General features: G+C 42.3%; 4 protein-coding genes across 11 annotated transcripts; all 4 read right to left on the bottom strand.

The window, feature by feature from the left end:
• Positions 1-6,357: 6,357 nt before the first annotated feature.
• Positions 6,358-10,822, bottom strand: LOC148107776 (uncharacterized). Of its 2 annotated transcripts, none has more exons than XM_087855639.1 (3): positions 10,732-10,822; positions 6,951-7,572; positions 6,358-6,459 (listed from the first exon to the last, which is right to left on the bottom strand). In XM_087855639.1, exons 2-3 carry the CDS (start codon positions 7,513-7,515, stop codon positions 6,374-6,376), a joined length of 651 nt encoding a protein of 216 aa, XP_087711765.1. In that variant the 5' UTR covers positions 7,516-7,572; positions 10,732-10,822; the 3' UTR covers positions 6,358-6,373. The 2 variants fall into 2 exon arrangements, with proteins under 2 accessions (XP_087711765.1, XP_087711766.1); XM_087855640.1 differs by having other exon boundaries at positions 6,951-7,575; positions 10,732-10,821.
• Positions 10,823-25,304: 14,482 nt separating this feature from the next.
• LOC148107775 (uncharacterized) lies at positions 25,305-30,372 on the bottom strand. 4 transcript variants are annotated; one of them, XM_087855636.1, is made up of 5 exons: positions 30,275-30,345; positions 30,080-30,159; positions 29,737-29,864; positions 25,898-26,573; positions 25,305-25,406 (listed from the first exon to the last, which is right to left on the bottom strand). In XM_087855636.1, the coding sequence occupies exons 4-5, from the start codon at positions 26,514-26,516 to the stop codon at positions 25,321-25,323; spliced, it is 705 nt and encodes a 234-aa protein (XP_087711762.1). In that variant the 5' UTR covers positions 26,517-26,573; positions 29,737-29,864; positions 30,080-30,159; positions 30,275-30,345; the 3' UTR covers positions 25,305-25,320. The 4 variants fall into 4 exon arrangements, with proteins under 4 accessions (XP_087711762.1, XP_087711761.1, XP_087711763.1 ...); XM_087855635.1 differs by lacking the exon at positions 30,080-30,159 and having other exon boundaries at positions 30,275-30,372; XM_087855637.1 differs by lacking the exon at positions 30,080-30,159 and having other exon boundaries at positions 30,226-30,338.
• Positions 30,373-44,275: 13,903 nt separating this feature from the next.
• Positions 44,276-49,271, bottom strand: LOC123778268 (uncharacterized). Of its 4 annotated transcripts, none has more exons than XM_045775457.2 (4): positions 49,014-49,271; positions 48,671-48,798; positions 44,869-45,511; positions 44,276-44,377 (listed from the first exon to the last, which is right to left on the bottom strand). In XM_045775457.2, the coding sequence occupies exons 3-4, from the start codon at positions 45,449-45,451 to the stop codon at positions 44,292-44,294; spliced, it is 669 nt and encodes a 222-aa protein (XP_045631413.2). In that variant the 5' UTR covers positions 45,452-45,511; positions 48,671-48,798; positions 49,014-49,271; the 3' UTR covers positions 44,276-44,291. The 4 variants fall into 4 exon arrangements, with proteins under 4 accessions (XP_045631413.2, XP_045631410.2, XP_045631414.2 ...); XM_045775454.2 differs by having other exon boundaries at positions 44,869-45,508; XM_045775458.2 differs by having other exon boundaries at positions 44,869-45,508; positions 49,151-49,271.
• A 13,678-nt stretch (positions 49,272-62,949) lies between these two features.
• On the bottom strand, positions 62,950-68,843 carry LOC123781772 (uncharacterized). The gene is given in 5 exon segments (XM_087855634.1): positions 62,950-63,041; positions 63,642-64,866; positions 64,868-65,088; positions 68,241-68,368; positions 68,722-68,843. Coding segments are annotated over 4 exon segments (1,611 nt in total). The 5' UTR covers positions 68,320-68,368; positions 68,722-68,843; the 3' UTR covers positions 62,950-62,955.
• Positions 68,844-70,779: the final 1,936 nt, after the last annotated feature.

Genomic DNA, 70,779 nt, shown 5'->3' with positions numbered 1-70,779 from the left:
GACAGTCTGTTCAGTAAATGGTGCTGGGAAAATTGAACAGCTGTATGCAAAAGAATGAAACTTGACCACTCTCTCACACCATACACAAAGATAAACTCCAAATGGATGAAAGAACTCGATGTGAGACGGGAATCCATCAAAATCCTAGAGGAGAACATAGGTAGCAACCTCTTTGACATCAGCCACAGCAACTTTTTTCATGACACATCTCCAAAGGCAAGAGAAAAAAAAGATAAAATGAACTTGTGGGACGTCATCAAGATAAAAAGCTTCTGTGCAGCCAAGGAAACAGTCAAAAAAACTAAGAGGCAGCCCACGGAATGGGAGAATATATTTGCAAATAACACTACAGATAAAAGAGTGGTATCCAAGATCTACAAAGAACTTCTCAAACTCAATACACGAGAAACAAACAAATCATAAAATGGGCAGAAGATATGAACAGACATTTTTCCAATGAAGACATACAAATGGCTAACAGACACATGAAAAAATGTTCAAAATCATTAGCCATCAAGGAAATTCAAATCAAAACCACACTGAGATACAACCTTACGCCAGTTAGAATGGCAAAATAGAAAAGGCAAGAAACAACAATTGTTGGAGAGGATGTGGAGAAAGGGGATCCCTCCTACCTTGTTGGTGGGAATGCAAGTTGGTACAGCCACTCTGGAAAACAGTGTGGAGGTCCCTTAAAAAGTTAAAAATTGAGCTACCCTATGACCCAGCCATTGCACTACTGGGTGTTTACCCCAAAGATAGAGACGTAGTGAAGAGAAGGGCCATATGCACCCCAATGTTCATAGCAGCATTGTCCACAATAGCCAAAGCGTGGAAGGAACCGAAATGCCCTTCAACAGATGACTGGATTAAGAAGTTGTGGTCCATATATACAATGGAATATTACTCAGCTATCAAAAAGAACGAGTTCTCAACATTTGCTGCAACATGATGGCACTGGAGGAGATAATGCTAAGTGAAATAAGTCAAGCAGAGAAAGACAACTATCATATGATTTCTCTCATCTATGGAACATAAGAACTAGGATGATGGGTAGGGGAAGAAAGGGATAAAGAAAGGGGGGTAATCAGAAGGGGGAATGAAGCATGAGAGACTATGGACTATGAGAAAAAAACTGAGGGCCTCAGAGGGGAGGGAGGTGGGGGAATGGGGTAGACCGGTGATGGGTAGTAAGGAGGGCACGTATTGCATGGTGCACTGGGTGTTATACGCAACTAATGAGTCATCGAACTTTATATCGGAAACCGGGGATGTACTGTATGGTGACTAACATAATATAATAAAAAATCATTAAAAAAAAAAGAAACTATTGTAATAGAAAAACGCTATTGCTTCTCAAGCTCTCAAATTTTAGTCACGTCGATTCATTGACGGAAGAGGAAGCTGGGTCCCTTTGAAGAGCGACCTTGCTAACTTCTCATGGTACATGTTTTCCCAAATTCAGGCCTCCCCCAAGTAATTGCACTCAACTGACAGAGTAACGGTGAACTGGAGAAAGAGATAATTAGATACTTTGAGAGTTTGTCAGGGGCAGATATGACTGAACGGTAACAGCAAAGCAACAATAATGTCACCATGATCTTCCAGGGACAGTGGATGTTGAGGTGTGACAAATCCTTCAGTTAATCCAGAGGGCCCAAACACCCACCCTGTGGTTACCTACCTCCTTCTATGTATAAAATTGGGATAGATGTGCTTAGCATCTGTCAGAATGCAGTACTGACATTTTTAAAGTTTTGGTTAACTAGAAAGTGTCATCTACTGGATATCAACCAGCTTTGACTTCCTTAATACCGTATTTATCTGTCTGCACTCTGTGAAATTCTGAGCCAACCACATTCCTCAGGCTGCCGGGATAAGTATAGGAAAAGGAATATACAGGGCAGAGGAGACCTGGAAGAAAGACCCATGGGAGGTAGAGACAGCTCCTTTCCACGACACAGAGGAAGAGAGAAGCCACCAGAGACAAGGCAAAGGAGCCCCTTGGCCTCTGAAAGCATAAAGTCCAGAAAGGTGTAAGAGAGAACCTTTGCTTCAGAGACAGGTTCCTGGCATAGCCAGTGATGAGGCTCCCAAACACAGCCCCAAGCATAGCCCGAGAGCCAGATGCCCCCACTGTGGCACTGATGTAGGCCCACGGAACTTGGATGCTCTGTCAGTGTCCCTTGAAATGGCCATGGTTCAGCAGCTAGGATTGGGACTCAGTGAGGTCAGGGGACATGGGGCTGCCAAGCTGCTGAGGCTCTCATCTCTCAGTGTCTCTGGTGCATTTAGCACCGTTGCAGAAGCGATCGCCCCAAGAGCTGAGAGGTGCTCCTGACCAAGAAGGGTGTACAGACCAACTTTGCACAGGCCAACACATCCAGGGAAAGCAGGGTAGGAGAGCAGCTCTGAGTGCAGAGAAGACAGAGCTCCAAGCTTCTGTCTTAAGCCACTCAAAGACAGGTACTAACTGGGTGCCAAAGAGGTCGAAATACACATAGGTTTGGGTTCTGCTAAAAGCAGTTCTTGCCTAGTGAGGTGTACATGGTCAAGTTTGGGATCAGTCTTCTTCTTGGCTCCCTGGGAAGACACTTGTGAACACCATAGTCGCCCTGCCTACCTTGGAACCAATGATCTAAGTTCATTTCAGGAGACAAAATATGGACAGATAACACATCGTGAGTCTCATTCAGGCCCATCATCATTGCATGTGAGGAAAATTCTTCCCCAACTCGAATCAGGATTTCTAAATTTCTAAGTATCTAGGAAAGAATAAGATAATTTGGTATTTAACTTTTGTATGGTAAAATTTGAAACACGTGATAAAAAGTTGCATGCAAATACCGACTTCTATCTTTCAAATCTGCCTGGGTAGTAAGAATCCTCTCTGTGACTTGCATTGAAGAGGTACTGGATAAAAAGGCTCTTCCCAATCTGCTAGAAATGTGTTGCTTGGTATGGCAGAAGAAATTCATCCTTAGGGACCATTTCTCTGCTCTGGTAGAATTATATAATTAAGCCCCAAAATCAAAAGCATGCAAAACAACAACTTTGGCATTGTCTTCTCCATTGTCCTTAAATAGCACTATTGTTCACACTGAGGACATGGAGGTACATGAAACATTGTTCCTGTCCTTAAGGCATGTAAGATCTAATGGAAGATTTAGCTTTGACATAATGACGAGCACTATCAGAAAAGTGGCAAAAGAAGGAATTACGGAAGTGCAGAGCATGGGAGAGGAGGAGGGCGTCCTACGGGAGGTGTCATGGGATGTGGACTCTGCAGAGCAGTGAGGAAGAAAGCAGAGTAGAAGGCATGGCTCAATCTATGCATGTAGCATTGTATTTTCAACGGTCTAGGAACAGGAATGGTCCAGTGAGATTGAGGAGAAGATCGGAAGATAAAGCTGGAGTTGTGGGCTAGTTCCAGATTACGAAGAATGTTGTGAATGTCAAAGTGAATCTGTGATCGATTCTGTGGGCAACCAAGAAATTTTTGGAGAGTGGGAGTCACATGATCATTTCTTTGCAAATACCTCAGACCGGGATAAAACTTTGACGTAACGTTGTGTTTTAGGTGGAGGACTACCTCCTTGATATATTGTCATGTGAATAAACTGGAAGTTCCTACTGCTGGGCTGGGAAAGAGTTCTCTTGAAGGATATTAGGGGTGAAGAATTGGGGAGGAGAGCTCTCAACGGAAGATAATATTGCTAGGCACGCAGGTTTTAACAAGGAAACCCAAGTTTGGGGGTGCGTGGGTGGCATAGTCGTTGGGCGTCTGCCTTTGGCAAGGGCGTGATCCCGGAGTGCTGGGATCCAACCTGCATCGGGATCCTCCTCTGGGAGCCTGCTTCTTCCTCTCCCATTCCCCCTGCTTGTGTTCCTTCTCTCGCTCGCTGTCTCTCTCTGTCTCTCTGTCAAATAAATAAATAAAATCTTTTTTTTTTTTAAAAAAAAGGAAGACAAGTTTGTGGATCTCTTTCTGAAAACAAAGCATGCCATTAAATGGGACACTGGTAAATGTCCCTACCTGCTCACTAGTCTTGTATTATGCAATAGCGTATTGATTTGGCTACAAGACTGTGAGCTTTGCTGCCCAGTATTTGGATCGAAATGAGAGTAACCCATTATCTAGTAAGTTATTGTCAATTATCTTTAGTACCTTGTGTTATTAGGAGGCCTGTTTGTTTTTGTCTTTTACATTTTTCCCCCCTATGCTTTCAGTAAAGGGTGGAAAATGGGTAAAGATCACAGCTGGGCCTCCTCACCTGCTTGATGGTGAAGAGAAAGCTGCTAAGTTTTCCTTGAGTCCTCACCCAAGTCACTTTCAAATATTTCCAGTGTCAGGTTGATATGTCTTAAAACATTTTGCGTTGTGAAATGTACCCACCTCCATCTACAGAATGGTCATGTCCCTTCAGAAATTGTAAGCCAAGTCTAAGGGTTTCCTTAGAATGCCAGCAACCAGAGATGAATTTGGCTTCCAAAGAGAAGGTCAGCTCTAGGTCTGATTTCTGAACTGAACATGGCAGGGAGTGTGGGAATAAACAGAATTATACATGTTTCCATCATGTCTCTTATCCTGAACTCTAAATTCTCCATTAGTGCTAATACTAAGAGCAAACTTCTCATATTTTTAATAGAAATGTCCAGGACATTCTTCTTTATCCTCACCTTATTTTGTAGTCAGCCTTTTGGGGCCGCCTGCATTTACATGCATGAGTTTCTGCAGGTGTAATCCAATTTGGACACTCAGAGAAAGAAAAGCGTCAAGGTGAAGCACAGTTCCTAGGGCCACCACCTGAGGGGTGCTCCCCTGTAAAACCTCTTTCTGTTGCTCTCCACTCAGAAGCTTCTGAGGTCGATGGAACAGGTCTGTTGTCATTGGTCCAAGTGTTGCCCTTCACTGAAATATTCTGGTAATTAGATTTTCTCACTGGGTTACTTGGATAGGGTGGCTGTAACAATATCCTACAAAGCAAGTGGCCTAAAGGACAGAAGTGTATGCCCTCACAGTTCTAGAGACTCAAAGTCCAAGACAAAGGTGTTGGTGCCGTCTGACAGATCTCAGGAAGAATCTGTTCCAGGTCCTTCACCCAGCTTCTCCTGGTTTGCTGGCAATCTTTGGTGTTCCTTAGCTTCTGCCATATCACCCCAATCTCTGGCTCGATGTCACACGGCATTCTCCCTTTGTACATTCGTGTGTCCTAATTTTCCCTATTCATTTTCGTTTCTTTTCCAGTTAATTTTCTCTTTTGAAAAATACTGCCGTGTAGTTAACACACCATATTACGTGAACTTCATGTATGCAAGGTAGTGATTCAACATTTATACAGCAAAACACCAGCTGCCGTCTATCGACATAGAAAATTCATAGATATTACTAACTGCAGTCCTGTGTTCCTTGAGTGTAGGTAGTATCCTTGTATTTTATTGATTTATACATATATGTTTGTACCTTTTCATCTGCATTTTCATCACTTTTTGCACATCCTCCCACCCCCTGCCTTCCAGTACCACTGTGTAATTAGTTCTCTGTATCTATGAGTCTGTGTCTGTTTTGTTTTCTTGGCTCATTTGTTTTGGTTTTTAGCTTCCACATGTGCATCAAATCACATGGTATTTGTCTTTCTCGGACTCACATCTTTCACTTAGTACTATACTCTCTAGATCCATCTCTGTTGTCACACAGGGCAAGATTCCTTCCTTTTCCTCACTGAGTAATGTTCCATTGTGTCTACATACCACATCGTCTTTAGCCATTCACGTATCCATGGATACTTAGGCTGCCTCCATATCTTGATTATGGTAAATAATGCTGCAGTGAATATGAGGGGTGCATGTATCTTTTCAAAATACTGTTTTCCTTTTCTTTGGAGACATACCCAGAAGTAGACCTGCTGGACTGTATTGTCATTCTAGTGTTCAGTTTTTGAGGAACATCCATACAGTTGCTTATAGTGGCTGCACCAGTTTGCTCTCCTACCAACAGTGCACAGTGTTCCCTTTTCTACACACCCCCACCTCGTAATATAACAGACATACACTGAACGACTACCAGAAATAAAAGGACTTCACAAGGTAATTTTCTCTCTGTTTAAGCTAAGAAGAGGGTGTCCATATTGGTTATCGGAACGTGGCCAACTCCCTTACTGGTCTCAAAAATACAATTATTTTGCTTGGTAATATTGGTGGTAGCTCAGTCACTCACAAAATAATGAAAATCTGAGCTATGTAAAGCTGCCCAATGCACAACATTTGGAGTTCACTCAGGGCTTTGGATCTCCCAACCTGTCCTTCCTGTCCCAGAGACTAGGAACCATGGCCCTAGAAGGAAAACAAGAGCCGGGCTTTAATGCTGATGACTTTATTGATGATTTGATGTCAGAGAAATCAAAGGCCAAATTTCCACCACTGAAAACTCCATGGTCACCAGTTGATCTCTATCCATTTCTAAACAAAGAGAAAAATTTAAGGCAGAAATATTAATTGGGCTTGGACATGATCTCTGTCTGTATTTTTACTAGTAGGTAGCAGAAGACATCATAAAACATCATGTTAAGAGAGAGAGAAGAGGCAGCAGATGTGAGAGGAGGAGGCCAAGAGAGAGTAAAGAGAAGGGAAGAGAGGAGAGGAGAGGAAAGGCTTGGGGAGGTAGAAATTGGGAAGGCTGTAGGCTAATATAAGAATGAGGGAGCCAAGAAAAAAAGAAAAAAGAAAAGAAAAGAAAGAAAGGGAAAGCTCAGGGTGGAAAGAACACTGGCCTTGATAATGGAGCAGACTTTTCTATGGGGAAGGCTGATGCAAGGAGAATCACAAGGACAAGAAGTTTAGGAGTGATTAAAGCCAAGGCTTAAATGAGACCAGAGAACAGAAATAGGAGAGAATGAGGAAACTGAAAACTAGAAATTCACTAGATCAGTGGATAAGAATACACTTAATACCTAGAGAATCACTGGCAGGCTTCCTTGTTTTTTTTTGTTTTTTATCACTGGCCTTCAGGTTGACCACGCTGCTCATTGCTTCCCTTCTGGTCTCCCTGGTCACCAGGGCCACCAGGACCACCTGGACCACCTTGGCCGCCTGGTCCTTGTTGGCCAGGTGGTCCTTGTGGGCCAGCTGGACCACCTGGGCCACCTGGTCCTTGTGGGCCACCTGGACCACCTGGGCCACCTGGTCCTTGTGGGCCACCTGGACCACCTGGGCCAGCTGGTCCTTGTGGGCCACCTGGACCACCTGGGCCACCTGGTCCTTGTGGGCCACCTGGACCACCTGGGCCACCTGGACCCTGTTGACCACCTTGTGGACGACGTTGGCCACCTGGTCCTTGCGGGCCACCAGGTCCTCGTGGGCCACCTGGTCCTTGTGGGCCACCTGGACGACCTTGGCCATGTGGGCCACCTGGGCCACCTCTGCCTGGTCTTTCCGGACGTCCGTGAACACCCTGGTCATGAGTCTTGTTTGGGTGACCATGGCCTTTATCTTCCGTTTTGTTTTTGTGATGCCCATTTTCTTCTTGAGGTTTGACTTGTGACTTCTCTGGCTTTTCCTTCAATAATTCATCATCTACTTAGGAGCAAGGGAGCACAGATTCAGAAATGAACAAACAAAAAGAAAGGTTAGCCACCAACTGAAATGAGGACGTATGGAATGAACAATAGCCTAAATGTAGTTTAAATTGCAAATTCACTTTGCCATTTATAACATCCTGCACAATATAAAACAAAGCCACATTTCCAGCTCTATCTTCCTAGATTCACTTCAACCTTACTGATCACTTAGTGTTCTTAGATTAGTGAAGACAGTGTATGGATAGATTTATCCTTGCATTTCACTCTGCTCTCTCCCACGCCTCCACTCTCCAGGGTCCAGATCACATGGCATCTCCTGTATGAGGCTTCCCCTATTCTCCCCTGTCCTGAGCTTCTGTAATCCCTTATTTTGCCACCTTTTGGACAGTGATCATTCTTATGCCCACGTCAAATCTTCCATTAGATCCCGTGTTCCTTAAAGACAGGAATAATGTTTCATTTACTTTTGAAGCCTTGATACCAAGTACAGGATCCTGCCATGGTTTCTGTGAAGTATAGGATTTTATTGAACCAATGATGGGGTAGAGCATGAGGATGATCAAACCACTCTTCTTTTGCCACTTCTTCGGTGGTGTGACTTACAATTCATTAGCTTCCCCATGGACTCTTGACCTTTCTACACACATTCCTACCCACATCATTAAGACTGACTTCAGTTTTTTCTCATTTGAAGGTTGTCCAACTAATCCTGGCTTCACATTTCACTTGCTCTGAGAAAATTTACCCTCTCCACAGGTATCAAGGCTAAATACCAAAGGAATTAAGCATTAGTGCTGAAAATGAGGAAGGTTTATAATGGTAAGCTTACCGATTGAACAACTAAGTACTTGAGTTATATTACGTAGTATCTTTATGATTCAAACTAGTTTAATGTCAATAGAGATAATTCCCTTACAAATGTGAGGATTTGTGTCAATCATTAGCCATTGGCTGTAGAAGGATTTAGAGAAAAACATTTACAAATGAGTAGGGTGTCTAAGAGAAGCCAAGATATTAAGAGGTTTGGATCCAATGGAGCAACATTGCCCAAGCTACAGCCCTAGTCCTGACCAGCGGTTCTGAAGCCCAGGTGACAGAGTCATACAGTTTTACAAATTCTGCATCAGGCATAAGGAAGTGAAGAGCGGCAATGAGTGTAGATAGATGGAAGACAGATTATGTGACCTCTTGCAACAGAGAAAGTTGGAGACCTGAAACCACACAGTTTACTGGCTACATTAACGAGGCTCCACCTTCCAGAAAGCTCTTGCCCAGAAAGAGAAATGTTTCAGATATTTGCCATTTATTTCAGGAACTTGCCCCAAACTCCTTTAGACAAACATTAATTTATAGAGCTTTTTAATGGCATCAGCTAGTGACTGTCCAAGACTCTTCCCAGCACTCCAGTACACTTCTCCCCTACACTCTTAAATCAGCAACCTTACTCATTCCTAATAAAGCCCTCCTACAACAAGACCCTTAAAGCTTACTTTTAAAGATCCCAAATTCCCCCTTTCCCCTCAGAGGCACTCTCCCTTACCAAAGGAAGGATAAACGCATTTTTGCTTTAATGTCATCATTTCGGTGGTATTCTGGGGACATCCTATCTTTAACCATGTTTTCGGCTTCATTTTACCAGTTATGGTACTCAACATTTTGATAAAGCTTTCATGACATACTCAGGGAAACACAGCACTGCACTTTGTGAGATTGTAACGCTGCCCCTGGGAATTGGGTGAATTAGGGACAGAAGTCAAGACAAATCAATTTGGGAGCTAGAAGGGATAGGCAGCCAAGGAACTGATGTGTTGAATAGCCCGGATGTTAACTTATAAACATTCAACATTCTTCAGAAAACTCAAAATCATTTCAGATGAAGTAAAAGCTAAAGCAGAATTCACAGGTGAGGTAGAAACGTCGTGGGCTTTGAAATTGGACAGGGCTGAGTCTATACCATAGCTTTGTCACTTTCTGATTATGTATGTTCTGCAGAATATTTAATCTCCAGAGTTATGGTGCAATTGTAAAATGTGAATAATAATATCTACTACAAATTGCTGCAGTGAATAATTAATGACATCAAACATATACAAGACCAGGCATCAGCTAAATTCCCTGTCCATGCTATTTCAAAAAGAAAATCTTTTCCAAGGAATGTTACTGTCATTTCCCACTTAGTATCCAAACTTACAAATTATAGAGTTTGAAGCTCAAATAATTGATCAAAAATACCCTTTTCTAGATTAAACTTTATAGACCTTTCAGAAAAGTCAGTAATTACCATTTTAGCATTTTGAGCTGCAACTTTGTCTCAGCAGATGGGCAACAGGTTGAACACTCGAACGATCAATTAGAATTTCATGCGTTTAAGGTTCCTACTTTCTTGATTTAGGCTGCTTCTATGCTATGACCAACCATTTAATAAGAAATTAACATTTATTTCAACTTCTATTCATTTGTCTTATAAGAGGTCTAATATCTGGATGTTTGTAGTCATTTAAAAATTATCTGGATTTTTATTTTATATCTGGATATTTGGTCCTTTAAAGATATGCCATCCATCTTTTCTCTTTCAAAGAGCCACAGATCGATAGAGAACTAACCTTTATTCTTTTTAATGTGTACATTTATCCCTCATTGCCTGAAATTATCCATGTCTAGAACTTAACAGTTTTCCAATACATGCATGCCTGCCAAATCATCCCCCACTCAGACATAGAAGTATTTAAAAAGAGAAAAAAAGGCAATAGAATAGAGAATAGAATTAATAGTGCCTACTTGCTATCAAAATGTTGTTGGAATAAAGACAATTTAATACAAATTCTCCATGTTTTTAAGGGGCCAAGTGTTTGATGTCAAGGAAATGAGATATCTAGATGAATTTTAGAATACTCACGCCCTTTAGATGACTTTTTCACACAAACAGAGTGAAAGTCCATATTTCTAAAAACGGCAAAGGTCACACCAGGACGATCCTGATCTGGGACTTAAGCCCAGGTGTTCAGAAGATATTTGAAATCAGGGGAAAACAGAAACGAATGTTTTGTCCTCTTTTGTTCACCTAGTCTCTGAATAGAAAGTACTCAGTTCAAACTTCCTCTTTTCCATGAATCATAACCTCAGGCTTGTATGAACACGCTTCTCCCCAGCTTACCATCACTGATGCCGTGAGCAGAGCACAGGGCGACCAAAGCCATTGACAGCAAGAGCAGCAGCATCTTGGTAGAAGTCATGGTGTCTCTGTCTTCCACTCCTGGTGCTGCAGGAAACTCAGACAGACCCCTGTGTAAAACCCAACAGAATGATATCACCTTTCAAACCCATGCATAGACGCCTCTCACCGACATCTCATTTGCCTCTTGGGCCTCCATCGGCCTGTTGGGCTCAAGGTCTGCTCAAGCTCTTCATTAGAAAACCATAAGTCAGTCGGGTTGATTAAAACAGTTGTTCATCCCCCTCAACTATTAGTTATAAATATTCCGTTCTGTAATACTCACTTCAGAACTATGGTTCTGTTTCACTACCCTATTCAACATCGGTTAAGCTGCCCAAACCTCAAGTACTTCAGGCCCCTTTCCTATAGAATGAGCCAAGAGATTCATCATGACAGAAAAGGCAAAATTAACAGAAATACCATCCATACAATGAAAGAACAACAAAGGGTCAAGACAGGCTAATAAAAGTTCTCTCGCTTGAAACATGCTTGAAAAAGGAAAGCAGCCCTCAGGAAGAGGCTCCAAAGCAGCTTCAGACTCAGAAAATTATGGTTACTCAGAATCCATCTGTGGTCATGTGTTCACTGCAGTGTGACATTGAAACATGCCCAGAATAATGAGTGGGGTAGAAAGAATACCAAGCAAGGAATCTTTGAGTGAATTAGAGTGTTCAGCATGGAAAGACTGGAATGTGACTAAGGGTGATAACTGCATTTACCCACAGAGAACAGAGAGGAATCCTGTGTGTATAGTTCTAGAAGATATAAAAAGGAAAGAGCTGTTCAGCTGTTTTCAGAAGTGTTGCACACTGCATTTTCTCTTCCTCGATCCAGTGTGAGATTATGCATGGCATTTAGTTGTCAGTTCTTTGTCTCTCCTAACCTAAAGTTATATTTTAAAGAAATATGTCATCTTTTTACTTATTTAAGATTACAAAACTTTATGGCTTTTCACCAAAGCCACAAGTATATGAATAAGAAATCTTGTCTTGATTACTTCAATTACTTATGAGAAATCCTATCCGAAATACACCAAATTGCTCCCTAAAATCTGAATAGCGTGTGATTAAAGTGATAGCACACAACTCTTTGGAGGCGATGAGAGCAAGTTTAGAAAACTTAGCACATCCTAGGGATTAGAGTACTTGACATTCCAAAAAATTGATGGAAAGATCAAGAGACTTAAAGAACAAAGACGAAGAGAAATCATGGTTAAACAGATTATCTGCTGAGTAAATTATTCCTTGCCAGTGGGTGTTTTGTAATTGGGGCTGAGATATTAATCTAATTCTGTCACTTCTTTTTCTCTGTTTTCTCTAGGTAAAAGGAAAGCAAAAATAATGAGTGAGGGGCACTTGACCTGGGTGGCTCTGTTGGTTAAGCATCTGCTTTAGTCTGGGATCATGATCTCAGGTTCCTGGGATCGAGCCTCATGTCAGGCTCTGTCCTCGGCAGGGAGTCTGCTTCTCCCTCTCTCTCAACCCGGACACTGCTAATGGTCCCACTCTCTCCCTCTCTCTCTCTCTCTCTCTCTCTCTTTCAAATACATGAATAAAATCTTAAAATAAAAAAGAATAACAGAGACAGTCTAGTTGCTACAATGGCTGCTCATTGGAACTATACCATACCTGTTATCATATCAGACTTACCTATCCTGATCATATGCCTTTTGCTGGGCTTTGCTCAAAGCCAGGAGGACAGCTTAAGGCGGAGGAGGTGTGGGAGTTAGAAAAGAAGAGGAGAAGGAGGAGGAGGAGGAGAAGGAAGAGGAAGAAGAAGATGAAGATGAAGAAGAAGAGGAAGAAGAAGGGGAAGAAGAAGGGGAAGAAGAAGAAGGGGAAGGGGCTGGGGAAGGAAAAGAAAGTGAAGAAGAAGTAGGAGAAGGAGGAAGAGGTAGAGAAGGAGGAGAAGAAGAAGAAGAAAAATTAGAAGAAGAAGAGGAGGAGTAGGAGGATGTATAGGGAGAAGAAAAATGGGGAGAGGGAGAGGGAAGGAGAGGGCAGGAGGAGGAAGGGTTGTTACTTATCTTTAAATTAGATTGAAGGTACTTACCTTTAAATTACAGTTACTCTCTTCTTTCTTCTGGAGAGGTGTGGAGTTTCTCACATATATAGTTTCTAAAGAACAATAGGAGTATTGCTGCTACATAGGAAGAATCTCCAAGATTCAAGCAGAACATTTCCTCTATAGGAGTTATCACTAATCTCATTGTGTTCCATATTATTAAACTGTCAAGTGATAAGAAATCTTCCACTGTCCTTCTTATCTGTGATGACAACGACAAAAAAATGAAAGGTTAAGAAAATGCAAATGTAATTGCTTGATGACACAGGAACTACCTTGGGAGGAGGATTTAGGAAGAACATTTTGATTTGTCAGGAGAGCCAGAGGAATGACTAAGTAGTGCCATGGCAAGAGTCGACAAACGAGAGACCCACATTAATGTAGTATACTTAATTTAGAATTAATTTGGTTCATAGAGAAATAATAAGTGAAGATAATGTATGACATCAAATTCCCTTTGCAAACATGTTGGAAGTGGGGAGTTGGACATTGTAGAGAGGGACGGGTGAATCATTTGGTGGGGAATGGCACTTTCCACAGCACCATGGAAGGGAGTTTAAGACAAACTTACTTCCATGGAAGGGAAGTAGGGAAGTAAAAATAAATAAATAAAAGCAGGCTTTCTTGCGCAAACGTGAAAGGTCGGCTCTAGTGATTTCTGTGAACTTAGGACTTGGCTCCTCCATTTATTGTCTCTTTGGACTTGACCGTTAAAACCTAAACAGTTGATGAGGTGGAATGAGAAACAAATGTCAACATAACAAACCCAATTAAAAATATTCCGTAACTCTTTTTAAAAAATCCCAAAGGACCTAAAGAGGTGAACAGAATGCTCTCTGAAGGTATGCTTCTGTCACGTGCTAGGAGTCTGAACAGAGGTTCTAAGGATAGAAACTGCTATTTTATCAATAGTCAATGGAAAAATAAAAACAAAATACAAAAACCCCAAACCCCATCCTGTTTCATAGCACTAGGAAAATGCTTGATTGGAAGAATACACCTAAAAAGGGAAACTCCTTTGGTTCTAAGGAGCAGCATACAGGGGTTAAAATTGTGCCCTGGTTAGACATGGTTTCAAAATCTGTCTTCATCACGTATTAGTTGTGTAATCTGGGAAAAATGCTTAACCTCTCAAACCTGATTCTTTACAGCTATAAAAGAGAAATAGGAGACAGTAGCTTACACCGTTTTTGTGAGAATTGAGGGAGATGACACACAGAAAGTGCTTATCCTGGCCTACCTGAAATGTTCAATAAGAAATAGTGATGAGGAAGCTGGTGAGAGTGACGTGATATTTCTTAGAACGTATGAATTGTTTCCTCTGGTGTTAACTGCTGGATGAAAGAGAGGTTGACCTCCCATCTAATGAGCCTCTAGTAGTATAGAAGGGATATGTGCGGTGGGGATGGGTGGTGTGGAGTTGAGGTGGTAAGAGAGTCAAGGAGAAAGTGGGAACAAAGATGTGAGCCAAGGCAATAAAGATGGTGTGTTGAGGGTGGGGGTAGTATTGGCCGAGCAGAATCATCTCCTCAAGGAGGGAACATTGCAGCTGTGGGGGAGGAAGAGTTTCCTCTGCCCTTCAACATCCTTCTAGCTGACCTAAGACTCGAATTGACATTGTCACCGGGGCCCTAGGGTGCAGGAACACCTACCTGCAGGGATTCCAAACAGATCAGGCTTGGACACTTGCCACTGATAAAATCCAAAGGCAGGGAATCAAGCGGTGATGAAACAAGAAAGAAATTCATTTCAGTGAGGCTGACACTGGGAAGACACATACTCAAATCTCAAAGACTACCTCTGAAGTGTTAAAACTACCTCTTGGTTTATGAGGCAAATGTGGGACAAAGGTCAGTGGACGTGCATGTGGGCAGCATGGTCAGCTCAGTCATTGTCTTGGGGTCAATCATGCGGGCTCTTGATGACATCAGAGTGGTCCTTATCGCGTGAGGGGGCAGTTTATGTTCTCATCACAGGATGCTTTGCGTACAGGGTCCTTGGCCTGAATTAAAGGATAAGCCGTAAAGAAGAATCAGAAAGGACAGATTAAGGTCAAAACTGAGGTAAAGTCTTCTATCAACATGAGACAGATTAACAGGAGAAAATAAAGTTTTATTTTCTACACATGGGGAATCTACACAGACATGAGGATTGCAATCATATGCAATATGACATATATATGTCACTCAGCACTAAGAAGAAGGGAGTAGGCATCTGCAACAACAACGGGACAGAATGCAATTTACAGGAAGATGAAAAAGAATAACTGTTTGATAATCAAATGTTTGGCCCCTTCAGAAACATTGGCACATGGAGGGCTTTGATCAAACAGGACTTGTTAGGTTCTTCTGTGTCTTCCATACTTAGTTATGTAAGTATCTTTGGTGAAAGTTCTCTTCCTGGAGTGAGTCCTCTAGCTAAATGTTTCTTAGACAGTGGAGGGAGAGGTGAAGAGCTTTCCCTGAATCGGCTGAGCTTTGGTTGCTTTTTAACTAAAAAAAAAAATCTTCATACCAAAGATTTTCATCTAGGGGTGGCTTGTCCGTGGTGCTTACACAGCCAATTGCCCTTCTGATTCTACCTTTTACGAAAGGTGAGAGCAGAAGTTATTAAGCAGGATAGTCAGTGTGAAGAAGTGTGTGGAGGGCAGTATAGTACTGTTTGAGGTGGGCAGTTGGTGGTAGGGCACAGGGGCAACTGTAGTGGTGACCCAAGTAGCTTTAAAGCTCAGTGACCATACGAACATTATGGTATCCTTCATGTCTCACAAAAGTAGGCCCAGCAGGTAACTGAGTAACGGTAATTATAACCATGGACCAATTCCACATTGTGGTTTCACTACTGCCTTTTGTTAAATTCTGCATTCTTATATCGATGTGGTCCTTTAGATGAATTCCTATGGAAGTCTTAAGGCTTAATCCAAATATCTATTTCAACCTTTTCATTTTCCTTGCTGTTTCAAACAGCAATATGTATCAAGCATATGTGGGGCATGCACTGTGCAAAGGACTTTCTGAGCTTATCTCATTCAATCCTTACCAAAATGTCATATGTACTGTTATTGTTCTCATTTTCAAATAGGAACAGTAAGACCTGTCCAAGGTCACACAGCTAAGGATTAGTGGGACTCAGGCAATCCAATTTCAAAACCCTAAGCACCTAGCCCTTATTCTGGTTGTAAAGGGTACCTGAACTATTTAATATTCAATATAAGACAAGCTGGAAAATAGTAAAGAAGAGAAAACTAGCACATATTAAGCACTACTATGTACAAGGCCCTGCTATCTCCTTAGGCCTTGTAAAACCACAAAAACTCAATGAAATATTCCCCATTTAATGGCTAAGGACACTGAAGCTCAGAATTGTCCAACGACATATGGTGATCAACTACCGTATAAAAAGAAAAAATCCAAGGTGTTTGTGGTTTGTAAACTTCCTTCTCTTCCTATATAAATCGCCACGGCTTTCCAAAGTGCTACTTCAGAATACCCACCTCCCGTTGTTTCAGATCATTCCTTTGTCTGTTTGTTTATTCATTCATTCATTCATTCATTCATTCAGTCAGTCAGTCAGTCAGTCATTTATTTAAGTAATCTTTATACCTACTCTGGGGCTCAAACTCACCACCCCAGATCAAGAATCACATGGTCTTTGGGCTGAGGCAGCCAGGCAACATCCACCTCATGTTTCTGAAAGAAGAGATTCAACAACAGGGCTGTGGTTCTTGCCCTGAATCTGACGCAATTTGAATAAAAAGATTTCTGGAATTTCATTTTAGAAAATGTTAAGGGTTGTTTAGTAATCAACTGAGCAGTATAAAGGGAATGAATAAAGCCAGAAATAGAAGAAGGGGAATATCAGCAGCCTGGCTTAACACCCTGTTTATTCAAGACCGATTTAAAAGAGCCCTTAAGAATAAGAAAAATCCTTTTGGGGGGTCAGGAACGGGAACTTTTGTGAGGATGGGAATCTTCCATTTCAAACCTGAATCTTCAAAGTTCCATCTCCTGAAATGCACCTCCTCCAGGGGGCACCACATCATGTGCAAATTTGAGAAAGAGCAGTGTGCTTTATCCATGGACAATCAAACGTATTTTCTAAACGATTTCTACCACTTGTGTGATTTTTATAGAACAATGTTGTTTCTGATGTATATCAATAAATTACCTACGACATAATAAAACGACTTATCTCCAACAAGATGTAGTTCTTTCGTTGTCTCCTTTAAAACATAAGTTTAAATCAGCTTTGTCAATCTACACTTTATCATAAAATAATGATTTTAAAATTAGTATGAGAGAACAATTTTTCTAGAATTTTTAATCCTAATATGAAGAACGAGAAGTAAAGCCCAGAGTGTTTTTATGATACTTCCACATTCACATTACTCACTAGGGAAGAAAAATGAGAAGGAAAACTTGGGTCTTAACACCCAAGAACGCTTTCTTTCTATGTGCCATATATATTTAGGACAGTTTGCAATAGGCATCACTACAGATGATTTGGGGGTCTTTGGCCCTATCAGTGTGCTTCCTTGAGTGGGAAGGCTGATCTACTGTGCTCTGTCTCTCATTTAAAAATGGCTAAGTGACCAATACAGCCTTTTGGGAATTGTATACAGATTTTGGTACTGTATACAGAAAGAATTTATGAGATGTTACCTAGAAATACTTAGACATCATTTGACAGGGCCACAGGTCTAACCATAAAACAAACAATAAAGACATTTGCTATGCAAGTCTTTTAGAAGGGCTTGTGTCCAGAGGTTAGAGAAAATTCCTTCAAATCAGTAAGAAACATGAAAATCCCCATAATAACAGGTAAAGGATTTGAACACACGCTTCACAAAAAACCTAATCCAAATGGCCCAGAACATAAGAAAGGATGCTCGTGTTCATTAATCATCGTGGAAGTGCAATTAAAATAACTAGGTTAGATATCCTTGAGAAAATAAATAGAGGCATATCTTACAAAAAAGGAAAAGAAAAAGGGAAAAGAAAAAAGGAGACAGAAAATGGAATGGTAGAAACCTATTCCAGTTCTTTGGCATAGGAGCTGGAACAGAAATATTTCTGTTGCTCCTGAGGTAGTACAATTTCCTCAGGGCCTGAAAAAGTCAGAAGTGAGGAGGACAACTTGGCTGGGGAAAGGAGAGAGCTTACAGAAACGGATCTACTGCTTCTCACCTAGACTTGGGGGCACCGACTTTCCTCCAAACCATCAAGAGCAAAATTCAAGAACAACTGAGAAGCTCTTTAGCTTGACTGGGGAGGTGGTTGTAGAAGAATATCCATATGTAAAATTTTATCAAGCCATCCAGTTAAGATCTATGCTCTATAGTGTATCTAAATTATTCCGTAAAAGTCATCGGCATATAAATGGGATGACCTGAAATGTTCTAGGGAAGTGACAGCAGATTTGAATCCTGAGAAACTCAAATATTTAGAGCGTAATACAGAGGAGTCTCAGTAAAGGCAAAGAGAAGGGGGAATGAACCAGGAGAAACTATGAACTCTGCGAAACAAACTGAAGGTTTCAGAGGGGAGCAGCGTGGGGGGATGGGCTAGCCCGGTGATGGCTATTAAGGAGGGCACGTATTGCATGGAACACTGAGTGTTATACGCAAACTGAATCATGGAACACTACAACCAAAACTAAGGATGTACTGGATGCTGACTAACATAACATAAAAAAATTTAAAAAAAACCCACGAGGAGATTATAGGAAGGTAAGAAAAAAGCAAGGAAATATCTGGTGGAATGGATATAGGAGATGTCATTGTGTTAGGTGGAGGGGGAGATCAGCTTTCAAATGCCTCTGAGGAAAACCGTAAAATTGATATAACAACATAACCATCGTATCCGGCAACTTGGATGTGATCAATGACCCAACAAGAGCAATGTTAGTGAGGGGCAGAAGCCAGGTTTGGTGAGAAAGGCTAAGAGGAGAATGAAACAAGAGAAAGCAGAGAAATGGAGACTGTATCATTTTTTAGTGAGTTTCGTTATTAAGGAGAGTAGAGAACGGAGCATGGGAGCAAGGCAGAATTTTAGTGCTATCATCTGTTTTGCTTGTAAGTGGGATGAAACAGTGAGTGCATTCAACCTGAAACAATTCAGTAGAGAGGAGCATAATAATATAGGAGAGGGGTGGTAATAGCTGGAGCAGCTATTTTACAATCATTCTCTCTGACATTAAAAGGTAGAATCCTCAAACCTGAGAGAGAAATATTCAGGTGGATGAACCTGAAACAACGAGAGCCCTAGATTCCCTGGAACCATCAGGGCCACCTAGAGCAAACCCTTACAACTTACAAGGGCAGGAGAGCCTGCCCACACCTGAAAACTGCTCGATTAATTGGAAGGAAGGTAACATGGATTCTCCTAAAGATAAGCCCTACCACTCCTCATTACCTCAGGACAAAGTTTCAACACAGCCCGATAAGTTAGGTACAATTGCCATTCTAATAAAAGAAAAGAAAAGAAAAGAAAGAAAAGAAAAGAAAAGAAAAGAAAAGAAAAGAAAAGAAAAGAAAAGAACAAAAGAAAACAACAAACCAAAACAAAACAAAACAACAAAACAAAACAACAAAACAAAACAAGCTAATACACATATTGCTAACAGATCAGCAAAAATAAGAGAACATGCAGGAAATGGGTCCTGAGGGCGATAGATCATAATGTTCTCTATATTCAGTCTGGGTATGGAGAATTTATCGAGCTGGGGGCCCTCAATAATGACTGGCAAGGGCACATAAATCCTGCCCTAATAATCCCTTGGGACAGCTCCACGAAATTTGGACACAATGCTGGCCTCCTGTATAAGGTAGGAATGCTGCAAGTCCTTTGACATAGCATTAAAAAGGATCAGAAATTTAGGGAGATGGTAATGTCAGAAAGGATTACTACATAAAACCCAGGAGACCTATGTTCCCCAGGAGATCCCTGAGGATATCTTCTTCACTGAGGCAACAATGAATGCTCTGGTAAGGGGAACACTCGCACCACTGAGAACTCAGTGATGAGATGTCCTCTGCAGGAGGACACCTATGTTCCCCAGGAGATCCCTGAGGATATCTTCTTCACTGAGGCAACAATGAACGCTCTGGTAAGGGGAACACTCACACCACTGAGAACTCTGTGATGGGATGTCCTCTGCAGGCCAAGATTGGCTGATGGGAGAGCCGGTCAGGAACCCGGGCTCCACGTATTCATGAGTACGTTGGAATGGTCTGTTGTAGCACAGAACTGTCATCAGCATATCGAGCAGCAAGGCCAGCCAGAGCGCTAGTCATCGTGTACTGATCTGTGGGAATCTGTGGTCACCACTCAGAAAAATGGTAATCTAGGATTCTGAAAGATAGTTAAGTAAGGTACTTCTTGGATTAGGTAAGAAAAAACATTCTAAGAAACTATTGCAATAGGAAAACACTATTGCTTCTCAAGCTCCCAAATCTTAGTCATGTCGATTCATTGACAGAAGAGGAAGCTGGGTCCCTTTGAAGAACGACCTTGCTAACTTCTCATGGTACATGTTTTCCCAAATTCAGGCTTCCCCAAAGTGAATTGCACTCAACTGACAGAGTAATGGTGAACTGGGGAAAGAGAGATAATTAGATATTTTGAGAGTTTGTCAGGGGCAGATATGACTGAACGGTAACAGCAAAGCAACAATAATGCCACCGTGATCTTTCAGGGAGAGTGGACGTTGAGGTGCGACAAATCCTTCAGTTAATCCAGAGGGCCCAAACACCCACCCTGTGGTTACCTACCTCCTTCTATGTGTAAAATTGCAATAGATGTCCTTAGCATCTGTCAGAATGCAGTACTGACATTTTTAAAGTTTTGGTTAATTAGAAAGTGTCATCTACTGGATATCAACCAGCTTTGACTTTCTTAATACCGTATTTATCTGTCTGCACTCTGTGAAATTCTGAGCCAACCACATTCCTCAGGCTGCCGGGATAAGTATAGGAAAAGGAATATACAGGGCAGAGGAGACCTGGAAGAAAGACCCATGGGAGGTAGAGACAGCTCCTTTCCATGACACAGAGGAAGAGAGAAGCCACCAGGGACAAGGCAAAGGAGCCCCTTGGCCTCTGAAAGCATGAAGTCCAGAACGGTGTAGGAGAGAACCTTTGTTTCAGAGAAAGGTCCTGGCATAGCCAGTGATGAGGCTCCCAAACACAGCCCCAAGCATAGCCCGAGAGCCAGACGCCCCCACTGTGGCACTGATGTAGGCCCACGGAACTTGGATGCTCTGTCAATGTCCCTTGAAATGGCCATGGTTCAGCCGCTGGGATTGGGATTCAGTGAGGTCAGGGGACATGGGGCTGCCAAGCTGCTGAGGCTCTCATCTCTCAGTGTCTCTGGTGCATTTAGCACCGTTGCAGAAAGCGATCGCCCCAAGAGCTGAGAGGTGCTCCTGACCAAGAAGGGTGTACAGACCAACTTTGCACAGGCCAACATGTCCAGGGAAAGCAGGGTAGGAGAGCAGCTCCGAGTGCAGAGAAGACAGAGCTCCAAGCTTCTGTCTTAAGCCACTCAAAGACAGGTACTAACTGGGTGCCAAAGAGGTCGAAATACACATAGGTTTGGGTTCTGCTAAAAGCAGTTCTTGCCTAGTGAGGTGTACATGGTCAAGTTTGGGATCAGTCTTCTTCTTGGCTCCCTGGGAAGACACTTGTGAACACCATAGTCGCCCTGCCTACCTTGGATCCAATGATCTAAGTTCATTTCAGGAGACAAAATATGGACAGATAACACATCGTGAGTCTCATTCAGGCCCATCATCATTGCGTGTGAGGAAAATTCCTCCCCAACTCGAGTCAGGATTTCTAAATTTCTAAGTATCTAGGAAAGACTAAGATAATTTGGTATTTAACTTTTGTATGGTAATATTTGAAACACGTGATTAAAAGTTGCATGCAAATACCGACTTCTATCCTTCAAATCTGCCTGGGTAGTAAGAATCCTCTCTGTGACTTGCATTGAAGAGGTACTGGATAAAAAGGCTCTTCCCAATCTGCTAGAAATGTGTTGCTTGGTATGGCAGAAGAAATTCATCCTTAGGGACCATTTCTCTGCTCCGGTAGAATTATATAATTAAGCCCCAAAATCAAAAGCATGCAAAACAACAACTTTGGCATTGTCTTCTCCATTGTCCTTAAATAGCACTATTGTTCGCACTGAGGACATGGAGGTACATGAAACATTGTTCCTGTCCTTAAGGCATGTAAGATCTAATGGAAGATTTAGCTTTGACATAATGACGAGCACTATCAGAAAAGTGGCAAAAGAAGGAATTACGGAAGTGCAGAGCACGGGAGAGAAGGATGGCGTCCTACGGGAGGTGCCATGGGATGTGGACTCTGCAGAGCAGTGAGGAAGAAAGCAGAGTAGAAGGCATGGCTCAATCTATGCATGTAGCATTGTATTTTCAACGGTCTAGGAACAGGAATGGTCAGTGAGATTGAGGAGAAGATCGGAAGATAAAGCTGGAGTTGTGGGCTAGTTCCAGATTACGAAGAATGTTGTGAATGTCAAAGTGAATCTGTGATCGATTCTGTGGGCAACCAAGAAATTTTTGGAGAGTGGGAGTCACATGATCATTTCTTTGCAAATACCTCAGACCGGGATAAAACTTTGACGTAACGTTGTGTTTTAGGTGGAGGACTACCTCCTTGATATATTGTCATGTGAATAAACTGGAAGTTCCTACTGCTGGGCTGGGAAAGAGTTCTCTTGAAGGATATTAGGGGTGAAGAATTGGGGAGGAGAGCTCTCAACGGAAGATAATATTGCTAGGCATGCAGGTTTTAACAAGGAAACCCAAGTTTGGGGGTGCGTGGGTGGCATAGTCGTTGGGCGTCTGCCTTTGGCAAGGGCGTGATCCCGGAGTGCTGGGATCCAACCTGCATCGGGATCCTCCTCTGGGAGCCTGCTTCTTCCTCTCCCATTCCCCCTGCTTGTGTTCCTTCTCTCGCTCGCTGTCTCTCTCTCTCTCTCTGTCAAATAAATAAATAAAATCTTTTTTTTTTTTTTTAAAAAAAAGGAAGACAAGTTTGTGGATCTCTTTCTGAAAACAAAGCATGCCATTAAATGGGACACTGGTAAATGTCCCTACCTGCTCACTAGTCTTGTATTATGCAATAGCGTATTGATTTGGCTACAAGACTGTGAGCTTTGCTGCCCAGTATTTGGATCGAAATGAGAGTAACCCATTATCTAGTAAGTTATTGTCAATTATCTTTAGTACCTTGTGTTATTAGGAGGCCTGTTTGTTTTTGTCTTTTACATTTTTCCCCCCTATGCTTTCAGTAAAGGGTGGAAAATGGGTAAAGATCACAGCTGGGCCTCCTCACCTGCTTGATGGTGAAGAGAAAGCTGCTAAGTTTTCCTTGAGTCCTCACCCAAGTCACTTTCAAATATTTCCAGTGTCAGGTTGATATGTCTTAAAACATTTTGCGTTGTGAAATGTACCCACCTCCATCTACAGAATGGTCATGTCCCTTCAGAAATTGTAAGCCAAGTCTAAGGGTTTCCTTAGAATGCCAGCAACCAGAGATGAATTTGGCTTCCAAAGAGAAGGTCAGCTCTAGGTCTGATTTCTGAACTGAACATGGCAGGGAGTGTGGGAATAAACAGAATTATACATGTTTCCATCATGTCTCTTATCCTGAACTCTAAATTCTCCATTAGTGCTAATACCAAGAGCAAACTTCTCATATTTTTAATAGAAATGTCCACTAGAACTTTCTTCTTTATCCTCACCTTATTTTGTAGTCAGCCTTTTGGGGCCGCCTGCATTTACATGCATGAGTTTCTGCAGGTGTAATCCAATTTGGACACTCAGAGAAACAAAAGCGTCAAGGTGAAGCACACTTCCTAGGGCCACCACCTGAGGGGTGCTCCCCTGTAAAACCTCTTTCTGTTGCTCTCCACTCAGAAGCTTCTGAGGTCGATGGAACAGGTCTGTTGTCATTGGTCCAAGTGTTGCCCTTCACTGAAATATTCTGGTAATTAGATTTTCTCACTGGGTTACTTGGATAGGGTGGCTGTAACAATATCCTACAAAGCAAGTGGCCTAAAGGACAGAAGTGTATGCCCTCACAGTTCCAGAGACTCAAAGTCCAAGACAAAGGTGTTGGTGCCGTCTGACAGCTCTCAGGAAGAATCTGTTCCAGGTCCTTCACCCAGCTTCTCCTGGTTTGCTGGCAATCTTTGGTGTTCCTTAGCTTCTGCCATATCACCCCAATCTCTGGCTCGATGTCACACGGCATTCTCCCTTTGTACATTCGTGTGTCCTAATTTTCCCTATTCATTTTCGTTTCTTTTCCAGTTAATTTTCTCTTTTGAAAAATACTGCCGTGTAGTTAACACACCATATTACGTGAACTTCATGTATGCAAGGTAGTGATTCAACATTTATACAGCAAAACACCAGCTGCCGTCTATCGACATAGAAAATTCATAGATATTACTAACTGCAGTCCTGTGTTCCTTGAGTGTAGGTAGTATCCTTGTATTTTATTGATTTATACATATATGTTTGTACCTTTTCATCTGCATTTTCATCACTTTTTGCACATCCTCCCACCCCCTGCCTTCCAGTACCACTGTGTAATTAGTTCTCTGTATCTATGAGTCTGTGTCTGTTTTGTTTTCTTGGCTCATTTGTTTTGGTTTTTAGCTTCCACATGTGCATCAAATCACATGGTATTTGTCTTTCTCGGACTCACATCTTTCACTTAGTACTATACTCTCTAGATCCATCTCTGTTGTCACACAGGGCAAGATTCCTTCCTTTTCCTCACTGAGTAATGTTCCATTGTGTCTACATACCACATCGTCTTTAGCCATTCACGTATCCATGGATACTTAGGCTGCCTCCATATCTTGGTTATGGTAAATAATGCTGCAGTGAATATGAGGGGTGCATGTATCTTTTCAAAATACTGTTTTCCTTTTCTTTGGAGACATACCCAGAAGTAGACCTGCTGGACTGTATTGTCATTCTAGTGTTCAGTTTTTGAGGAACATCCATACAGTTGCTTATAGTGGCTGCACCAGTTTGCTCTCCTACCAACAGTGCACAGTGTTCCCTTTTCTACACACCCCCACCTCGTAATATAACAGACATACACTGAACGACTACCAGAAATAAAAGGACTTCACAAGGTAATTTTCTCTCTGTTTAAGCTAAGAAGAGGGTGTCCATATTGGTTATCGGAACGTGGCCAACTCCCTTACTGGTCTCAAAAATACAATTATTTTGCTTGGTAATATTGGTGGTAGCTCAGTCACTCACAAAATAATGAAAATCTGAGCTATGTAAAGCTGCCCAATGCACAACATTTGGAGTTCACTCAGGGCTTTGGATCTCCCAACCTGTCCTTCCTGTCCCAGAGACTAGGAACCATGGCCCTAGAAGGAAAACAAGAGCCGGGCTTTAATGCTGATGACTTTATTGATGATTTGATGTCAGAGAAATCAAAGGCCAAATTTCCACCACTGAAAACTCCATGGTCACCAGTTGATCTCTATCCATTTCTAAACAAAGAGAAAAATTTAAGGCAGAAATATTAATTGGGCTTGGACATGATCTCTGTCTGTATTTTTACTAGTAGGTAGCAGAAGACATCATAAAACATCATGTTAAGAGAGAGAGAAGAGGCAGCAGATGTGAGAGGAGGAGGCCAAGAGAGAGTAAAGAGAAGGGAAGAGAGGAGAGGAGAGGAAAGGCTTGGGGAGGTAGAAATTGGGAAGGCTGTAGGCTAATATAAGAATGAGGGAGCCAAGAAAAAAAGAAAAAAGAAAAGAAAAGAAAGAAAGGGAAAGCTCAGGGTGGAAAGAACACTGGCCTTGATAATGGAGCAGACTTTTCTATGGGGAAGGCTGATGCAAGGAGAATCACAAGGACAAGAAGTTTAGGAGTGATTAAAGCCAAGGCTTAAATGAGACCAGAGAACAGAAATAGGAGAGAATGAGGAAACTGAAAACTAGAAATTCACTAGATCAGTGGATAAGAATACACTTAATACCTAGAGAATCACTGGCAGGCTTCCTTGGTTTTTTTTGTTTTTTATCACTGGCCTTCAGGTTGACCACGCTGCTCATTGCTTCCCTTCTGGTCTCCCTGGTCACCAGGGCCACCAGGACCACCTGGACCACCTTGGCCGCCTGGTCCTTGTTGGCCAGGTGGTCCTTGTGGGCCAGCTGGTCCTTGTGGGCCCCCTGGACCACCTGGGCCACCTGGTCCTTGTGGGCCACCTGGACCACCTGGGCCAGCTGGTCCTTGTGGGCCACCTGGACCACCTGGGCCACCTGGTCCTTGTGGGCCACCTGGACCACCTGGGCCACCTGGTCCTTGTGGGCCACCTGGACCACCTGGGCCAGCTGGTCCTTGTGGGCCACCTGGACCACCTGGGCCACCTGGACCCTGTTGACCACCTTGTGGACGACGTTGGCCACCTGGTCCTTGCGGGCCACCAGGTCCTCGTGGGCCACCAGGTCCTCGTGGGCCACCTGGACGACCTTGGCCATGTGGGCCACCTGGGCCACCTCTGCCTGGTCTTTCCGGACGTCCGTGAACACCCTGGTCATGAGTCTTGTTTGGGTGACCATGGCCTTTATCTTCCGTTTTGTTTTTGTGATGCCCATTTTCTTCTTGAGGTTTGACTTGTGACTTCTCCGGCTTTTCCTTCAATAATTCATCATCTACTTAGGAGCAAGGGAACACAGATTCAGAAATGAACAAACAAAAAGAAAGGTTAGCCACCAACTGAAATGAGGACGTATGGAATGAACAATAGCCTAAATGTAGTTTAAATTGCAAATTCACTTTGCCATTTATAACATCCTGCACAATATAAAACAAAGCCACATTTCCAGCTCTATCTTCCTAGATTCACTTCAACCTTACTGATCACTTAGTGTTCTTAGATTAGTGAAGACAGTGTATGGATAGATTTATCCTTGCATTTCACTCTGCTCTCTCCCACGCCTCCACTCTCCAGGGTCCAGATCACATGGCATCTCCTGTATGAGGCTTCCCCTATTCTCCCCTGTCCTGAGCTTCTGTAATCCCTTATTTTGCCACCTTTTGGACAGTGATCATTCTTATGCCCACGTCAAATCTTCCATTAGATCCTGTGTTCCTTAAAGATAGGAATAATGTTTCATTTACTTTTGAAGCCTTGATACCAAGTACAGGATCCTGCCATGGTTTCTGTGAAGTATAGGATTTTATTGAACCAATGATGGGGTAGAGCATGAGGATGATCAAACCACTCTTCTTTTGCCACTTCTTCGGTGGTGTGACTTACAATTCATTAGCTCCCCCATGGACTCTTGACCTTTCTACACACATTCCCACCCACATCATTAAAGCTGACTTCAGTTTTTTCTCATTTGAAGGTTGTCCAACTAATCCTGGCTTCACATTTCACTTGCTCTGAGAAAATTTACCCTCTCCACAGGTACCAAGGCTAAATACCAAAGGAATTAAGCATTAGTGCTGAAAATGAGGAAGGTTTATAATGGTAAGCTTACCGATTGAACAACTAAGTACTTGAGTTATATTACATAGTATCTTTATGATTCAAACTAGTTAAATGTCAATAGAGATAATTCCCTTACAAATGTGAGGATTTGTGTCAGTCAATCATTAGCCATTGGCTGTAGAAGGATTTAGAGAAAAACATTTACAAATGAGTAGGGTGTCTAAGAGAAGCCAAGATATTAAGAGGTTTGGATCCAATGGAGCAACATTGCCCAAGCTACAACCCTAGTCCTGACCAGCGGTTCTGAAGCCCAGGTGACAGAGTCATACAGTTTTACAAATTCTGCATCAGGCATAAGGAAGTGAAGAGCGGCAATGAGTGTAGATAGATGGAAGACAGATTATGTGACCTCTTGCAACAGAGAAAGTTGGAGACCTGAAACCACACAGTTTACTGGCTACATTAACGAGGCTCCACCTTCCAGAAAGCTCTTGCCCAGAAAGAGAAATGTTTCAGATATTTGCCATTTATTTCAGGAACTTGCCCCAAACTCCTTTAGACAAACATTAATTTATAGAGCTTTTTAATGGCATCAGCTAGTGACTGTCCAAGACTCTTCCCAGCACTCCAGTACACTTCTCCCCTACACTCTTAAATCAGCAACCTTACTCATTCCTAATAAAGCCCTCCTACAACAAGACCCTTAAAGCTTACTTTTAAAGATCCCAAATTCCCCCTTTCCCCTCAGAGGCACTCTCCCTTACCAAAGGAAGGATAAACGCATTTTTGCTTTAATGTCATCATTTCGGTGGTATTCTGGGGACATCCTATCTTTAACCATGTTTTCGGCTTCATTTTACCAGTTATGGTACTCAACATTTTGATAAAGCTTTCATGACATACTCAGGGAAACACAGCACTGCACTTTGTGAGATTGTAACGCTGCCCCTGGGAATTGGGTGAATTAGGGACAGAAGTCAAGACAAATCAATTTGGGAGCTAGAAGGGATAGGCAGCCAAGGAACTGATGTGTTGAATAGCCCGGATGTTAACTTATAAACATTCAACATGCTTCAGAAAACTCAAAATCATTTCAGATGAAGTAAAAGCTAAAGCAGAATTCACAGGTGAGGTAGAAACGTCGTGGGCTTTGAAATTGGACAGGGCTGAGTCTATACCATAGCTTTGTCACTTTCTGATTATGTATGTTCTGCAGAATATTTAATCTCCAGAGTTATGGTGCAATTGTAAAATGTGAATAATAATATCTACTACAAATTGCTGCAGTGAATAATTAATGACATCAAACATATACAAGACCAGGCATCAGCTAAATTCCCTGTCCATGCTATTTCAAAAAGAAAATCTTTTCCAAGGAATGTTACTGTCATTTCCCACTTAGTATCCAAACTTACAAATTATAGAGTTTGAAGCTCAAATAATTGATCAAAAATACCCTTTTCTAGATTAAACTTTATAGACCTTTCAGAAAAGTCAGTAATTACCATTTTAGCATTTTGAGCTGCAACTTTGTCTCAGCAGATGGGCAACAGGTTGAACACTCGAACGATCAATTAGAATTTCATGCGTTTAAGGTTCCTACTTTCTTGATTTAGGCTGCTTCTATGCTATGACCAACCATTTAATAAGAAATTAACATTTATTTCAACTTCTATTCATTTGTCTTATAAGAGGTCTAATATCTGGATGTTTGTAGTCATTTAAAAATTATCTGGATTTTTATTTTATATCTGGATATTTGGTCCTTTAAAGATATGCCATCCATCTTTTCTCTTTCAAAGAGCCACAGATCGATAGAGAACTAACCTTTATTCTTTTTAATGTGTACATTTATCCCTCATTGCCTGAAATTATCCATGTCTAGAACTTAACAGTTTTCCAATACATGCATGCCTGCCAAATCATCCCCCACTCAGACATAGAAGTATTTAAAAAGAGAAAAAAAGGCAATAGAATAGAGAATAGAATTAATAGTGCCTACTTGCTATCAAAATGTTGTTGGAATAAAGACAATTTAATACAAATTCTCCATGTTTTTAAGGGGCCAAGTGTTTGATGTCAAGGAAATGAGATATCTAGATGAATTTTAGAATACTCACGCCCTTTAGATGACTTTTTCACACAAACAGAGTGAAAGTCCATATTTCTAAAAACGGCAAAGGTCACACCAGGACGATCCTGATCTGGGACTTAAGCCCAGGTGTTCAGAAGATATTTGAAATCAGGGGAAAACAGAAACGAATGTTTTGTCCTCTTTTGTTCACCTAGTCTCTGAATAGAAAGTACTCAGTTCAAACTTCCTCTTTTCCATGAATCATAACCTCAGGCTTGTATGAACACGCTTCTCCCCAGCTTACCATCACTGATGCCGTGAGCAGAGCACAGGGCGACCAAAGCCATTGACAGCAAGAGAAGCAGCATCTTGGTAGAAGTCATGGTGTCTCTGTCTTCCACTCCTGGTACTGCAGGAAACTCAGACAGACCCCTGTGTAAAACCCAACAGAATGATATCACCTTTCAAACCCATGCATAGACGCCTCTCACCGACATCTCATTTGCCTCTTGGGCCTCCATCGGCTTGTTGGGCTCAAGGTCTGCTCAAGCTCTTCATTAGAAAACCATAAGTCAGTCGGGTTGATTAAAACAGTTGTTCATCCCCCTCAACTATTAGTTATAAATATTCCGTTCTGTAATACTCACTTCAGAACTATGGTTCTGTTTCACTACCCTATTCAACATCGGTTAAGCTGCCCAAACCTCAAGTACTTCAGGCCCCTTTCCTATAGAATGAGCCAAGAGATTCATCATGACAGAAAAGGCAAAATTAACAGAAATACCATCCATACAATGAAAGAACAACAAAGGGTCAAGACAGGCTAATAGAATTTCTCTCACTTGAAACATGCTAGAAAAAGGAAAGCAGCCCTCAGGAAGAGGCTCAAAGCAGCTTCAGACTCAGAAAATTATGGTTACTCAGAAACCATCTGAGGTCATGTGTTCACTGGAGTGTGACATTGAAACATGCCCAGAATAATGAGTGGGGTAGAAAGAATACCAAGCAAGGAATCCTTGAGTGAATTAGAGTGTTCAGCATGGAAAGACTGGAATGTGACTAAGGGTGATAACTGCATTTACCTACAGAGAACAGAGAGGAATCCTGTGTGTATAGTTCTAGAAGATATAAAAAGGAAAGAGCTGTTCAGCTGTTTTCAGAAGTGTTGCACACTGCATTTTCTCTTCCTCGATCCAGTGTGAGATTATGCATGGCATTTAGTTGTCAGTTCTTTGTCTCTCCTAACCTAAAGTTATATTTTAAAGAAATATGTCATCTTTTTACTTATTTAAGATTACAAAACTTTATGGCTTTTGACCAAAGCCACAAGTATATGAATAAGAAATCTTGTCTTGATTACTTCAATTACTTATGAGAAATCCTATCCGAAATACACCAAATTGCTCCCTAAAATCTGAATAGCGTGTGATTAAAGTGATAGCACACAACTCTTTGGAGGCGATGAGAGCAAGTTTAGAAAACTTAGCACATCCTAGGGATTAGAGTACTTGACATTCCAAAAAATTGATGGAAAGATCAAGAGACTTAAAGAACAAAGACGAAGAGAAATCATGGTTAAACAGATTATCTGCTGAGTAAATTATTCCTTGCCAGTGGGTGTTTTGTAATTGGGGCTGAGATATTAATCTAATTCTGTCACTTCTTTTTCTCTGTTTTCTCTAGGTAAAAGGAAAGCAAAAATAATGAGTGAGGGGCACTTGACCTGGGTGGCTCTGTTGGTTAAGCATCTGCTTTAGTCTGGGATCATGATCTCAGGTTCCTGGGATCGAGCCTCATGTCAGGCTCTGTCCTCGGCAGGGAGTCTGCTTCTCCCTCTCTCTCAACCCGGACACTGCTAATGGTCCCACTCTCTCCCTCTCTCTCTCTCTCTCTCTTTCAAATACATGAATAAAATCTTAAAATAAAAAAGAATAACAGAGACAGTCTAGTTGCTACAATGGCTGCTCATTGGAACTATACCATACCTGTTATCATATCAGACTTACCTATCCTGATCATATGCCTTTTGCTGGGCTTTGCTCAAAGCCAGGAGGACAGCTTAAGGCGGAGGAGGTGTGGGAGTTAGAAAAGAAGAGGAGGAGGAGGAGGAGGAGGAGGAGAAGGAAGAGGAAGAAGAAGAAGAAGATGAAGAAGAAGAGGAAGAAGAAGGGGAAGAAGAAGGGGAAGAAGAAGAAGGGGAAGGGGCTGGGGAAGGAAAAGAAAGTGAAGAAGAAGTAGGAGAAGGAGGAAGAGGTAGAGAAGGAGGAGGAGAAGAAGAAGAAGAAAAATTAGAAGAAGAAGAGGAGGAGTAGGAGGATGTATAGGGAGAAGAAAAATGGGGAGAGGGAGAGGGAAGGAGAGGGCAGGAGGAGGAAGGGTTGTTACTTATCTTTAAATTAGATTGAAGGTACTTACCTTTAAATTACAGTTACTCTCTTCTTTCTTCTGGAGAGGTGTGGAGTTTCTCACATATATAGTTTCTAAAGAACAATAGGAGTATTGCTGCTACATAGGAAGAATCTCCAAGATTCAAGCAGAACATTTCCTCTATAGGAGTTATCACTAATCTCATTGTGTTCCATATTATTAAACTGTCAAGTGATAAGAAATCTTCCACTGTCCTTCTTATCTGTGATGACAACGACAAAAAAATGAAAGGTTAAGAAAATGCAAATGTAATTGCTTGATGACACAGGAACTACCTTGGGAGGAGGATTTAGGAAGAACATTTTGATTTGTCAGGAGAGCCAGAGGAATGACTAAGTAGTGCCATGGCAAGAGTCGACAAACGAGAGACCCACATTAATGTAGTATACTTAATTTAGAATTAATTTGGTTCATAGAGAAATAATAAGTGAAGATAATGTATGACATCAAATTCCCTTTGCAAACATGTTGGAAGTGGGGAGTTGGACATTGTAGAGAGGGACGGGTGAATCATTTGGTGGGGAATGGCACTTTCCACAGCACCATGGAAGAGAGTTTAAGACAAACTTACTTCCATGGAAGGGAAGTAGGGAAGTAAAAATAAATAAATAAAAGCAGGCTTTCTTGCGCAAACGTGAAAGGTCGGCTCTAGTGATTTCTGTGAACTTAGGACTTGGCTCCTCCATTTATTGTCTCTTTGGACTTGACCGTTAAAACCTAAACAGTTGATGAGGTGGAATGAGAAACAAATGTCAACATAACAAACCCAATTAAAAATATTCCGTAACTCTTTTTAAAAAATCCCAAAGGACCTAAAGAGGTGAACAGAATGTTCTCTGAAGGTATGCTTCTGTCACGTGCTAGGAGTCTGAACAGAGGTTCTAAGGATAGAAACTGCTATTTTATCAATAGTCACTGGAAAAATAAAAACAAAATACAAAAACCCCAAACCCCATCCTGTTTCATAGCACTAGGAAAATGCTTGATTGGAAGAATACACCTAAAAAGGGAAACTCCTTTGGTTCTAAGGAGCAGCATACAGGGGTTAAAATTGTGCCCTGGTTAGACATGGTTTCAAAATCTGTCTTCATCACGTATTAGTTGTGTAATCTGGGAAAAATGCTTAACCTCTCAAACCTGATTCTTTACAGCTATAAAAGAGAAATAGGAGACAGTAGCTTACACCGTTTTTGTGAGAATTGAGGGAGATGACACACAGAAAGTGCTTATCCTGGCCTACCTGAAATGTTCAATAAGTAATAGTGATGAGGAAGCTGGTGAGAGTGACGTGATATTTCTTAGAACGTATGAATTGTTTCCTCTGGTGTTAACTGCTGGATGAAAGAGAGGTTGACCTCCCATCTAATGAGCCTCTAGTAGTATAGAAGGGATATGTGCGGTGGGGATGGGTGGTGTGGAGTTGAGGTGGTAAGAGAGTCAAGGAGAAAGTGGGAACAAAGATGTGAGCCAAGGCAATAAAGATGGTGTGTTGAGGGTGGGGGTAGTATTGGCCGAGCAGAATCATCTCCTCAAGGAGGGAACATTGCAGCTGTGGGGGAGGAAGAGTTTCCTCTGCCCTTCAACATCCTTCTAGCTGACCTAAGACTCGAATTGACATTGTCACCGGGGCCCTAGGGTGCAGGAACACCTACCTGCAGGGATTCCAAACAGATCAGGCTTGGACACTTGCCACTGATAAAATCCAAAGGCAGGGAATCAAGCGGTGATGAAACAAGAAAGAAATTCATTTCAGTGAGGCTGACACTGGGAAGACACATACTCAAATCTCAAAGACTACCTCTGAAGTGTTAAAACTACCTCTTGGTTTATGAGGCAAATGTGGGACAAAGGTCAGTGGACGTGCATGTGGGCAGCATGGTCAGCTCAGTCATTGTCTTGGGGTCAATCATGCGGGCTCTTGATGACATCAGAGCGGTCCTTATCGCGTGAGGGGGCAGTTTATGTTCTCATCACAGGATGCTTTGCGTACAGGGTCCTTGGCCTGAATTAAAGGATAAGCCGTAAAGAAGAATCAGAAAGGACAGATTAAGGTCAAAACTGAGGTAAAGTCTTCTATCAACATGAGACAGATTAACAGGAGAAAATAAAGTTTTATTTTCTACACATGGGGAATCTACACAGACATGAGGATTGCAATCATATGCAATATGACATATATATGTCACTCAGCACTAAGAAGAAGGGAGTAGGCATCTGCAACAACAACGGGACAGAATGCAATTTACAGGAAGATGAAAAAGAATAACTGTTTGATAATCAAATGTTTGGCCCCTTCAGAAACATTGGCACATGGAGGACTTTGATCAAACAGGACTTGTTAGGTTCTTCTGTGTCTTCCATACTTAGTTATGTAAGTATCTTTGGTGAAAGTTCTCTTCCTGGAGTGAGTCCTCTAGCTAAATGTTTCTTAGACAGTGGAGGGAGAGGTGAAGAGCTTTCCCTGAATCGGCTGAGCTTTGGTTGCTTTTTAACTAAAAAAAAAAATCTTCATACCAAAGATTTTCATCTAGGGGTGGCTTGTCCGTGGTTCTCACACAGCCAATTGCCCTTCTGATTCTACCTTTTACGTAAGGTGAGATCAGAAGTTATTAAGCAGGATAGTCAGTGTGAAGAAGTGTGTGGAGGGCAGTATAGTACTGTTTGAGGTGGGCAGTTGGTGGTAGGGCACAGGGGCAACTGTAGTGGTGACCCAAGTAGCTTTAAAGCTCAGTGACCATACGAACATTATGGTATCCTTCATGTCTCACAAAAGTAGGCCCAGCAGGTAACTGAGTAACGGTAATTATAACCATGGACCAATTCCACATTGTGGTTTCACTACTGCCTTTTGTTAAATTCTGCATTCTTATATCGATGTGGTCCTTTAGATGAATTCCTATGGAAGTCTTAAGGCTTAATCCAAATATCTATTTCAACCTTTTCATTTTCCTTGCTGTTTCAAACAGCAATATGTATCAAGCATATGTGGGGCATGCACTGTGCAAAGGACTTTCTGAGCTTATCTCATTCAATCCTTACCAAAATGTCATATGTACTGTTATTGTTCTCATTTTCAAATAGGAACAGTAAGACCTGTCCAAGGTCACACAGCTAAGGATTAGTGGGACTCAGGCAATCCAATTTCAAAACCCTAAGCACCTAGCTCTTATTCTGGTTGTAAAGGGTACCTGAACTATTTAATATTCAATATAAGACAAGCTGGAAAATAGTAAAGAAGAGAAAACTAGCACATATTAAGCACTACTATGTACAAGGCCCTGCTATCTCCTTAGGCCTTGTAAAACCACAAAAACTCAATGAAATATTCCCCATTTAATGGCTAAGGACACTGAAGCTCAGAATTGTCCAACGACATATGGTGATCAACTACCCTATAAAAAGAAAAAATCCAAGGTGTTTGTGGTTTGTAAACTTCCTTCTCTTCCTATATAAATCGCCACGGCTTTCCAAAGTGCTACTTCAGAATACCCACCTCCCGTTGTTTCAGATCATTCCTTTGTCTGTTTGTTTATTCATTCATTCATTCAGTCAGTCAGTCAGTCAGTCATTTATTTAAGTAATCTTTATACCTACTCTGGGGCTCAAACTCACCACCCCAGATCAAGAATCACATGGTCTTTGGGCTGAGGCAGCCAGGCAACATCCACCTCATGTTTCTGAAAGAAGAGATTCAACAACAGGGCTGTGGTTCTTGCCCTGAATCTGACGCAATTTGAATAAAAAGATTTCTGGAATTTCATTTTAGAAAATGTTAAGGGTTGTTTAGTAATCAACTGAGCAGTATAAAGGGAATGAATAAAGCCAGAAATAGAAGAAGGGGAATATCAGCAGCCTGGCTTAACACCCTGTTTATTCAAGACCGATTTAAAAGAGCCCTTAAGAATAAGAAAAATCCTTTTGGGGGGTCAGGAACGGGAACTTTTGTGAGGATGGGAATCTTCCATTTCAAACCTGAATCTTCAAAGTTCCATCTCCTGAAACGCACGTCCTCCAGGGGCACCACATCATGTGCAAATTTGAGAAAGAGCAGTGTGCTTTATCCACGGACAATCAAACATATTTTCTAAAGGATTTCTACCACTTGTGTGATGTTTATAGAACAATGTTGTTTCTGATGTATATCAATAAATTACCTACGACATAATAAAACGACTTATCTCCAACAAGATGTAGTTCTTTCGTTGTCTCCTTTAAAACATAAGTTTAAATCAGCTTTGTCAATCTACACTTTATCATAAAATAATGATTTTAAAATTAGTATGAGAGAACAATTTTTCTAGAATTTTTAATCCTAATATGAAGAACGAGAAGTAAAGCCCAGAGTGTTTTTATGATACTTCCACATTCACATTACTCACTAGGGAAGAAAAATGAGAAGGAAAACTTGGGTCTTAACACCCAAGAACGCTTTCTTTCTATGTGCCATATATATTTAGGACAGTTTGCAATAGGCATCACTACAGATGATTTGGGGGTCTTTGGCCCTATCAGTGTGCTTCCTTGAGTGGGAAGGCTGATCTACTGTGCTCTGTCTCTCATTTAAAAATGGCTAAGTGACCAATACAGCCTTTTGGGAATTGTATACAGATTTTGGTACTGTATACAGAAAGAATTTATGAGATGTTACCTAGAAATCATAAAACATCATTTGACAGGGCCACAGGTCTAACCATAAAACAAACAATAAAGACATTTGCTATGCAAGTCTTTTAGAAGGGCTTGTGTCCAGAGGTTAGAGAAAATTCCTTCAAATCAGTAAGAAACATGAAAATCCCCATAATAACAGGTAAAGGATTTGAACACACGCTTCACAAAAAACCTAATCCAAATGGCCCAGAACATAAGAAAGGATGCTCGTCTTCATTAATCATCGTGGAAGTGCAATTAAAATAACTAGGTTAGATATCCTTGAGAAAATAAATAGAGGCATATCTTACAAAAAAGGAAAAGAAAAAGGGAAAAGAAAAAAGGAGACAGAAAATGGAATGGTAGAAACCTATTCCAGTTCTTTGGGATAGGAGCTAGAACAGAAATATTTCTGTTGCTCCTGAGGTAGTACAATTTCCTCAGGGCCTGAAAAAGTCAGAAGTGAGGAGGACAACTTGGCTGGGGAAAGGAGAGAGCTTACAGAAACGGATCTACTGCTTCTCACCTAGACCTGGGGGCACCGACTTTCCTCCAAACCATCAAGAGCAAAATTCAAGAACAACTGAGAAGCTCTTTAGCTTGACTGGGGAGGTGGTTGTAGAAGAATATCCATATGTAAAATTTTATCAAGCCATCCAGTTAAGATCTATGCTCTATAGTGTATCTAAATTATTCCGTAAAAGTCATCGGCATATAAATGGGATGACCTGAAATGTTCTAGGGAAGTGACAGCAGATTTGAATCCTGAGAAACTCAAATATTTAGAGCGTAATACAGAGGAGTCTCAGTAAAGGCAAAGAGAAGGGGGAATGAACCAGGAGAAACTATGAACTCTGCGAAACAAACTGAAGGTTTCAGAGGGGAGCAGCGTGGGGGGATGGGCTAGCCCGGTGATGGCTATTAAGGAGGGCACGTATTGCATGGAACACTGAGTGTTATACGCAAACTGAATCATGGAACACTACAACCAAAACTAAGGATGTACTGGATGCTGACTAACATAACATAAAAAAATTTAAAAAAAACCCACGAGGAGATTATAGGAAGGTAAGAAAAAAGCAAGGAAATATCTGGTGGAATGGATATAGGAGATGTCATTGTGTTAGGTGGAGGGGGAGATCAGCTTTCAAATGCCTCTGAGGAAAACCGTAAAATTGATATAACAACATAACCATCGTATCCGGCAACTTGGATGTGATCAATGACCCAACAAGAGCAATGTTAGTGAGGGGCAGAAGCCAGGTTTGGTGAGAAAGGCTAAGAGGAGAATGAAACAAGAGAAAGCAGAGAAATGGAGACTGTATCATTTTTTAGTGAGTTTCGTTATTAAGGAGAGTAGAGAACGGAGCATGGGAGCAAGGCAGAATTTTAGTGCTATCATCTGTTTTGCTTGTAAGTGGGATGAAACAGTGAGTGCATTCAACCTGAAACAATTCAGTAGAGAGGAGCATAATAATATAGGAGAGGGGTGGTAATAGCTGGAGCAGCTATTTTACAATCATTCTCTCTGACATTAAAAGGTAGAATCCTCAAACCTGAGAGAGAAATATTCAGGTGGATGAACCTGAAACAACGAGAGCCCTAGATTCCCTGGAACCATCAGGGCCACCTAGAGCAAACCCTTACAACTTACAAGGGCAGGAGAGCCTGCCCACACCTGAAAACTGCTCGATTAATTGGAAGGAAGGTAACATGGATTCTCCTAAAGATAAGCCCTACCACTCCTCATTACCTCAGGACAAAGTTTCAACACAGCCCGATAAGTTAGGTACAATTGCCATTCTAACAAAAGAAAAGAAAAGAAAAGAAAAGAAAAGAAAAGAAAAGAAAAGAAAAGAAAAGAACAAAAGAAAACAACAAAACAAAACAAAACAACAAAACAAAACAACAAAGCAAAACAAGCTAATACACATATTGCTAACAGATCAGCAAAAATAAGAGAACATGCAGGAAATGGGTCCTGAGGGCGATAGATCATAATGTTCTCTATATTCAGTCTGGGTATGGAGAATTTATCGAGCTGGGGGCCCTCAATAATGACTGGCAAGGGCACATAAATCCTGCCCTAATAATCCCTTGGGACAGCTCCACGAAAATTGGACACAATGCTGGCCTCGTGTATAAGGTAGACATGCTGCAAGTCCTTTGACATAGCATTAAAAAGGATCAGAAATTTAGGGAGATGGTAATGTCAGAAAGGATTACTACATAAAACCCAGGAGACCTATGTTCCCCAGGAGATCCCTGAGGATATCTTCTTCACTGAGGCAACAATGAATGCTCTGGTAAGGGGAACACTCGCACCACTGAGAACTCAGTGATGAGATGTCCTCTGCAGGAGGACACCTATGTTCCCCAGGAGATCCCTGAGGATATCTTCTTCACTGAGGCAACAATGAATGCTCTGGTAAGGGGAACACTCACACCACTGAGAACTCTGTGATGGGATGTCCTCTGCAGGCCAAGATTGGCTGATGGGAGAGCCGGTCAGGAACCCGGGCTCCACGTATTCATGAGTACTTTGGAATTGTCTGTTGTAGCACAGAACTGTCATCAGCATATCGAGCAGCAAGGCCAGCCAGAGCGCTAGTCATCGTGTACTGATCTGTGGGAATCTGTGGTCACCACTCAGAAAAATGGTAATCTAGGATTCTGAAAGATAGTTAAGTAAGGTACTTCTTGGATTAGGTAAGAAAAAACATTCTAAGAAACTATTGCAATAGGAAAACACTATTGCTTCTCAAGCTCCCAAATCTTAGTCATGTCGATTCATTGACAGAAGAGGAAGCTGGGTCCCTTTGAAGAACGACCTTGCTAACTTCTCATGGTACATGTTTTCCCAAATTCAGGCTTCCCCAAAGTGAATTGCACTCAACTGACAGAGTAATGGTGAACTGGGGAAAGAGAGATAATTAGATATTTTGAGAGTTTGTCAGGGGCAGATATGACTGAACGGTAACAGCAAAGCAACAATAATGCCACCGTGATCTTTCAGGGAGAGTGGACGTTGAGGTGCGACAAATCCTTCAGTTAATCCAGAGGGCCCAAACACCCACCCTGTGGTTACCTACCTCCTTCTATGTGTAAAATTGCAATAGATGTCCTTAGCATCTGTCAGAATGCAGTACTGACATTTTTAAAGTTTTGGTTAATTAGAAAGTGTCATCTACTGGATATCAACCAGCTTTGACTTTCTTAATACCGTATTTATCTGTCTGCACTCTGTGAAATTCTGAGCCAACCACATTCCTCAGGCTGCCGGGATAAGTATAGGAAAAGGAATATACAGGGCAAAGGAGACCTGGAAGAAAGACCCATGGGAGGTAGAGACAGCTCCTTTCCATGACACAGAGGAAGAGAGAAGCCACCAGGGACAAGGCAAAGGAGCCCCTTGGCCTCTGAAAGCATGAAGTCCAGAACGGTGTAGGAGAGAACCTTTGTTTCAGAGAAAGGTCCTGGCATAGCCAGTGATGAGGCTCCCAAACACAGCCCCAAGCATAGCCCGAGAGCCAGACGCCCCCACTGTGGCACTGATGTAGGCCCACGGAACTTGGATGCTCTGTCAATGTCCCTTGAAATGGCCATGGTTCAGCCGCTGGGATTGGGATTCAGTGAGGTCAGGGGACATGGGGCTGCCAAGCTGCTGAGGCTCTCATCTCTCAGTGTCTCTGGTGCATTTAGCACCGTTGCAGAAGCGATCGCCCCAAGAGCTGAGAGGTGCTCCTGACCAAGAAGGGTGTACAGACCAACTTTGCACAGGCCAACATGTCCAGGGAAAGCAGGGTAGGAGAGCAGCTCCGAGTGCAGAGAAGACAGAGCTCCAAGCTTCTGTCTTAAGCCACTCAAAGACAGGTACTAACTGGGTGCCAAAGAGGTCGAAATACACATAGGTTTGGGTTCTGCTAAAAGCAGTTCTTGCCTAGTGAGGTGTACATGGTCAAGTTTGGGATCAGTCTTCTTCTTGGCTCCCTGGGAAGACACTTGTGAACACCATAGTCGCCCTGCCTACCTTGGATCCAATGATCTAAGTTCATTTCAGGAGACAAAATATGGACAGATAACACATCGTGAGTCTCATTCAGGCCCATCATCATTGCGTGTGAGGAAAATTCCTCCCCAACTCGAGTCAGGATTTCTAAATTTCTAAGTATCTAGGAAAGACTAAGATAATTTGGTATTTAACTTTTGTATGGTAATATTTGAAACACGTGATTAAAAGTTGCATGCAAATACCGACTTCTATCCTTCAAATCTGCCTGGGTAGTAAGAATCCTCTCTGTGACTTGCATTGAAGAGGTACTGGATAAAAAGGCTCTTCCCAATCTGCTAGAAATGTGTTGCTTGGTATGGCAGAAGAAATTCATCCTTAGGGACCATTTCTCTGCTCCGGTAGAATTATATAATTAAGCCCCAAAATCAAAAGCATGCAAAACAACAACTTTGGCATTGTCTTCTCCATTGTCCTTAAATAGCACTATTGTTCGCACTGAGGACATGGAGGTACATGAAACATTGTTCCTGTCCTTAAGGCATGTAAGATCTAATGGAAGATTTAGCTTTGACATAATGACGAGCACTATCAGAAAAGTGGCAAAAGAAGGAATTACGGAAGTGCAGAGCACGGGAGAGAAGGATGGCGTCCTACAGGAGGTGCCATGGGATGTGGACTCTGCAGAGCAGTGAGGAAGAAAGCAGAGTAGAAGGCATGGCTCAATCTATGCATGTAGCATTGTATTTTCAACGGTCTAGGAACAGGAATGGTCCAGTGAGATTGAGGAGAAGATCGGAAGATAAAGCTGGAGTTGTGGGCTAGTTCCAGATTACGAAGAATGTTGTGAATGTCAAAGTGAATCTGTGATCGATTCTGTGGGCAACCAAGAAATTTTTGGAGAGTGGGAGTCACATGATCATTTCTTTGCAAATACCTCAGACCGGGATAAAACTTTGACGTAACGTTGTGTTTTAGGTGGAGGACTACCTCCTTGATATATTGTCATGTGAATAAACTGGAAGTTCCTACTGCTGGGCTGGGAAAGAGTTCTCTTGAAGGATATTAGGGGTGAAGAATTGGGGAGGAGAGCTCTCAACGGAAGATAATATTGCTAGGCACGCAGGTTTTAACAAGGAAACCCAAGTTTGGGGGTGCGTGGGTGGCATAGTCGTTGGGCGTCTGCCTTTGGCAAGGGCGTGATCCCGGAGTGCTGGGATCCAACCTGCATCGGGATCCTCCTCTGGGAGCCTGCTTCTTCCTCTCCCATTCCCCCTGCTTGTGTTCCTTCTCTCGCTCGCTGTCTCTCTCTCTCTCTCTGTCAAATAAATAAATAAAATCTTTTTTTTTTTTTTTAAAAAAAGGAAGACAAGTTTGTGGATCTCTTTCTGAAAACAAAGCATGCCATTAAATGGGACACTGGTAAATGTCCCTACCTGCTCACTAGTCTTGTATTATGCAATAGTGTATTGATTTGGCTACAAGACTGTGAGCTTTGCTGCCCAGTATTTGGATCGAAATGAGAGTAACCCATTATCTAGTAAGTTATTGTCAATTATCTTTAGTACCTTGTGTTATTAGGAGGCCTGTTTGTTTTTGTCTTTTACATTTTTCCCCCCTATGCTTTCAGTAAAGGGTGGAAAATGGGTAAAGATCACAGCTGGGCCTCCTCACCTGCTTGATGGTGAAGAGAAAGCTGCTAAGTTTTCCTTGAGTCCTCACCCAAGTCACTTTCAAATATTTCCAGTGTCAGGTTGATATGTCTTAAAACATTTTGCGTTGTGAAATGTACCCACCTCCATCTACAGAATGGTCATGTCCCTTCAGAAATTGTAAGCCAAGTCTAAGGGTTTCCTTAGAATGCCAGCAACCAGAGATGAATTTGGCTTCCAAAGAGAAGGTCAGCTCTAGGTCTGATTTCTGAACTGAACATGGCAGGGAGTGTGGGAATAAACAGAATTATACATGTTTCCATCATGTCTCTTATCCTGAACTCTAAATTCTCCATTAGTGCTAATACCAAGAGCAAACTTCTCATATTTTTAATAGAAATGTCCACTAGAACTTTCTTCTTTATCCTCACCTTATTTTGTAGTCAGCCTTTTGGGGCCGCCTGCATTTACATGCATGAGTTTCTGCAGGTGTAATCCAATTTGGACACTCAGAGAAACAAAAGCGTCAAGGTGAAGCACACTTCCTAGGGCCACCACCTGAGGGGTGCTCCCCTGTAAAACCTCTTTCTGTTGCTCTCCACTCAGAAGCTTCTGAGGTCGATGGAACAGGTCTGTTGTCATTGGTCCAAGTGTTGCCCTTCACTGAAATATTCTGGTAATTAGATTTTCTCACTGGGTTACTTGGATAGGGTGGCTGTAACAATATCCTACAAAGCAAGTGGCCTAAAGGACAGAAGTGTATGCCCTCACAGTTCCAGAGACTCAAAGTCCAAGACAAAGGTGTTGGTGCCGTCTGACAGCTCTCAGGAAGAATCTGTTCCAGGTCCTTCACCCAGCTTCTCCTGGTTTGCTGGCAATCTTTGGTGTTCCTTAGCTTCTGCCATATCACCCCAATCTCTGGCTCGATGTCACACGGCATTCTCCCTTTGTACATTCGTGTGTCCTAATTTTCCCTATTCATTTTCGTTTCTTTTCCAGTTAATTTTCTCTTTTGAAAAATACTGCCGTGTAGTTAACACACCATATTACGTGAACTTCATGTATGCAAGGTAGTGATTCAACATTTATACAGCAAAACACCAGCTGCCGTCTATCGACATAGAAAATTCATAGATATTACTAACTGCAGTCCTGTGTTCCTTGAGTGTAGGTAGTATCCTTGTATTTTATTGATTTATACATATATGTTTGTACCTTTTCATCTGCATTTTCATCACTTTTTGCACATCCTCCCACCCCCTGCCTTCCAGTACCACTGTGTAATTAGTTCTCTGTATCTATGAGTCTGTGTCTGTTTTGTTTTCTTGGCTCATTTGTTTTGGTTTTTAGCTTCCACATGTGCATCAAATCACATGGTATTTGTCTTTCTCGGACTCACATCTTTCACTTAGTACTATACTCTCTAGATCCATCTCTGTTGTCACACAGGGCAAGATTCCTTCCTTTTCCTCACTGAGTAATGTTCCATTGTGTCTACATACCACATCGTCTTTAGCCATTCACGTATCCATGGATACTTAGGCTGCCTCCATATCTTGGTTATGGTAAATAATGCTGCAGTGAATATGAGGGGTGCATGTATCTTTTCAAAATACTGTTTTCCTTTTCTTTGGAGACATACCCAGAAGTAGACCTGCTGGACTGTATTGTCATTCTAGTGTTCAGTTTTTGAGGAACATCCATACAGTTGCTTATAGTGGCTGCACCAGTTTGCTCTCCTACCAACAGTGCACAGTGTTCCCTTTTCTACACACCCCCACCTCGTAATATAACAGACATACACTGAACGACTACCAGAAATAAAAGGACTTCACAAGGTAATTTTCTCTCTGTTTAAGCTAAGAAGAGGGTGTCCATATTGGTTATCGGAACGTGGCCAACTCCCTTACTGGTCTCAAAAATACAATTATTTTGCTTGGTAATATTGGTGGTAGCTCAGTCACTCACAAAATAATGAAAATCTGAGCTATGTAAAGCTGCCCAATGCACAACATTTGGAGTTCACTCAGGGCTTTGGATCTCCCAACCTGTCCTTCCTGTCCCAGAGACTAGGAACCATGGCCCTAGAAGGAAAACAAGAGCCGGGCTTTAATGCTGATGACTTTATTGATGATTTGATGTCAGAGAAATCAAAGGCCAAATTTCCACCACTGAAAACTCCATGGTCACCAGTTGATCTCTATCCATTTCTAAACAAAGAGAAAAATTTAAGGCAGAAATATTAATTGGGCTTGGACATGATCTCTGTCTGTATTTTTACTAGTAGGTAGCAGAAGACATCATAAAACATCATGTTAAGAGAGAGAGAAGAGGCAGCAGATGTGAGAGGAGGAGGCCAAGAGAGAGTAAAGAGAAGGGAAGAGAGGAGAGGAGAGGAAAGGCTTGGGGAGGTAGAAATTGGGAAGGCTGTAGGCTAATATAAGAATGAGGGAGCCAAGAAAAAAAGAAAAAAGAAAAGAAAAGAAAGAAAGGGAAAGCTCAGGGTGGAAAGAACACTGGCCTTGATAATGGAGCAGACTTTTCTATGGGGAAGGCTGATGCAAGGAGAATCACAAGGACAAGAAGTTTAGGAGTGATTAAAGCCAAGGCTTAAATGAGACCAGAGAACAGAAATAGGAGAGAATGAGGAAACTGAAAACTAGAAATTCACTAGATCAGTGGATAAGAATACACTTAATACCTAGAGAATCACTGGCAGGCTTCCTTGGTTTTTTTTGTTTTTTATCACTGGCCTTCAGGTTGACCACGCTGCTCATTGCTTCCCTTCTGGTCTCCCTGGTCACCAGGGCCACCAGGACCACCTGGACCACCTTGGCCGCCTGGTCCTTGTTGGCCAGGTGGTCCTTGTGGGCCAGCTGGTCCTTGTGGGCCCCCTGGACCACCTGGGCCACCTGGTCCTTGTGGGCCACCTGGACCACCTGGGCCACCTGGTCCTTGTGGGCCACCTGGACCACCTGGGCCAGCTGGTCCTTGTGGGCCACCTGGACCACCTGGGCCACCTGGTCCTTGTGGGCCACCTGGACCACCTGGGCCACCTGGACCCTGTTGACCACCTTGTGGACGACGTTGGCCACCTGGTCCTTGCGGGCCACCAGGTCCTCGTGGGCCACCTGGTCCTTGTGGGCCACCTGGACGACCTTGGCCATGTGGGCCACCTGGGCCACCTCTGCCTGGTCTTTCCGGACGTCCGTGAACACCCTGGTCATGAGTCTTGTTTGGGTGACCATGGCCTTTATCTTCCGTTTTGTTTTTGTGATGCCCATTTTCTTCTTGAGGTTTGACTTGTGACTTCTCTGGCTTTTCCTTCAATAATTCATCATCTACTTAGGCAAGGGAACACAGATTCAGAAATGAACAAACAAAAAGAAAGGTTAGCCACCAACTGAAATGAGGACGTATGGAATGAACAATAGCCTAAATGTAGTTTAAATTGCAAATTCACTTTGCCATTTATAACATCCTGCACAATATAAAACAAAGCCACATTTCCAGCTCTATCTTCCTAGATTCACTTCAACCTTACTGATCACTTAGTGTTCTTAGATTAGTGAAGACAGTGTATGGATAGATTTATCCTTGCATTTCACTCTGCTCTCTCCCACGCCTCCACTCTCCAGGGTCCAGATCACATGGCATCTCCTGTATGAGGCTTCCCCTATTCTCCCCTGTCCTGAGCTTCTGTAATCCCTTATTTTGCCACCTTTTGGACAGTGATCATTCTTATGCCCACGTCAAATCTTCCATTAGATCCTGTGTTCCTTAAAGATAGGAATAATGTTTCATTTACTTTTGAAGCCTTGATACCAAGTACAGGATCCTGCCATGGTTTCTGTGAAGTATAGGGTTTTATTGAACCAATGATGGGGTAGAGCATGAGGATGATCAAACCACTCTTCTTTTGCCACTTCTTCGGTGGTGTGACTTACAATTCATTAGCTCCCCCATGGACTCTTGACCTTTCTACACACATTCCCACCCACATCATTAAAGCTGACTTCAGTTTTTTCTCATTTGAAGGTTGTCCAACTAATCCTGGCTTCACATTTCACTTGCTCTGAGAAAATTTACCCTCTCCACAGGTACCAAGGCTAAATACCAAAGGAATTAAGCATTAGTGCTGAAAATGAGGAAGGTTTATAATGGTAAGCTTACCGATTGAACAACTAAGTACTTGAGTTATATTACATAGTATCTTTATGATTCAAACTAGTTAAATGTCAATAGAGATAATTCCCTTACAAATGTGAGGATTTGTGTCAGTCAATCATTAGCCATTGGCTGTAGAAGGATTTAGAGAAAAACATTTACAAATGAGTAGGGTGTCTAAGAGAAGCCAAGATATTAAGAGGTTTGGATCCAATGGAGCAACATTGCCCAAGCTACAACCCTAGTCCTGACCAGCGGTTCTGAAGCCCAGGTGACAGAGTCATACAGTTTTACAAATTCTGCATCAGGCATAAGGAAGTGAAGAGCGGCAATGAGTGTAGATAGATGGAAGACAGATTATGTGACCTCTTGCAACAGAGAAAGTTGGAGACCTGAAACCACACAGTTTACTGGCTACATTAACGAGGCTCCACCTTCCAGAAAGCTCTTGCCCAGAAAGAGAAATGTTTCAGATATTTGCCATTTATTTCAGGAACTTGCCCCAAACTCCTTTAGACAAACATTAATTTATAGAGCTTTTTAATGGCATCAGCTAGTGACTGTCCAAGACTCTTCCCAGCACTCCAGTACACTTCTCCCCTACACTCTTAAATCAGCAACCTTACTCATTCCTAATAAAGCCCTCCTACAACAAGACCCTTAAAGCTTACTTTTAAAGATCCCAAATTCCCCCTTTCCCCTCAGAGGCACTCTCCCTTACCAAAGGAAGGATAAACGCATTTTTGCTTTAATGTCATCATTTCGGTGGTATTCTGGGGACATCCTATCTTTAACCATGTTTTCGGCTTCATTTTACCAGTTATGGTACTCAACATTTTGATAAAGCTTTCATGACATACTCAGGGAAACACAGCACTGCACTTTGTGAGATTGTAACGCTGCCCCTGGGAATTGGGTGAATTAGGGACAGAAGTCAAGACAAATCAATTTGGGAGCTAGAAGGGATAGGCAGCCAAGGAACTGATGTGTTGAATAGCCCGGATGTTAACTTATAAACATTCAACATGCTTCAGAAAACTCAAAATCATTTCAGATGAAGTAAAAGCTAAAGCAGAATTCACAGGTGAGGTAGAAACGTCGTGGGCTTTGAAATTGGACAGGGCTGAGTCTATACCATAGCTTTGTCACTTTCTGATTATGTATGTTCTGCAGAATATTTAATCTCCAGAGTTATGGTGCAATTGTAAAATGTGAATAATAATATCTACTACAAATTGCTGCAGTGAATAATTAATGACATCAAACATATACAAGACCAGGCATCAGCTAAATTCCCTGTCCATGCTATTTCAAAAAGAAAATCTTTTCCAAGGAATGTTACTGTCATTTCCCACTTAGTATCCAAACTTACAAATTATAGAGTTTGAAGCTCAAATAATTGATCAAAAATACCCTTTTCTAGATTAAACTTTATAGACCTTTCAGAAAAGTCAGTAATTACCATTTTAGCATTTTGAGCTGCAACTTTGTCTCAGCAGATGGGCAACAGGTTGAACACTCGAACGATCAATTAGAATTTCATGCGTTTAAGGTTCCTACTTTCTTGATTTAGGCTGCTTCTATGCTATGACCAACCATTTAATAAGAAATTAACATTTATTTCAACTTCTATTCATTTGTCTTATAAGAGGTCTAATATCTGGATGTTTGTAGTCATTTAAAAATTATCTGGATTTTTATTTTATATCTGGATATTTGGTCCTTTAAAGATATGCCATCCATCTTTTCTCTTTCAAAGAGCCACAGATCGATAGAGAACTAACCTTTATTCTTTTTTATGTGTACATTTATCCCTCATTGCCTGAAATTATCCATGTCTAGAACTTAACAGTTTTCCAATACATGCATGCCTGCCAAATCATCCCCCACTCAGACATAGAAGTATTTAAAAAGAGAAAAAAAAGGCAATAGAATAGAGAATAGAATTAATAGTGCCTACGTGCTATCAAAATGTTGTTGGAATAAAGACAATTTAATACAAATTCTCCATGTTTTTAAGGGGCCAAGTGTTTGATGTCAAGGAAATGAGATATCTAGATGAATTTTAGAATACTCACGCCCTTTAGATGACTTTTTCACACAAACAGAGTGAAAGTCCATATTTCTAAAAACGGCAAAGGTCACACCAGGACGATCCTGATCTGGGACTTAAGCCCAGGTGTTCAGAAGATATTTGAAATCAGGGGAAAACAGAAACGAATGTTTTGTCCTCTTTTGTTCACCTAGTCTCTGAATAGAAAGTACTCAGTTCAAACTTCCTCTTTTCCATGAATCATAACCTCAGGCTTGTATGAACACGCTTCTCCCCAGCTTACCATCACTGATGCCGTGAGCAGAGCACAGGGCGACCAAAGCCATTGACAGCAAGAGCAGCAGCATCTTGGTAGAAGTCATGGTGTCTCTGTCTTCCACTCCTGGTGCTGCAGGAAACTCAGACAGACCCCTGTGTAAAACCCAACAGAATGATATCACCTTTCAAACCCATGCATAGACGCCTCTCACCGACATCTCATTTGCCTCTTGGGCCTCCATCGGCCTGTTGGGCTCAAGGTCTGCTCAAGCTCTTCATTAGAAAACCATAAGTCAGTCGGGTTGATTAAAACAGTTGTTCATCCCCCTCAACTATTAGTTATAAATATTCCGTTCTGTAATACTCACTTCAGAACTATGGTTCTGTTTCACTACCCTATTCAACATCGGTTAAGCTGCCCAAACCTCAAGTACTTCAGGCCCCTTTCCTATAGAATGAGCCAAGAGATTCATCATGACAGAAAAGGCAAAATTAACAGAAATACCATCCATACAATGAAAGAACAACAAAGGGTCAAGACAGGCTAATAAAAGTTCTCTCGCTTGAAACATGCTTGAAAAAGGAAAGCAGCCCTCAGGAAGAGGCTCCAAAGCAGCTTCAGACTCAGAAAATTATGGTTACTCAGAATCCATCTGTGGTCATGTGTTCACTGCAGTGTGACATTGAAACATGCCCAGAATAATGAGTGGGGTAGAAAGAATACCAAGCAAGGAATCTTTGAGTGAATTAGAGTGTTCAGCATGGAAAGACTGGAATGTGACTAAGGGTGATAACTGCATTTACCCACAGAGAACAGAGAGGAATCCTGTGTGTATAGTTCTAGAAGATATAAAAAGGAAAGAGCTGTTCAGCTGTTTTCAGAAGTGTTGCACACTGCATTTTCTCTTCCTCGATCCAGTGTGAGATTATGCATGGCATTTAGTTGTCAGTTCTTTGTCTCTCCTAACCTAAAGTTATATTTTAAAGAAATATGTCATCTTTTTACTTATTTAAGATTACAAAACTTTATGGCTTTTGACCAAAGCCACAAGTATATGAATAAGAAATCTTGTCTTGATTACTTCAATTACTTATGAGAAATCCTATCCGAAATACACCAAATTGCTCCCTAAAATCTGAATAGCGTGTGATTAAAGTGATAGCACACAACTCTTTGGAGGCGATGAGAGCAAGTTTAGAAAACTTAGCACATCCTAGGGATTAGAGTACTTGACATTCCAAAAAATTGATGGAAAGATCAAGAGACTTAAAGAACAAAGACGAAGAGAAATCATGGTTAAACAGATTATCTGCTGAGTAAATTATTCCTTGCCAGTGGGTGTTTTGTAATTGGGGCTGAGATATTAATCTAATTCTGTCACTTCTTTTTCTCTGTTTTCTCTAGGTAAAAGGAAAGCAAAAATAATGAGTGAGGGGCACTTGACCTGGGTGGCTCTGTTGGTTAAGCATCTGCTTTAGTCTGGGATCATGATCTCAGGTTCCTGGGATCGAGCCTCATGTCAGGCTCTGTCCTCGGCAGGGAGTCTGCTTCTCCCTCTCTCTCAACCCGGACACTGCTAATGGTCCCACTCTCTCCCTCTCTCTCTCTCTCTCTCTCTCTCTTTCAAATACATGAATAAAATCTTAAAATAAAAAAGAATAACAGAGACAGTCTAGTTGCTACAATGGCTGCTCATTGGAACTATACCATACCTGTTATCATATCAGACTTACCTATCCTGATCATATGCCTTTTGCTGGGCTTTGCTCAAAGCCAGGAGGACAGCTTAAGGCGGAGGAGGTGTGGGAGTTAGAAAAGAAGAGGAGAAGGAGGAGGAGGAGGAGAAGGAAGAGGAAGAAGAAGATGAAGATGAAGAAGAAGAGGAAGAAGAAGGGGAAGAAGAAGGGGAAGAAGAAGAAGGGGAAGGGGCTGGGGAAGGAAAAGAAAGTGAAGAAGAAGTAGGAGAAGGAGGAAGAGGTAGAGAAGGAGGAGAAGAAGAAGAAGAAAAATTAGAAGAAGAAGAGGAGGAGTAGGAGGATGTATAGGGAGAAGAAAAATGGGGAGAGGGAGAGGGAAGGAGAGGGCAGGAGGAGGAAGGGTTGTTACTTATCTTTAAATTAGATTGAAGGTACTTACCTTTAAATTACAGTTACTCTCTTCTTTCTTCTGGAGAGGTGTGGAGTTTCTCACATATATAGTTTCTAAAGAACAATAGGAGTATTGCTGCTACATAGGAAGAATCTCCAAGATTCAAGCAGAACATTTCCTCTATAGGAGTTATCACTAATCTCATTGTGTTCCATATTATTAAACTGTCAAGTGATAAGAAATCTTCCACTGTCCTTCTTATCTGTGATGACAACGACAAAAAAATGAAAGGTTAAGAAAATGCAAATGTAATTGCTTGATGACACAGGAACTACCTTGGGAGGAGGATTTAGGAAGAACATTTTGATTTGTCAGGAGAGCCAGAGGAATGACTAAGTAGTGCCATGGCAAGAGTCGACAAACGAGAGACCCACATTAATGTAGTATACTTAATTTAGAATTAATTTGGTTCATAGAGAAATAATAAGTGAAGATAATGTATGACATCAAATTCCCTTTGCAAACATGTTGGAAGTGGGGAGTTGGACATTGTAGAGAGGGACGGGTGAATCATTTGGTGGGGAATGGCACTTTCCACAGCACCATGGAAGGGAGTTTAAGACAAACTTACTTCCATGGAAGGGAAGTAGGGAAGTAAAAATAAATAAATAAAAGCAGGCTTTCTTGCGCAAACGTGAAAGGTCGGCTCTAGTGATTTCTGTGAACTTAGGACTTGGCTCCTCCATTTATTGTCTCTTTGGACTTGACCGTTAAAACCTAAACAGTTGATGAGGTGGAATGAGAAACAAATGTCAACATAACAAACCCAATTAAAAATATTCCGTAACTCTTTTTAAAAAATCCCAAAGGACCTAAAGAGGTGAACAGAATGCTCTCTGAAGGTATGCTTCTGTCACGTGCTAGGAGTCTGAACAGAGGTTCTAAGGATAGAAACTGCTATTTTATCAATAGTCACTGGAAAAATAAAAACAAAATACAAAAACCCCAAACCCCATCCTGTTTCATAGCACTAGGAAAATGCTTGATTGGAAGAATACACCTAAAAAGGGAAACTCCTTTGGTTCTAAGGAGCAGCATACAGGGGTTAAAATTGTGCCCTGGTTAGACATGGTTTCAAAATCTGTCTTCATCACGTATTAGTTGTGTAATCTGGGAAAAATGCTTAACCTCTCAAACCTGATTCTTTACAGCTATAAAAGAGAAATAGGAGACAGTAGCTTACACCGTTTTTGTGAGAATTGAGGGAGATGACACACAGAAAGTGCTTATCCTGGCCTACCTGAAATGTTCAATAAGAAATAGTGATGAGGAAGCTGGTGAGAGTGACGTGATATTTCTTAGAACGTATGAATTGTTTCCTCTGGTGTTAACTGCTGGATGAAAGAGAGGTTGACCTCCCATCTAATGAGCCTCTAGTAGTATAGAAGGGATATGTGCGGTGGGGATGGGTGGTGTGGAGTTGAGGTGGTAAGAGAGTCAAGGAGAAAGTGGGAACAAAGATGTGAGCCAAGGCAATAAAGATGGTGTGTTGAGGGTGGGGGTAGTATTGGCCGAGCAGAATCATCTCCTCAAGGAGGGAACATTGCAGCTGTGGGGGAGGAAGAGTTTCCTCTGCCCTTCAACATCCTTCTAGCTGACCTAAGACTCGAATTGACATTGTCACCGGGGCCCTAGGGTGCAGGAACACCTACCTGCAGGGATTCCAAACAGATCAGGCTTGGACACTTGCCACTGATAAAATCCAAAGGCAGGGAATCAAGCGGTGATGAAACAAGAAAGAAATTCATTTCAGTGAGGCTGACACTGGGAAGACACATACTCAAATCTCAAAGACTACCTCTGAAGTGTTAAAACTACCTCTTGGTTTATGAGGCAAATGTGGGACAAAGGTCAGTGGACGTGCATGTGGGCAGCATGGTCAGCTCAGTCATTGTCTTGGGGTCAATCATGCGGGCTCTTGATGACATCAGAGCGGTCCTTATCGCGTGAGGGGGCAGTTTATGTTCTCATCACAGGATGCTTTGCGTACAGGGTCCTTGGCCTGAATTAAAGGATAAGCCGTAAAGAAGAATCAGAAAGGACAGATTAAGGTCAAAACTGAGGTAAAGTCTTCTATCAACATGAGACAGATTAACAGGAGAAAATAAAGTTTTATTTTCTACACATGGGGAATCTACACAGACATGAGGATTGCAATCATATGCAATATGACATATATATGTCACTCAGCACTAAGAAGAAGGGAGTAGGCATCTGCAACAACAACGGGACAGAATGCAATTTACAGGAAGATGAAAAAGAATAACTGTTTGATAATCAAATGTTTGGCCCCTTCAGAAACATTGGCACATGGAGGACTTTGATCAAACAGGACTTGTTAGGTTCTTCTGTGTCTTCCATACTTAGTTATGTAAGTATCTTTGGTGAAAGTTCTCTTCCTGGAGTGAGTCCTCTAGCTAAATGTTTCTTAGACCGTGGAGGGAGAGGTGAAGAGCTTTCCCTGAATCGGCTGAGCTTTGGTTGCTTTTTAACTAAAAAAAAAAATCTTCATACCAAAGATTTTCATCTAGGGGTGGCTTGTCCGTGGTTCTTACACAGCCAATTGCCCTTCTGATTCTACCTTTTACGTAAGGTGAGAGCAGAAGTTATTAAGCAGGTTAGTCAGTGTGAAGAAGTGTGTGGAGGGCAGTATAGTACTGTTTGAGGTGGGCAGTTGGTGGTAGGGCACAGGGGCAACTGTAGTGGTGACCCAAGTAGCTTTAAAGCTCAGTGACCATACGAACATTATGGTATCCTTCATGTCTCACAAAAGTAGGCCCAGCAGGTAACTGAGTAACGGTAATTATAACCATGGACCAATTCCACATTGTGGTTTCACTACTGCCTTTTGTTAAATTCTGCATTCTTATATCGATGTGGTCCTTTAGATGAATTCCTATGGAAGTCTTAAGGCTTAATCCAAATATCTATTTCAACCTTTTCATTTTCCTTGCTGTTTCAAACAGCAATATGTATCAAGCATATGTGGGGCATGCACTGTGCAAAGGACTTTCTGAGCTTATCTCATTCAATCCTTACCAAAATGTCATATGTACTGTTATTGTTCTCATTTTCAAATAGGAACAGTAAGACCTGTCCAAGGTCACACAGCTAAGGATTAGTGGGACTCAGGCAATCCAATTTCAAAACCCTAAGCACCTAGCTCTTATTCTGGTTGTAAAGGGTACCTGAACTATTTAATATTCAATATAAGACAAGCTGGAAAATAGTAAAGAAGAGAAAACTAGCACATATTAAGCACTACTATGTACAAGGCCCTGCTATCTCCTTAGGCCTTGTAAAACCACAAAAACTCAATGAAATATTCCCCATTTAATGGCTAAGGACACTGAAGCTCAGAATTGTCCAACGACATATGGTGATCAACTACCCTATAAAAAGAAAAAATCCAAGGTGTTTGTGGTTTGTAAACTTCCTTCTCTTCCTATATAAATCGCCACGGCTTTCCAAAGTGCTACTTCAGAATACCCACCTCCCGTTGTTTCAGATCATTCCTTTGTCTGTTTGTTTATTCATTCATTCATTCAGTCAGTCAGTCAGTCAGTCAGTCATTTATTTAAGTAATCTTTATACCTACTCTGGGGCTCAAACTCACCACCCCAGATCAAGAATCACATGGTCTTTGGGCTGAGGCAGCCAGGCAACATCCACCTCATGTTTCTGAAAGAAGAGATTCAACAACAGGGCTGTGGTTCTTGCCCTGAATCTGACGCAATTTGAATAAAAAGATTTCTGGAATTTCATTTTAGAAAATGTTAAGGGTTGTTTAGTAATCAACTGAGCAGTATAAAGGGAATGAATAAAGCCAGAAATAGAAGAAGGGGAATATCAGCAGCCTGGCTTAACACCCTGTTTATTCAAGACCGATTTAAAAGAGCCCTTAAGAATAAGAAAAATCCTTTTGGGGGGTCAGGAACGGGAACTTTTGTGAGGATGGGAATCTTCCATTTCAAACCTGAATCTTCAAAGTTCCATCTCCTGAAACGCACATCCTCCAGGGGCACCACATCATGTGCAAATTTGAGAAAGAGCAGTGTGCTTTATCCATGGACAATCAAACATATTTTCTAAAGGATTTCTACCACTTGTGTGATGTTTATAGAACAATGTTGTTTCTGATGTATATCAATAAATTACCTACGACATAATAAAACGACTTATCTCCAACAAGATGTAGTTCTTTCGTTGTCTCCTTTAAAACATAAGTTTAAATCAGCTTTGTCAATCTACACTTTATCATAAAATAATGATTTTAAAATTAGTATGAGAGAACAATTTTTCTAGAATTTTTAATCCTAATATGAAGAACGAGAAGTAAAGCCCAGAGTGTTTTTATGATACTTCCACATTCACATTACTCACTAGGGAAGAAAAATGAGAAGGAAAACTTGGGTCTTAACACCCAAGAACGCTTTCTTTCTATGTGCCATATATATTTAGGACAGTTTGCAATAGGCATCACTACAGATGATTTGGGGGTCTTTGGCCCTATCAGTGTGCTTCCTTGAGTGGGAAGGCTGATCTACTGTGCTCTGTCTCTCATTTAAAAATGGCTAAGTGACCAATACAGCCTTTTGGGAATTGTATACAGATTTTGGTACTGTATACAGAATGAATTTATGAGATGTTACCTAGAAATCATAAAACATCATTTGACAGGGCCACAGGTCTAACCATAAAACAAACAATAAAGACATTTGCTATGCAAGTCTTTTAGAAGGGCTTGTGTCCAGAGGTTAGAGAAAACTCCTTCAAATCAGTAAGAAACATGAAAATCCCCATAATAACAGGTAAAGGATTTGAACACACGCTTCACAAAAAACCTAATCCAAATGGCCCAGAACATAAGAAAGGATGCTCGTCTTCATTAATCATCGTGGAAGTGCAATTAAAATAACTAGGTTAGATATCCTTGAGAAAATAAATAGAGGCATATCTTACAAAAAAGGAAAAGAAAAAGGGAAAAGAAAAAAGGAGACAGAAAATGGAATGGTAGAAACCTATTCCAGTTCTTTGGCATAGGAGCTGGAACAGAAATATTTCTGTTGCTCCTGAGGTAGTACAATTTCCTCAGGGCCTGAAAAAGTCAGAAGTGAGGAGGACAACTTGGCTGGGGAAAGGAGAGAGCTTACAGAAAGGGATCTACTGCTTCTCACCTAGACCTGGGGGCACCGACTTTCCTCCAAACCATCAAGAGCAAAATTCAAGAACAACTGAGAAGCTCTTTAGCTTGACTGGGGAGGTGGTGGTAGAAGAATATCCATATGTAAAATTTTATCAAGCCATCCAGTTAAGATCTATGCTCTATAGTGTATCTAAATTATTCCATAAAAGTCATTGGCATATAAATGGGATGACCTGAAATGTTCTAGGGAAGTGACAGCAGATTTGAATCCTGAGAAACTCAAATATTTAGAGCGTAATACAGAGGAGTCTCAGTAAAGGCAAACAGAAGGGGGAATGAACCAGGAGAAACTATGAACTCTGCGAAACAAACTGAAGGTTTCAGAGGGGAGCACGGTGGGGGGATGGGCTAGCCTGGTGATGGCTATTAAGGAGGGCACGTATTGCATGGAACACTGAGTGTTATACACAAACTGAATCATGGAACACTACAACCAAAACTAAGGATGTACTGGATGCTGACTAACATAACAATAAAATTTTAAAAAAAACCACGAGGAGATTATAGGAAGGTAAGAAAAAAGCAAGGAAATATCTGGTGGAATGGATATAGGAGATGTCATTGTGTTAGGTGGAGGGGGAGATCAGCTTTCAAATGCCTCTGAGGAAAACCGTAAAATTGATATAACAACATAACCATCGTATCCGGCAACTTGGATGTGATCAACACCCAACAAGAGCAATGTTAATGAGGGGCAGAAGCCAGGTTTGGTGAGAAAGGCTAAGAGGAGAATGAAACAAGAGAAAGCAGAGAGATGGAGAATGTATCATTTTTTAGTGAGTTTTGTTTTTAAGGAGAGTAGAGAACAGAGCATGGGAGCAAGGCAGAATTTTAGTGCTATCAACTGTTTTGCTTATAAGTGGGATGAAACAGTGAGTGCATTCAACCTGAAACAATTCAGTAGAGAGGAGCATAATAACATAGGAGAGGGGTGGTAATAGCTGGAGCAACTATGTTACAATCTTTCTCTGACATTAAAAGGTAGAACCCTCAAACCTGAGAGAGAAATATTCAGGTGGATGAACCTGAAACAACGAGAGCCCCAGATTCCCTGGAACCTTCAGGGCCACCAAGAGCAAACCCTTACAACCTACAAGGGCAGGAGAGCCTCCCCACACCTGAAAACTGCTCAATTAATTGGAAGGAAGGTAACATGGATTCTCCTAAAGATAGGCCCTAGCACTCCTCATTACCTCAGGACAAAGTTTTAACACAGCCCGTTAAGTTAGATACAATTGCCATTCTAACAAAACAAAACAAAACAAAGCAAAACAAAACAACAAAAGAAAACAACAAAACAAAACAAACTAATACACATATTGCTAACAGATCAGGAAAAATAAGAGAATATGCAGGAAATGGGTCCTGAGGGTGATGGATCATAATGTTCTCTATATTCAGTCTGGGTATGGAGAATTTATCGAGCTGGGGGCCCTCAATAATGACTGGCAAGGGCACATAAATCCGGCCCTAATAATCCCTTGGGACAGCTCCACGAAAATTGGACACAATGCTGGCCTCGTGTATAAGGTAGACATGCTGCAAGTCCTTTGACATAGCATTAAAAAGGATCAGAAATTTAGGGAGATAGTAATGTCAGAAAGGATTACTACAGAAAACCCAGGAGACCTATGTTCCCCAGGAGATCCCTGAGGATATCTTCTTCACTGAGGCAACAATGAATGCTCTGGTAAGGGGAACACTCACACCACTGAGAACTCAGTGATGGGATGTCCTCTGCAAGAGGACACCTATGTTCCCCAGGAGATCGCCGAGGATATCTTCTTCACTGAGGCAACAGTGAATGCTCTCGTAAGGGGAACACTCACACCACTGAGAACTCTGTGATGGGATGTCCTCTGCAGGCCAAAATTGGCTGATGGGGGAGCTGGCCAGGAACCTGGGCTCCACGTATTCATGAGTACGTTGGAATGGTCTGTTGTAGCACAGAACTCTCATCAGCATATCGAGCAGCAAGGCCAGCCAGAGCGCTAGTCATCGTGTACTGATCTGTGGGAATCTGTGTTCACCACTCAGAAAAATGGTAATCCTAGGATTCTGAAAGATAGTTAAGTAAGGTACTTCTTGGATTAGGTAAGAAAAAACATTCTAAGAAACTATTGCAATAGAAAAACGCTATTGCTTCTCAAGCTCCCAAATCTTAGTCATGTCGATTCATTGACAGAAGAGGAAGCTGGGTCCCTTTGAAGAGCGACCTTGCTAACATCTCATGGTACATGTTTTCTCAAATTCAGGCCTCCCCAAAGTGAATTGCACTCAACTGACAGATTAATAGTGACCTGGGGAAAGAGAGATACTTAGATATTTTGAGAGTTTGTTAGGGGCCGATATGACTGAAATGTAACAACCAAAGCAACAATAATGCCACCGTTATCTTCAAGGGAGAGTGGATGTTGAGGTGCGACAAATCCTTCAGTTAATCCAGAGGGCCCAAATACCCACCCTGTGGTTACCTACCTCCTTCTATGTATAAAATTGGGATAGATGTGCTTAGCATCTGTCAGAATGCAGTACGGACATTTTTAAAGTTTTGGTTAACTAGAAAGTGTCATCTACTGGATATCAGCCAGCTTTGATTTTCTTAATACCGTATTTATTTGTCTGCCCTCTGTGAAATTCTGAGCCAACCACTTTCCTCAGGCTGCCAGGATAAGTATAGGAAAAGGAATATACAGGGCAGAGGAGACCTGGAAGAAAGACCCATGGGAGGAAGAGACAGCTCCTTTCCATGACACAGAGGAAGAGAGAAGCCACCAGAGACAAGGCAAAGGAGCCCCTTGGCATCTGAAAGCATGAAGTCCAGAATGGTGTAGGAGAGAGCCTTTGCTTCAGAGACCGGTTCCTGGCATAGCCAGTGATGAGGCTCCCAAACACAGCCCCAAGCTTAGCCAGAGAGCCAGACGCCCCCACTGTGGCACTGATCTAGGCCCACGGAATTTGAATGCTCTGTCAATGTCCCTTGAAATGGCCATGGTTCAGCCGCTGGGATTGGGACTCAGTGAGGTCAGGGGACGTGGGGCTGCCAAGCTGCTGAGGCTCTCATCTCTCAGTGTTTCTGGTGCATTTAGCACCGTTGCAAAAAGCGATCGCCCCAAGAGCTGAGAGGTGCTTCTGACCAAGAAGGGTGTACAGACCAACTTTGCACAGGCCAACACGTCCAGGAGTTGCAGGGTAGGAGAGCAGCTCCGAGTGCAGAGAAGACAGAGCTCCAGGCTTTTGTCTTTAACCACTCAAAGACAGGTGCTAACTGGGTGCCAAAGAGGTCAAAATACACATAGTTTTGGCTTCTCCTAAAAGCAGTTCTTGCCTAGTGAGGTGTACATGGTCCAGTTTGGGGTCAGTCTTCTTCTTGCCTCCCGGAACACTATTGAACACCGTAGTCTCTCTGCCTCCTTTGGGACCAACCGTCTAACTTCGTTTCTGAAGACAAACTATATACAGGTAACCCATCGTGAGTCTCATTCAGACCCATCATCACTGTGTGTGAGGGACGTTCTCCTCCACATCGAATCAGGATTTCTAAGTTTCTAAGGATCTAGGAAAGCATAAGATGATTTGGTATTTAACTTTGGTATGGTAAAATTTGAAACACGTGATTAAAAGTTGTGTGCAAATACCCACTTCTATCCTTCAAATCTGCCTGGGTAGTAGAATCCTCTCTGTGACTTGCATTGAAGAGGTACTGGAAAAAAAAGGCTCTTCTCAAACTGCTAGAAAGGTGTTGCCTGGTGTGGCAGAAGAATTTCATCTTTAGGGACCATTTCTCTGTTCAGGTAGAATCATATAATTAAGCCCCCAAAGTCAACAGTATGCAAAACAACAACGTTGGCGTTGTCTTTTCCACTGTCCTTAAACAGCATTGTTCTTGGCACTGAGGACAGTGAAAACTTGTTCCTGTCCTTAAGGAATGTAGGATCTAATGGAAGATTTAGCTTTGTCATAATGATGAGCACTACCAGAAAAGTGGCAAAAGAAGGAATTTCGGATGTGCAGAACACAGGAGACAATGAGGGCGTCCTACAGGAGGTGCCATGGGGTCTGGATTCTACAGAGCAGTAAGGCAGAAAGCAGAGTGGAAGGCATGGCTCAATCTATGCATGTAGCATACTATTTTCAACAGTCTAGGAACAGGAATGTCAGTGAGATTGAGGAGAAGATCAGAAGATAAAGCTGGAGTTGTGGGCTAGTTCCAGATTACGAAGAATGTTGTGAATGTCAAAGTGAATCTGTGATCGATTCTGTGGGCAACCAAGAAATTTTTGGAGAGTGGGAGTCGCATGATCGTTTCTTTGTAAATACCTCAGACCGGGGTATAACTTTTAACATAACGTTTGGTTTTAGGTGGGGGAATACCTACTCGATTTCTTGTCATGTGAGTAAACTGGAAGTTCCTTCTGCTGGGCTGGGAAACAGTTCTTCTGAAGGATATTAGGGGTGAAGAATTGGGGAGTAAAGCTCTCAACTGAAGATAATACTGCGAGGCATGCAGATAATACTGCTAGGAAAGCCAAGTTTGGGGCTCTCTTTCTGAAAACAAAGCATGCCATTAATGGGACACTTGTAAATGTCCCTGCCTATTCACTAGTCTTGTATTATGCAATAGGGTATTGATTTGCATACAAGACTGTGAACTTTGAAGCCCAGTATTTGGACTGAAATGAGAGCAACCCATTATCTAGTAAGTTATTGTCAGTTATCTTTAGTACCTTGTGTTATTAGGAGGCCTGCTGGTGTTTGTCTTTTACATTTCTTTTCCCCTGTGCTTTCAGTAAAGGATGGAAAATGGGACAAGATCACAGCTGGGCCTCCTCCCCTGCTTGATGGTAAACAGAAAGGTGTTACTTCTTTCTTGAGTCCTCACCCAAGTCACTTTCAAATATTTCCAGCCTCGGGTTTATAAGTCTTAAAACATTTTGCATTGTGAAATGTACCCAACTCCATCTATAGGATAGTCACGCCCCTTCAGAAATTGTATACCAAGTCTAAGTGGGTCCTGAGAATGCCAGCAACCAGAGATCAATTTGGCTTCTGAAGAGAACGTCAGCTCTAGGTCGGATTTCAGAACTGAACCTGGCAGGGTGTGTGAGAATAAACAGAATTGTACATGTTTCCATGGTGTCTGTTCTCCTGACCTGTAAATTATTTATTCATGCTAATGCTAAGAGCAAACTTCTTATATTCTTGATACACATGTCCACTAGAACCTTCTTCTTTATCCTCACCTAGTGCTCTAGTCAGCCTCTTGGGGCCGCCTGCCTTTACATGCGTGAGTGTCCACAGGTATTATCCTATTAGGACTCCCAGAGAAAAAAGAATGTCGAGGTGAAGCACAGTTCCTAGGGCCATCGACTGAGGGTGCTCCCCTGAACAATCTCCTTCTGGTGTTCTCCACTCAGAGGCGCCAAGGTGTTTGGAACAGGTGCATTGTCATTAGTCCAAGTATCCCCCCTTCATTGAAAAATTCTGGTAAGTAGATTTTCTCACTGGGTTAGTTGGATAGGGTCGCTGTAACAAAGTACTACAAAGCAAGTGGCCTAAAGGACAGAAGTGTATGTCCTCCCAGCCCTGGAGACCAGAAGTCTAAAGACAAGGTGTTGGTGCTGTTTAGGGCTCTCGGGAAGAATCGCTTCCAGGTCTTTCACCCAGCTTCTCCTGGCTTGCTGGCAATCTTTGGTGTTCCTTAGCTTCTGCCACATCACCCCAGTCTCTGCCCCGATGGTCACTTGGCATTCTCCCTTTGTACTTTCGTGTGTCCTAATTTTCCCTATTCATTTTTATTTATTTTCTGGTTAATTTTCTCTTTTGAAAAATATTGAAGCTCAGTTGACATACAATATTTAGGAGCTTCAGGTATACAACGGAGTGATTCAATATTTATACACATTTTGAAGGATCACCTGGAAAAGCCAGCTACCATCTATCGATAGAATGTTGCTAGATATTACTACCTGCATTCCTGTGTTCCTTGAGTGTAGGTAGTATCCCCGTATTTTATTGATTCTATAAATGTATGTTTGTACCTTTTCACCTGTGTTTTCATCTCATTTTGCACAACCTCCCACCCCCTGCCTTCCGACACCACTGGATAATTAGTTCTCTGTATCTATGACTCTGTGTCTGTTTTGTGTTGTTGGCTCATTTCTTTTGGCTTTAGCTCCCACAGGTGTATCAAATCACATGGTATTTGTCTTTCTCGGACTGACTTCTTTCCCTTAGCACTATGCTCTCTAGATCCATCTGTGTGGTCGCACAGGGCAAGATTTCCTTCCTTTTCATCACCGAATAATGTTCCATTGTGTCTACACACCACATCGTCTTTAGCCATTCATGTATCCATGCATACTTAGACTCCTCCATATCTTGGCTATGGTAAAGAATGCTGCAGTGAACATGACGGGTGCATATGTCTTATCAAAATACCGTTTTCCTTTTCTTTGGGGAAATACCCAGAAGTAGACTTGTTACACTGTATTGTCGCTCTAGTGTTCAGTCTTTGAGGAACGTCCATACTCTTGCTTGCTTCTAGTGGCCGCACCAGTTTGCATTCCCACCAACAGCGCACAGTGTTCCCTTTTCCACACACCCTCACCTCATAATATAACACACATGCATTGAATGACTCCCAGAAATCAAAGGAGTTCACAAGGTAATGTTCTCTGTGTTTGAGCTAAGAAGAGGGTGTGCATGTTGGTGATCAGAACTTGGACAACTCCCTTACTGGTCTCAAGAATACAAATTTCTTTTGCATGGGAATATTGATGGCAGTTAGGTCCCTTACAAAATAATGAAAATCTGAGCTATGTAAAGCCGCACAATGCACAATATTTGGAGTCCACTCAGGGCTTTGGATCTCCCAACCTCTCCTTCTTGTCCCCTGCCTAGGAACCATGGCCCTAGAAGGAAAACAAGAGCCACGGCTTTAATGCTGATGACTTTATTGATGATTTGAAGTCGGAGAAAGGAAAGGCCAAGTTTCCACCACTGAAAACTCCATGGTCACCACTTGATCTCTATGCATTTCTAAACGAAGAGAAGAATTTCAGACAGAATTATTATTTGGGCTTGGACATGATCTGCGTCTGTATTTCTACTAGTAGATAGTAGAAGACATTATAAAACATCATGTTAAGAGAGAGAGAAGAAACAGCAGATGTGAGAGGAGGAGGCCAGGAGAGAATAGAGAGAAGGGAAGAGAGGAGAGGAAAGGCATGGGAACGTACAAATTGTGAAGGCTGTAGGCTAATAAAAGAATGAGGGAGTCATTCTTAAAAAAAAATATAAGACAGGAAAGGAAAGGAAAGGAAAGGAAAGGAAAGGAAAGGAAAGGAAAGGAAAGGAAAGGAAAAGGAAAAGAAAAGGAAAAGAAAAGGAAAAGAAAAGGAAAAGAAAAGGAAAAGAAAAGAAAGCAAAAGATCAGGGTGGAAGGAACACTGGCTCTGATAATGGAGGAGACTTTTCTATGGGTAAGGCTGATGCAAGGAGAATCACCACAAGGACAAGAAGTTTAGGAGTGATTAAGCCAAGGCTTAAATGAGACGAGAGAACAGAAACAAGAAGAGAGCATGAGGACACTGAAAAGGAGAAATTCACTAGATCAGGGAATAAGAATACACTTAATACCTAGAGCATCAGCGGAGGTCCTTTTTAGTTGGTATTCCTTGTCACTGGCCACCAGGCTGACCACGCTGCTCATCTCTTCCCTGTTGGTCTCTCTGGGCACCAGGGCCACCAGGGCCATCAGGACGACCTTGGCCACCTGGTCCTTGTTGTCCAGCTGGTCCTTGTGGGCTACCTGGTCCTTGTTGTCCAGCTGGTCCTTGTTGGCCTCCTGGACCTCCTTGGCCACTGGGTCCTTGTTGGCCAGCTGGTCCTTGTGGACCACCGGGACCACCTTGGCTACCGGGTCCTTGTGGGCTACCGGGTCCTTGTTGGCCACCTGGACGACCTTGGCCCCCGGGTCCCGGTTGGCCAGCTGGTCCTTGTGGGTCACCTGAACCATTTTGGCCACCAGGTCCTTGTGGACGACCTGGACCACCTTGGCCACTGGGTCCTTGTTGGGTACCGGGTCCTTGTGGGCCACCTGGATGACCTGGGCCCCCTGGTCCTTGTTGGCTACCTGGTCCCTGTTGGCCAGCTGGTCCTTGTGGGTCACCTGAACCATTTTGGCCACCGGGTCCTTGTGGACGACCTGGACCACCTTGGCCACCGGGTCCTTGTTGGCCAGCTGGTCCTTGTGGGTCACTTGAACCATTTTGGCCACCGGGTCCTTGTGGACGACCTGGACCACCTTGGCCCCCGGGTCCTTGTTGGCCAGCTGGTCCTTGAGGGTCACCTGTACCATTTTGGCCACCGGGTCCTTGTGGACGACCTGGACCACCTTGGCCCCCAGGTCCTTGTTGGCCAGCAGGTCCTTGTGGGTCACCTGAACCATTTTGGCCACCGGGTCCTTGTGGACGACCTGGACCACCTTGGCTACCGGGTCCTTGTTGGCCAGCTGGTCCTTGTGGGTCACTTGTACCATTTTGGTCACCGGGTCCTTGTGGACGACCTGGACCACCTTGGCCACCGGGTCCTTGTTGGCCAGCTGGTCCTTGTGGGCCACCTGAACCATTTTGGCCACCGGGTCCTTGTGGACCACCTGGACCACCTTGGCCTCCAGGTCCTTGTTGGCTACCGGGTCCTTGTGGGCCACCTGGACGACCTTGACCACCTGGTCCCTGTTGGCCAGCTGGTCCTTGTGGGCCACCTGGACGACCTTGACCACCTGGCCCTTGTTGGCTACCTGGTCCTTGTTGGCCAGCTGGGCCTTGGGGGCCACCTGGACGACCCTGGCTGCCTGGACGCCCTTGGCCACCTGGTCCTTGTGGGCCACCTGGTCCTTTTTGGCTACCTGGTCCTTGAGGGCCACCTGGGCCACCTGGGCCTTTGGGACCTCCCTGGACACCCTGGTTATGAGGCTTCTTTGGTGGACCATGGCCTTTGTCCCCAGGTTTGCCTCTTGGATCTCCATTTTCTTCTTGAGGTTGGACTTGTAATTCCTCTGGGCTCTCTTCCAATAATTCATCATCTACTTAGGCAAGACAACACAGATTCAGAAAGGAACAGAAAAAAACATAGGTTAGCCACAAACTGAAAGGAGGCAAGCCTGGGATGTACGATAGCGTCAGTGTAGTTAGAGGAAATACACTGCTGGTTTCTGAGGTGTTAGGTAGTGACCAGGGCCTAGAATCAAATCCCAGAGGAGAAGGGGCACAGAGACCCTGGCCTCGTGACAGTGCATGTACTTAGCTTAGCGGGTCTTGTTTGCCCACTCTGCCTTTTGGGGTGCTTCTGCTGATTCTGTATTGACATATATTCCGAACGTGCTGTGATATACACCAATTCATCTATAATCACCAGATATCTCATGATATCTGGGAAAAACCACCAGACAGGTTCACTGTGTCTACTCTTCACAGTGGTACAGCAAATCATAGAACACCCACCTGCCCTTTCTTCCATCCCCTTCTACAAGTTGTGAGGTCTGTCGCAAACAGAAGCTGTAAAGAAAGCCTACCTTCTATTGTTTCCCTTTGCAAATTTCTGGTAGCTATACTTGAGTACAAGCCCTCACCAACTCTCTTTCTGGTTTGAAGATTTTGTTTTTAAGGAATTTCTACACCCGTCGTGGGGCTCAAACTCACAGCCTGAGAACAAGAGTCCCGTGCTCTACCAACTGATCAGCCAGCCCCTCCCCCCTTTGCAAAGATTTTAAGTAATCCCTCACCATGTCTTGCATCCACTCTCAATCATTTCTTCATCATCTCCTGGCTGTCTCTCTTAGAATCCTTCTCTTCCGGTTTTGTCGTATATTTTATGCAATGCCCATATACTAAATTGCACCTTTTGTCAGATGCGAAGATGCCGAGCTTAACAGACACAGTCTGTGCTCTCAGGCTCCTTACTCCTCATTGTTGTCAGACCGACAGCGAAATCGGTGTGTCACTTGCTTTTTCAAAACTCTCTCTGTTGCCCACGGAATAAATTACAAATTCACTTTGCCGTTTATAACATCCTGCACAATATGAAATGAACCCACATCTCCAGCTCTATGTTCCTAGATTCACTTCATCCTTACTGATTATTCAGCATTCCTAGATTAGTGAAAACAGTATATGCATAGATTTAGCTTTGCATTTCACTCTGCTGTTGCCCATGCCTCCACGCTGCGGGGTCCAGATCACATGGCATCTCCTGTATGAGGCTTCCTCTTTTCTCCCCTGTTTGGAGCTTCTGTAATCCCTTATTTTGCCAGCTTTTGGGCAGTGATCATTGTTATGTCCAAGTCAAATCTTCCATTAGATCCTGTGTTCCTTAAAGGTAGGAACAAAGTTTCATTTACTTTTGAAGCCTTGATACCAAGTACAGGATCCTGCCATGGTTTCTGTGAAGTATAGGATTTTATTGCATCAGTGATGGGGTTGAGCAGGTGGATAATCAAACCACCCTTTGAGGAATCCTCTGATATGCCTGCCCTTACAAAGACAACCAAGGCCAGGTAACTGAAGCAGGGAAAATTCAGAAGGAAAGCGGTGACCGCACTGTCTAGATCTGAGACAACTCTTAAATCCAAACAATGCATTCCCTCCTGCTCAACTTCTTTCCCCCCTTTTGGTCTTTGTGCTCCTCCTGTGATGGGGAACTAATAGGGATAAACTATACAGAGTATCATGGTTGAGAAAGGAAATTTTAAAGCTTACGCGTGATTTAAAAGTAAAAAAAAAAAAGCATCGAAATTCTGGGTTATTTCTGTGACCCGCTGATTCCTTGAATCCATTTAGAAAAAGTCTAAATAAGTTGATTGAGTTAGAAATAACTCACCTAATAATTAGGGTGTCTGCTCTTCCTCTTAAGAGGCTTCAGCAAAGAAAGAGCCAAAAAAGTGACATACGAAATACTTCATAACCCAAATTGCAGGGTCCTTGACAAGCTAGGAGCTGGGGAAATTCATTAAACTTATAAAGGTGTTCCGTAAGCCACAAAATTTTCGGTTGACCTTTGCTCAATTTTGCCACTTCTTCGGTGGTGTGACTTACAATTCGTTAGCTCCCCCACGGACTCTGGTCTTTCTTCATCCTCCCTTCTATGCACATTCCCACCCACATCATTAAAACTGACTTCAGTGTTTCTCATTTGAAGATTGTCCAACTAATCCTGGCTTCACATTTCACCTGCTCTGAGAAAACTTGCCCTTTCCAAGGTATCAAGGCTTTACTACCAAGGGCGTTAAGCATTAATGCTGAAAATGAGTAAGGTGCAATGGTAAGCTTACCCATTGAACAACTATAGTAGTTGAGTTACATTACATAGTATCTTTATGCTTCCAATTAGTTGAATGTCAATAGAGATAACTCCCTTACAAATGCGAGGATTTGTGTCAGCCAAATCATTAGCCATTGGTTGTAGAAGGTATTAGAGAAAAACACTTACAAATGAGTGGGGTGTCTAAGAGAAGCCAGAATCCTAAGAGGTTTGGATACAATGGAGCAACATTGCCCAAACTACAACCCTAGTCCTGACCAGTGGTGCTGAAGCAGAGGTGACAGACTCATACAGTTTTACCACTTCTGCATCAGCTATACGGAAATGAAGAGCTGCAATGACTGTAGATAGAAGAGAGATTAAGTGACTTCTTGCAACAGAGAAAGTTGGAGACCTGAAACCACATAGCTTACTAGCTAGATTAACGTGACTTCACTATTCCACAAAGCTCTTGCCCAGAAAGACAAAAGTTTCAAATATTTACGATTTATTTCAGGAACTTGCCCCAAACTCCCTGAAACAAACATCAATCTGTTCATGTCTCTACTGGCATCAAGTGGTGACTCTCCAAGACTCTCCCCAGCACCTCAGTACACTTGCCTCCTAAACTCTTAAATCATCAACTCATTCCTAATAAAGCCCTCCTACAACCAGACCCTAAAAGCTTACTTTTAGAGGTCCCAACTTTCCCCTTTCCAGAGTCATGGTTCATGTGTAAACTCTGAGTAATAAGCACTACTGTAAGTTGTTGCCATGAATAATTAATGATATCAAACATAAAAAGTAATGTTTTCTCCTCTTTTGTTCACCTAGTTTCTGAAGAGAAAGTACTCAGTTTCTGAGAAAGCTCAATTCAACCTTCCCCTTTTCCATGAATCATAACCTCAGGCTTGTGTGATCCCCCATCTCCCAGCTTACCATCACTGATGCCCTGAGCAGAGCACAGGGCGACCAAAGCCATGGACAGCAAGAGCAGCAGCATCTTGGTAGAAGTCATGGTGTCTCTGTCTCCCTCTCCTGATGCTGCAGGAAACTCAGACACACTCCTGTATAAATACCCAAGAGAACGATATCACCTTTCAAACCCATGCATAGACACCTCTCACCGATATCTGATTTGCCACTTGGGCCTCCCTCGACCTGTTGGGTTCAAGGTCTGCTCAAGCTCTTCATTAGAAAACCATAAGTCAGTCGGGTTGATTAAAACAGTTGTTCATCCTCCTCAACTATTAGTTATAAGTATTCCGTTTTGTAATACTCACTTGAGAACTATGGTTCTGTTTCACTAGCCTATTCAACATTGGTTACGCTGCCCAAACCTCAAGTACTTCAGGCCTCTTTCCTACAGAATGAGCCAAGAGATTCATCATGACAGAAAAGGCAAAATTAACAGAAATACCATCCATGCAATGGAAGAACAACAAAGGGTCAAGACAGGCTAATAGAAGTTCTCTCGCTTGAAAAATGCTTGAAAAAGGAAAGCAGCCCTCAGGAAGAGGCTCAAAGCAGCTTCAGACTCAGGAAACTATGGTTACTCAGAATCCATGTGAGTTCCTGAGTTCACTGGAGTGTGACATTGAAACATGCCCAGAATAATGAGTGGGTTAGAAACAATACCAAGCAAGGGATCATTGAGTGAATTAAGGGTGTTCGGCTTGGAAAGACTGGAATGTGACTAAGGGTGATAACTGCATTTACCTATAGAGAACAAGAGGAGTCCTCTGTGTTTAGTTCTAGAAGATACAAAAAGGAAAAGAGCTCTTCAGCTGCTTGCAAAAGCGTTGCACACTGTGCATTTTCTGTGCCATGATCCAGTGCAAGTTTATGCATGGCATTTAGTCGCCACTTCCTTGTCTCTCCTAACCTAAAATTACATTTAAAAGAACCTTGTCATGCTATTACTTATTTACAATTACAAAAATTTATGACTTTTGACCAAAGCCACAAGTGTATCAATAAGAAATCTTGTCTTGATTACTGCAATTATTTATTAGAAATCCTATCTGAAATACAACAAATTGCTCCCTAAAATCTCCATAGCATATGACCAAAATAATAGGACACAACTCTTGGGATGCAAAGAGACCAACTTCGGAAAACCTTAGAAAGCATTAGAGTACTTGACATTCCAAAACATTGATAGGAGGATCAAGAGACTGAAAGAACAAAGATGAAGTGAAATGATGGTTAAACAGATTATCTGCTGAGTAAATTATTCCTTGTCAGTGGCTGTTTTGGAATTGGCGCAGAGATAGTAATCTAATTCTGTCACTTCTTGTTCTCTGGTTTGCTCTGGGAAAAAGGAAAGCAAAAATAATGACTGAGAGGGCCACTCGACCTGAGTGGCTCCGTCGGTTAAGCGTCTGCTTTAGGCTTGGGTCATGATCTCAGGTTCCTGGGATCTTGCCTCAAGTCGGGCTCTGTGCTGGGCAGGGAGTCTGCTTCTCCCTCTCCCTCACCCCGACCCTACTCATCCTCCCTCCCTCTCTCTTTCTCTCTCTCAAATACATGAATACAATCTTAAAATAAAAAAGAATGACAGAGAGACAGTGTAGTTGCTAAAATATCTGCTCATTAGAACTTTACCATGCCTGTTATCCTACCAGACTTACCAATCTTGATCTTATGCCTTTTGCTGGGCTTTGCTCAAAGCCAGCAGGATAGCGTAAGGAAGAGGAGGAGGAAGAAGAAGAGGAGGAGGATGAAGAAGAGGAGGAGGATGAAGATGAGGAGGAGGAGGAGGAGGAGGAGAAGGTGGTAAAGGGGGAGCGGGAGAGTGAAGGGGAGGGGAAGAGGAGGAGTTGTTACTTACCTTTAAATTAGATTGAAGGTACTTACCTTTAAATTACAGTTACCCTCCTCTTTCTTCTGGAGAGATGTGGAGTTTCTCACTTATATAGTTCCTAAAGAACAATAAGAGTCTTGCTGCTACATAGGAAGAACCTCCAGGCTTCTGTTGCGTTGCTTCAAGCAGAACATTTCCTCTATAGGAGTTATCACTAGTCTCCTTGTATTCTATATTATTAAATTGTCAAATGATAACACGTCTTCCACTGTCTTCCTTAACTGGGATGTGAATGACAATTAATGAAAGGTTAAGAAAATGCAACTGTAATTGCTTGATGACACAGGAACTACTTTGGGCGGAGGATTTAGGAAGAACGTTTCGATTTGTCAGGAGAGCCAAAGGAATCACTAAGTAGTGCCAGGGCAAGAGTCGACAAGGGAGAGAACCACATAATGTAGTATACCTCATTTAGAATTAATTTAGCTCACAGAGAATTCATAAGTGAAGATAATGTATGACATCAAATTCCCTTTGCAAAAATGTTGGAAGTGGGGAGCTGGACCTTGTAAAGAGGGTCCAGTGAATCATTTGGTGGGGGATGGCACTATCCCCAGCACCTTGGAAGGCAGTTTAAGACAAACTCACTTCCATGGAAGGGAAGTAGGGAAG

Source organism: Ursus americanus, chromosome 25 (assembly GCF_024610735.1).
Source record: "Ursus americanus isolate L20-20 chromosome 25, mUrsAme1.1.p, whole genome shotgun sequence".
Taxonomy (NCBI): Eukaryota; Metazoa; Chordata; class Mammalia; order Carnivora; family Ursidae; genus Ursus; species Ursus americanus.
The sequence above is the reverse complement of the archived record's forward strand: the minus strand, read 5'-3'. Positions and strand labels throughout refer to the sequence as shown.

What these genes read in the sequence shown, in the direction of transcription:
- LOC148107776 (XM_087855639.1), bottom strand. Translation starts at nt 7,515, where the DNA reads ATGGGCATCACAAAAACAAAACGGAAGATAAAGGCCATGGTCACCCAA. An exon ending in GCCTGCCAGTGATTCTCTAG is followed by an intron (nt 6,460 to 6,950) that starts GTATTAAGTGTA and finishes CTCTTTGTTTAG; the next exon opens with AAATGGATAGAGATCAACTG.
- LOC148107775 (XM_087855635.1), bottom strand. Translation starts at nt 26,516, where the DNA reads ATGGGCATCACAAAAACAAAACGGAAGATAAAGGCCATGGTCACCCAA. An exon ending in GCCTGCCAGTGATTCTCTAG is followed by an intron (nt 25,407 to 25,897) that starts GTATTAAGTGTA and finishes CTCTTTGTTTAG; the next exon opens with AAATGGATAGAGATCAACTG.
- LOC123778268 (XM_045775457.2), bottom strand. Translation starts at nt 45,451, where the DNA reads ATGGGCATCACAAAAACAAAACGGAAGATAAAGGCCATGGTCACCCAA. An exon ending in GCCTGCCAGTGATTCTCTAG is followed by an intron (nt 44,378 to 44,868) that starts GTATTAAGTGTA and finishes CTCTTTGTTTAG; the next exon opens with AAATGGATAGAGATCAACTG.